Raw genomic sequence first — 72089 nt, 5'->3', positions numbered from 1 at the left:
ACAGTCTACGTGGACAGCTAAGAGGACAGCTTCTAGCCCAAGTATTATGGAACGCGTCTTTAACTGTATGGCCGACATCTCTGCTAATTGATGACATCTCGATGTGACTATAAAAAAAAGCTTAGGAAAGGACATATAAATGTGACATTTTAACTCTTTGTGCGTTCGAACCTATGAAAAACGCAACGCACATAGGCGAGTAGACAGGGGCTTAACCGAGGGGCCCAATATTTATTAGTCATATCATAAGAAGCCTAGAAACACTGACACCAAGGACAGCATAGGGGAAATTACGTGTGCTTATTAAGTAAAATAAAGAAACGACAAATTATTTGAAATGAAAGTAAATTAAAACAACTTACCGCAACTGACGGAACGATCCCACAACCTTCGAAACGTATATACCTCACTTAAGGCGCAAAAGAAAGCGTGACTATGCTTTCTTGTGCGCAGACAACCTTTGCGTCGAGTTTCCAAACTCCCCGATGAGCTGCCATCTTGTTTGGAGAGCAAAGCAGCCTGCATAGTTTTTTACTTCAATGCTGCATTGGCGAAGCTGTCTTCTTTGACGGCTCCCTCAGAATTGGAACTACACTTGAGATGGCCCCTGTCCGCTTAGCTGTCTACTTTACCGTCTACGGCGAGCATTGGAACCTAGCCAATGCCTTCCCTGACCAGTTGCTACCACTTCTCCGTATCGGGTATGTTGTTTCTAACGTGTGTTTCTAGCCTCTTTCGTGGGCCGATCCCGGGGATATTGAAGTTCAAACATGTGTGCCACTGGGGGCACTGGTCACTTTCCTTGGGTATGTTTTATTGGGTCTGTTTTGCTGGGTACGCGTCGCTCTTGAATGAGCATATTGACGTTAACTCTGGGGCGTGGTACTGCAGGGTAATTAATTGCTACTGGGAATTCGCAACTTGGCCCACTTGCATCACTATGATGATGGTGGTGATGATGATGAATATTATGATTATTATTAAGAGGACGATGATAACTTGTGACAACGGGATGACTATGAAAGTTGGAAGGCAATTGACGCTATATGACATAGATGAAACATTGTCTCTCCGGCGTGGCTCTCACAACAAATTACACGGTTCACACATCACATTCGTAGCCTCCACTTTCCCAGGAAAACATTGCCTTTCATCGACTTCAACTACGCTTTAAATCGCTTTCCAACTTTTGAAGAGTATTTCGTTGGATTTCTTTTACACACTGAAAATAAAAAAAAAGGAATCACGCAAGAGGTAGCGCGCCGCAAACAGTTCTAATTTAGGTTTCAGAATGTGTACCGAACTACTGCGTTGACATGTCTGCAGAAGTTATAATAAATAAAAATTAGGTAAATAATCGTCGGAATGAAAAAATAGGATAAAACAAAAAAATACTGGACGATCCTTGAGGCTGCTACGAACTACTAATTTCATCCATCCAAATAGAAACATTCACTTAAACAATACTATTTACCTAGTCCAGCCGCTAGCCCCCGCTTAGCCGGCCTTTCCCGATTTCCCACTGTCAACAAGAATGTTTTCATCATTATCCAGGGCTGTGAACGCAATTTGCTTACATACACACCGAGCATATGCGCAAACCCCAGGGCAGGAGGCATAGAAAGCTTCGTTTTAGTGGCGCAATTATGCGCTTATAGATTTGTATTTGTATCAGAGGGAATGTGTAGGCGCCGTTTGATGATCCACTTGATTCCGCAGATGAAAGACCCGCGCAAACGGTACATCCGCGGAGGTAGTACAGATGGCATATATATATATATATACACACACACCAAGCGCCGATTCAAAGCTTCATGTATGATATTTGGGAAATTAAGGATGTGTGACAGCGTGCCCAGTCTCTACGCAGGGTAGGGACTGGACAGGCTGGCAAATATCGTTGCGATAACACACTGGCACAATGCACGCGTTGCCCCTTGACCTTGACCGTGCAGACGTGGCAGAAGATATGGACTTCTCTAAGTAGATCTGCTTTCGCACGTTGGTGTGTTAGTGCCGACAATGGCTGGGCGATCGATCGATTAACCTTGCTGAAAACTTATTAACACTTCACACCCCGAAAACGATCGCGCATCGCTCGCTCATGGTAAAGAAGGCCAATTCCTCACACAAAAGATAATCTGAGCATGCTCACGCGTCATTAGTTCTGCTTCTTGGTCACAGTGGACATAAGGAAATTGAAATCTCAGCAGAAGCATCTTTAAATTTGGAAACAAGACAAATGGCATCGTCGTCGACGTCGACGACTTCGTGTGCCGGATGTGGTGTCAGCAAATTTTGATAAATGTCCCTTCGTGGCAGCCGTTGCGATTGGACGCCTCCTCTCGCTCTTCCTGGTGTGTCGGCGTCTGAGTCATCGTGTGCGTTTGTCAGGCAAGACTCCGTCGAGCCAGTGGCGCAATACGATGAACACATCGCGGCCTCGTCCCGCGGTGTGCTCCACGCCGGTGCAAAGCCCACGCACAAGTAGGGTACTCTGCAAGCAAATTCGCCTCTATCGCAACAAGCCATACCAGCCGCCCATAGCATCCAAGAAGCGAGACCCCAGAGTCTACTGCTCAGCATCAACACAAAGCGCTGCGAATGAGATAGCACGGAGGCCTTGAAGAAGCAGAGACACTTCGCAAGACGCCGACGACGGGGTGCATTTGCGCCAACAAAATACAAATGCGGAAAACTGCGTGAATATGGAAAGAGCAGCGGGCAAGTTAACAAGGAATTCAGCATTGTGAGTCACAGTAAGCAGCGCACGACAGGTTTCCGTGTCCTTATCCAACCATCAGAGGGTAAGCCAACTGCAGAAGGTAAACCCATCCTCCTCAACGAAGAAATTATTCGAGCAGCCGGGACGAGCCCAAGGATGTCATGGTTACATAGCACGCAGAGACCTTCTTGTGAGCTGTCCGTCGCAATACACAGTAAACGGGTTCCTCAAATGTGACGGTGTACATGTGATGTCGTCGCTAATGCAGTCATTCCTGATGTCTATCTAGGGGACACGCGCGTTGTCAGCATAGTTCCAAAGTGGCTCAAGGACTCCGGAGTAGCTGGCTTCTGAAGCAGTCGCGTACAAGCCGCCTCATACCGCGCTTCAAGGACAGCAACGACGAACTTCACGCGAGAGAGACATACACACACAAAAAAGATTGTCCCGGCTTTCTAGCCGAACAGCTAATGACAGGCAGCGGTGAACTTCGGATTTACACTGCACGATATGAGAGAGTTCATTGATTCAAAACCGAAGGGCTTCGAATTCCAAAGAATGGGACATGTCGCGAAGCAATGCGCGGCGTTATGCGATGTCAGAAGTGGGGCAGGGAGCACGACGTCATACATTACTCGCCAAAAACGGTAGTGGTAGATGCTTTTGTTCGCGCAAAGCGAATCAACAAATTTATCGCGACGACATTTGCTGAGTTTCCACGTTTCCCCTACTTTGAAAGTATACCAAGGGTCCTTCGCTCGTGCTGAACTGGCCTTGCATGAAGTCAAATCGAGGGCACAAGTTCTCCACTCCTGAGCTTACGCAGGAATGTGTAGCGAAATCGAAGGGACCTGAAGCGATGCACGTTTATGGTCTGAATACATCTGATGATTGCGTGATCAATATCAATCGCCCGGGCCACGCGATCCACGTAGCCCTCTCGCCGAGACCGTGCAGGAGCTAAAACACCACTGTCATCAGCAGGTCTCAAGCGGCTCCCTCTGCTCCCGCCGTAGAGGTGCACAAAGAGCACCCATACATTTATTCTCACATCTATACACACCACGTCAATTCCCACTGCCTCATGTGCGGCCAGTTAACCGCCCATAGTCGTATCCTTAGGCACTGTGAGGAGGATCTACCTGCTCCTATTTTCTTGGCCAGTCCGTCACCCGACTCCTGGGAGGAGGCGCTGCTCAGCTCCAGCCTGGACGTCCAAATCCGGGCCGCCAAGCGATCCGAAGAGGTCGCCGTCAAGCACCACCTCACGGCTCTCTGGCCTGCCTAACGACACCATGAACTGATCCGCTTTCCCCCAATCTGACAAAAATAATGTTGTTTATCTCTCTCTTATCTTCGCGCCAATGGTTCAACCAGCGCATACGGATAAGCCTTATGAATGATTTTTCCAGCGCTAATCACCACTGTGACTTGTGTTGGCGAACAACATTGACAACTGCTGTGAATGCTGCTTTTCGTAGCCACTTCATCTATGGAGTGTGCTTGTGTTTTCAAAGCGAAGCTTTTCTTTGCGAACCTCGCCTTGTTTCGTCACAGTGCATGCGGCCTGGCTGATCCTTTGCCGACTAGGCCAACCAGTCAGAACGGAGCACGCTCGCGGCCGGCGCTGCTGGATTCTTGCAGCACCACCTCTTTGGGTTCCTTGCTGGGTTCCTTGCTCATACCGCGCATCTGGGGCCCCTTGGTAATGAGGAAGCAAACCCCTTTTTGGATAGAATTCGAACTGCGCTACGTACTACGTATGCGCATCATCATCATTGTTTTCGTCGTCGTCGTCGTCATCATCATCATCATCATCGTCATAATCATCATCAGCATCATCATCGTCATTATCTTCCTATTTTATGTCCACTGCAAGACGAAGGCCTCTCCAGTTGAGCGGTGGTTCGAGGCACGGCCGGGCGCTACGCTGAGTGGGGCCGCTGTTCTTCGGGACGCGTTTTCTGTGACGGCCGTGCACCTTGCCTGGTCAGGAGCTCATCCGGCTTTTCTGACAAGTAGCCGGCGGTTACCTTTCTTTTCTGAACTTTATTGTTCCTTTCTTATTCCTTTTCTTGAAAGTGCTGGTTATTGACGAGGTGATGTCTGTTTCATCGCCGGGCCAAACGGCTACCCTCTGGTCTGCTTCTATTTCCCCACAGAATCTACCAGTGGAATTGTTCTTTCGCAGTGGAACCAGTAGCGTTCCGGTGGCTTCGGTACCTACGAAGGGAAGAGCTATTTGTATGAAGAGTCCCAATGACATTCGATCAGAGCTTCGCGCAATCTCGTCGCACTTCCAGCACATAACCGAGGTCCGACAGTTTGGACGAGGGGGGGCATCTTCTGTTGTTCACCAGACCAGGCCTGCGTACAGTATCTGCTGAAATGCACTAACTTTGCAAGGCAGCCGGTGAGCTCCTTCATCAATCTTCACCTGGCTTGCTGTAAAGGCCTAGTCCGCGGTCTGGACATAAGCTTAAGTCCATCAGAAATCCTAGATATATTTTCTGCAGCAGGTGTAGTGTCCATGTACTCCGCTTGTACATAATGAGATTTTCCCTACGGAAACAATAATAGCAACATTTGCAGGGATGGTTCGCCCATCAGAAATAAAGTCATGACCATTAATCTAGAGAGTAGAACCCTTGGCTCCACGACCACTACAATGCGGTAAGTGCTATGGGTACGGACAGCGCTAATGGCTGTCGATCAAGTACTCGTGGCCGTTTATGCGCGGAAGGCGATAACGATTGCACGTCTAAGGCTCAGTTTTGCTGTTTGTGCATTGTAAATCATGCTGCCGACTACTCTAACTGCCCTGCAAGGTAGAAAGAGATCGAAGTAATCGGAATAATTGAGAGGAGGCGGTGCTGTGGTCGAGATACCCTTGCAAAAGTTCGCAGCAGGACCCAGGGTTATATTGGTGTAAGAGCCCTTCAGTCACTTGGCATGGACTCGTCAATTTCCCAGAGAACTGCAACAGTTGCCGAAAAAGCGATGGAAAAAGCATTAGAAAAGGTTCTACTAAACCGATCTACTCTTTGGTTACAGCAATATTCACGCAATTGTCTGGTTTGTCTCAGACAAGAACAAACACCGTACAAAATTCGGCTGCCTTATTTCGAAAGTCACCTGAGTGTCAGACTGATATTCCCTCTAACAGTGAGGATTCAGCAAGACCTTCGACTTCAAAACAGGTTCATCATGAATGCCATTCTGATTCAGACTCTCTAGGTAATCGAGATTTGTCTACGGACACTAGAGTTCTTAAATGCACTAGACCGCCTAACAACAAACTACCTAATTCTCCTAACTCTAAAACAGAAAAGTGTGCAAAAGAATCACTGGTTAGCTCCGGGTCCAGATGGCACTACATTAGGCTTGTTGAAAATATTGTTTGGCCTCTCCCCGAAAGACCTCTGCAGTATGGTTAATTACTCCCTCATGAACGCATGGATACGTCCTGACTGGAAACTCGCAAAAATAATCACCCTGCTTAAAAATTAAGAAGCGGGAATGCATATAGATAATGTAAGGTCAATCGCTCTAACTTTGAATGTTATAGATTTAATAGATAGGGTATTGCACGTTCATATCATGAAATTTTTAAATGATAAATGCACTATAAGCCGATGTCAGATTGGATTTAGACCTGGAAACTTTATATGGTGCGCACATGTTGATATAGAGGGGCGCGTTAAGTTTGCTCGACACAGGCGGCAATATGCAGCTTTAGTGACCCTTGCTTTAGTTAAAACATACGACAGCGTAGAGCATGTCATACTCATTAACTCTTTAAATAGCATGAGTTTTCCTAGGTATATCATAAATTGGATATATGAATTTTTGAAGTATAGGAAAGTTTATTGTCTCCAACGTGGCTTGTTGACGAAAAAATATAATCAATCAAAAGAAGCTCCCCAGGGATCTGTCCTTTCTCCTATTTTGTTTAACATTCTATTAAGCTCATTCACATTGTGCGATACCGTTCAAGTATATATTTATGCAGACGACATAGCATTATTTGCATCTGCGAGTCGTATTCACTCGTTAAAAAGAACACTGCAATCATACTTAGGAACGCTTGAAGCTTGGTTTGCAGATATTCGAATGTGGTTTAAGGTGAACAAGAGTTCGTTGACTGTGTTTGCATTGAATGCACCCGTTTATATCTCTCTCCAATACCGTCAGGAAGTAATTCTGCAAGTTGGCTTTATCAAATATCTGGGTGGAATATACGACGGAAAACTGAGCTGGTAATAGAAACTGCACGGTAATAGAAGAAGTGAAGGTTCTTGCGGATAGAATTCGAACAGTTGTACGCACGCTTGGCCAGGAAATTTTACAGACCACACAATCTGAGAAAAAGCTTAATATCTCAGCAGCCTCACAATGGAGTCTGGTGTTCGCATTTGCAGCCGCTGCGAGTATATGCGAACAACATAGTAATGGACTGGTTTGCTGGCTACCTGTACATGCTGCTCAGAAATTCAACGTTTTACGAGATGCCGTGGTATGTAAACTATTGTGGTCGGTGTGCGTATGGGCATGCTGCCTCTGAAAACATGATGCGTTCAAGGCGTCCGTCGTACTCGCTAGCAGTCAGCAACACTGTTCAACAAAAGGCTCGGTGTAATATTATTATAGAGTTTTAGAATAAGGGCCCCAATAGTTTGGGGCCCCAAAGAGCTTTGCGGGTGTTAGAGTTGGGGCACGTAGGAGTGAAGAGTTTTAGAATAGGGTTTTACGTTTGCGGATAGCGTCTTGCGCTGACAGCGCCACTACGGCGTCAAAGAAAAGCTATTAGAAATAATTAAATAAAATATACCATTTTATGATACGAATAATAATTTTGACTTCGTGTACTCGCATTTAATTACAATTTAGAGGTTATTCTGTAAGCAGTAAACAATTAGTTGCGCTTAGTTTTGAGCAAACCAACTTTACTATAGCCTTCACCAGCCAAGCTTAGCCGTGTTAGGCCTACGAGCCATAATATCCGCAATCGAATTAAAAATCAGCGGCGTCTAATGAGTCAGTCTTCATAACACACGCTAGTTGAGAGAAAGCGATAGCCGCAGTCACTTCTCCTAGCTTGCGAACTTCACGCGTTACCGCGAATCGAACCCAGTTTGGTGCTAGGTTAGAGCCGTCGCTTCGATGGGTGCCGCCATGTTTGCCGACGCAAAACTTTTGGGGCCGCTATTTGGGCTCCCGCTAAATCGGTGAAATAGCGTTCCCAACGCAAAACCCAAAGGCAGTTTGCGTCTTGCGCATGCGCAATGGCTTCAACGCTATTTCTTTGGGGCCCCAAAACGTTTGGGGCCCCTATTCTAAAGCTCTCTATTGTGTCCCCGCGCGTGTGTTTGTGCGTGTGTGCATGTGCTAGTGTTTCCACTCTTTGTGCACTTACACAGAGCTTCGTTGTATATAGATTACAACTCGTTGGTTCTGCTGCAATTCATAACGCGATAACCACAACCACAGTTTTAACCACAAACACGCAGGCCCTTCGCGTGGAGCAGAGGCGTTACTGAACTTATTGATTTCCTCAAAGCAAGATGCGTCAGAAAAACCTTAAAGTGCAACTTAGACATGATAGCGTGGTATTGTAGTTTGTACATGCCAGAAAATATAATTCTGTTGCGTGGAAACTCAAACCCCTTTTCCGGCGTTTCTGCCATGCATCGAGCGGCGCGCTACGTTTGGTTCCTTGCAACACCACCGCCCAGATGGCGCTCGCCGCCGTGCATGTAGCCTTCGCCGTCAGCCTTTCCCGGTAAATATTACGGTTACATAAGGTACAGTTGCCAGGAAGTGTGAGAAGCAGTCGGAGATCTTTAAATGCGAAATTTCGTTCCACTTTTAGAGGCGGACCTTACACGTCCTCCAATTTTCTAGCACTTTTTAAAAGCAAAAATCCTTGTGTCTCCCGTTACAATAGCTTATACCTCATTAAGAAGGCAACTTGAGCCAGTTGGTCAGGATTCACAGTAAGGTTCGTAACAGCGCAACACAACACACGGACAAAAATATGGTAAAAACGATGACACGGTGCCGTGTGGTCGTTTTTATCTTCGTTTTATCCGCGTCTTGTGTTGCGCTGTTACGAAACTTTCAATGAAGCTTGTAGCCTCTTAAGGCGACGCGTAGTCGATTGGTGCAAGAATTATCATCTTAACAGTGACTTGTACCCCCGTAAGGAAGCAAAAAGGCAAATGCTCGTACATTCGTTGAAATCACTGATACAGCACACAGAACAGCATACGTTTCAATAGAGAACAAGCTCACAACAAGCATCGAAACCATCAATAAAGAATTGCATACCCTCTTGGAAGTACGCTACTGCTGAGTATGCTTGCCAAACGAAAAACGAGGTGCGACTTGCCAAGCGGCGGGAGCGAAGCCATGCGATACGCAATACTGTTTAAAAAAACCTGATATGAGAAAACATTTAGGAATGATAAAACAGGATATATGTCGGAAACAAGCTAGTTAGACAGTTCTACATTAACAAGAATTTAATCAAGATTTCACAGTGTAACGGTAAACCGAGAAAACTAAGGGTAATCGCTCAAGAGAACATCGGTTGTGTCCTGAACAAAGCAGGCGGCAAAGCATAGCAATATCCAGGCACACCATAATATTGAAGCGATCATAAAAGGAGAGAGATCACAAACGGCATCGTCCAATAGCTATGAAAATCCTTTATATGAAAACAGAAAATTCAGTTCTAGTGACTTCAGGCACACACATACGCAGGAAAAAAAGAAAGAAAAGGTTTCAGTTATCTTAATCACAAGCACTTTTACATCATGAAGTCGGGTATCGCATTATATAAAAGAACAGCCAACACGGACGGCAGACACAACTTCAAGTGCGGTGCTGGCCAAGGTCAAGACACTCACGAGGTTTCGTCATCGAAGCATTTCTGGAGCAACTGAATGTCTGCGCAAAATCCTGAGCGTACATTAGAGGCACGTTGATCTCGATGTACGCCTGCAGCGACTTCTGGTCAGGGCAACGGTGGTAGCTGTTGAGTATGTAAAAAAATTGTGCGTGAGAGAGCCTCCAGAGACTCCAAGCATGTTGCACCGTGTGCCAGTCGGTCATGTTCAGTGCAGTCAGAACCGTGGACATAGCGAGCGAAATGTAGAGCACGGTGTCCCTGCGGCTTACCATGTCGTTGTTAATGTATGCGTCATTAAAGCAAGCAATGAAATTTTTGATGTGCATTCTTGTCTTACGTTGCCAGTTCACTAAACCCACAGTTAGCCTCCACAGGCTGTCCGCGAAGCTCTGACCGAGGATTGCCATATTGGGAAGAAAAGAATTGGGACCTGTGCGAATGACGTCGTACACCGTTGGTGATGGCAGGATAATTCTGTCTCCCAGCAGGCTTAAATCGCCGTAGTCTCCTGATGTTCTCGCGAGTACAACCTTCGAACGTCGCGCAATGTAGACTTCAAGGTTAAAACGCCGGCCTTTGAGCAAGTTCTGGGCGAAGTTCTTCGTGGCCTTTGGCACTGGCACTGAAGCTCGGGTCTCAGCCATTGGTGTAACAAACCTCATATTTTTGAAGAATCGGTCTCTCTTCTTGGCGTCTTTAGCGTTAATGAAAGAGATCCTCTTGAAATGTTCGTGAACGGCGTTTTTTATTAGCGCGAATATGTTCGTTACCTCAACATCTTTCTCGGGAGTAGTGAGAATTTCGGCCTTGAACAGTTCCCGAAGCTCATAAAGTTGCAAGGCGTTTCCTGTGCAGATTTCCGCGACTTGGGGCGAAAATCGAGTGCCCCTGGTCTCGAACTGTTTTATGCCTCTTACGACCGCGTGCCACAGCAGGTAGGCCGCCTTGGTATCTCCACTCGTGTAGTTGGCAAAAATGTCGTAAAGCAGGCGAATTTGACTCACGCCAAAAACCGTTATAATTTCAGCATCAAAGATGAGACCCTCCGAATTTATCGCGGCGTCAACATCATCGATGTTCCAAACCTCACGGCTAAAATTGCTGCTGCTGTTTGATAGATAGTATTCTCGCCAGTGTTTTTGTTGAAATTGCTCACAGAGCCTTGTAGACAACTTGGCGGTACCCATTGTTGTCGCTGTCGAATTCGTAGTACGCTTGAGCGCCTCCACTGTAGTGTTCAGACAGTCCAGAGAGAGGGAGTCGGGGTTACAAATAGCGTTGATTCCGATGAAGATGCCCTCAGTTCCTTGGTAAAATATATCGATGACGCAATTGAGAGAATACCTGAGAGACGCCGCCACGTTGAATGCCATCGCGCTTCGAGAGTCCACTTTCTGCAGGAGGCATCCAGTTTCCTGCAGCAAGGCACTCGCAAGTGAGGCGGCGAACGTCTCGCGGTGGGAGACGGTCTTCACGCACGTCTCGTAGGATGAGTGGAGGAAGCTTCCTGCCTTGAGCATTGTTACGTTGGGCGGCATCACGCCTGTTGTGATGACGCTATCGAGTCTAAAGTCAAGGCTGGTGTTTTTGTTGCGGCCGAGCTCGATCGAACTTGAGCAGACGTACGCGAAGAAGTCGTCGCACGGGTCTACGCTCGTGTTGAGGTACCTGGCTATTTTCCCGACCTCGTCGGGGCAGCAGAACGAGTGGGTCTCGGTGTCCGAAGGCCGCTTGCTCTTTCTCTTTCCCACAATCGCGTAGACACTGAAGGACACGATCACCAGGATTGTGGCCACAGACATTGCACCAGCACACCCAGCGAAGAGCGTGCGTTTGCTGGCGTTCTTGAGTGGCACTGCGTTGACGGGACGGGCTGCTGCGGAAGCCCCAGAGCCGCGAAAAGGCGCAGTTGCCGGTCGTGGATGAGCACCGTCGGCCATGGTGTCGCGCTTCTTCTTCGACGCCTAACTTGCGGCGCGTGACTTGCACGTGCCGTCATCGGGTGGATTACGAACGTGAAATTTTACAGCTAAGCTGCTTGGTGATGCGACTATAAAAGCGCTCGAAAGCGTCATACGTCATATATCACGGCTTTCTTAAAAAAAAGTAAAGAAAACTACATAACCCACGATGATGTTTATGATTTGACAAAATGTGGGGAATTATCGGGGCAAACTCTGATGTGTGCCCGTCAGAGGTTAAACAAAAATGGCTAGGCAGTAGTTTTCGGGCCACTTGGAAGCGCTATACGAAACGTTTCTAAATGTTATCCGCTTTCCTGAGTGGAGAAAAGATCGCAGGTAATTCATATATACAAGATATTGGGGACACATTGTGGGATGACGTGTACCGACAGTCTGAAGTGTTCAGGTAATTAGGGGCATTAAAAATATTAAGGCACAAGCTCCCCTTGATGATTATAGATGTCATGCGAAACATTTAAGAAAGATACAGATGACGCAAATTCGAGCAAGGAGTTGGGACGATGGTATGACACGACATCATGAGAACCATGAAATGACGTGTGAGCGGGCGACGACGGTATGGTATGAGGACGGTGGGTGTACGATGGAGCATAGTCTGAAATAGGATCACTCTTATTTTGCGCGTCGCCCCCAGTGACTTTCACATGCCGCGTATGTTAAAAAGACCACGCGAGCCTCAGTCCCTCTTTTCGATGCGGAAGTGTAAACTGGGTGTTCCAGTTATGATGAATGTTTTATTTTTAAATCAAAGACTTGTATATATGTGCAGATGAAACCAACTCTATAGCTTTAGCAGCAACCTGAAGGAGCGTCCAGAATTGATTCTGCTGCTCGTAATTAATTCAATTTCAATAATTATTTACCAAATGTAATAACTAATATAGCTATATTTCAATATTATATGAAGTAATATTTATTATAATTTTAATGTTACACTTAGGGCAACTGTTAATAATAAATTAAATTTTGGTGTTTTACGTGCCAAAATCACGATCTGATTATGAGGCACGCCGTAGTGGGGGACTCCGAAAATTTGGACCACCTTGGACTCTTCAACTTGAAACTAAATCTAAGTACACGGGTGTTTTTGCACTTCGCTCCCATCGAAAAGCCGCCGCCATGGCCGGGATTCGATCGCGCGACCTGGTGCTTAGCAGCCCATCACCACAGTCACTAAGCAACCACTGACGGTGTACGGCTAATGTAACAACAGAATACTTTAGAACAGATTTAATAAGATGCAACTAATTGGGACGCTTCGTTTTTTTACAAGTGTGGCTCTTTCATTGCTCAACGTCCTAAAAGAAAACAAATAAAAGCATTGAAACTAAAACGCTACCGGCTTCCTGCTCATGCGCTGCAGAATTGCTACTCTGAAACACTCGTCCAACGAATTCTGCTCTCGTAATAGAGCATTTTGCTCATAAATATGACATGTTTGATTTCTTCTACGTCACGACTACATTGATGCCGTCTGCATGCATGTTAGACTCGGACTCACGCAGCAACATGATAGATGTATATAAATAGCTAGCGACAGGATGTTTGATAACTTGGCTCTGGCGGTATGCTTTATGCTTTCGCAGACGGTCGTGCGCTCAGACGATAGGCTCACAGCTAGGAAGCGTTTCGTGACCATCATCAAGCGCTGTCAAAGTGGTGCAGCCACCGGGACAGGCTTGGAGAGCGTGAATTTTGTTACTTTGTATCATATTTGAGTACAGTCCTGGCGCAGCGTGCCAGCTGGACACAGGGACGCATTTCTTGAACACAGTGGATGCGTTCCAATTTTGGCCAGCATGGGTGACAGTCTACGTAGACAGCTAAGAGGACAGCTTCGAGCCCAAGGATCATGGAACGCGTCTGTAACCGTCTGGAAGACATCTGTGCGAATTGATGACACCTCGAGGTGACTATAGAAAAAGCTTAGTAAAGGACGTATAAACGTGGCATTTTAACTCTTTGCGTGTGCGAACTTATGAATAATGCAACGTGTATACTTCACTTAAGGCGCAAAAGAAAGCGTGGCTATGTTTTCTTGTGCGGAGACAACCTTTGCATTGAGTTTCCAAGCTTGCCGATGAGATGCCATCGTGTTTCGACAGCAAAGCACCCTGCATCGTTTTTATTTCGATGCCGGTTTCGCGAAGCTGTCTTCTTTGGCGGCTTCCTCATAATTGGGGTGGGCTCGGCGGCTGTGCACCGACGCAGATCGCTAATCCGTTCACTCTTCTCATGCAGGTGTTTCAGCGCGCATTCGTGCGCCTGTTGCTTCCAGCGCTAGTGACGGCTTCCCTGGCAGCCCCGTTGCAATATCGTACTTGGTCTGGTGAACATGACAGGATTGCCTGTCACCCATCCCCGATGTGCACCCCTGGATTTTCAACTGCACCACCCTTCAAGCCCTTGAATTTGGTCGGGAGCGGCAGATCTGCGTTTTCGATGACACCGCTACCGGAGACTGTGGTGCTCGATGCAACCTGGACAAACCTGCCGTCATCGACATCAACTTTCCGGTCAACTATAAAAGAGCAGGTACTACCGGTGGCGCCTTCTGGGCTCGGCGGCTGTGCACAGACGCAGATCGCTAATCCATTCACTCTTGTCATGCAGGTTGGTAAATCTTAGTCTTTTTGCTAGGAAGTCTAGCAATTATTTCCTGCTTCAGCTGCCGAGCCCGCACTGCTGCCTTCTTGTCGCTCTTGACTGTTCGCATGTAATTCGTGCCTTGTTGATGATGTCGGGCGATGTTGAAAGCAACCCGGGCCCGAACTCCGATGCTTTACTAACTGAATTGAAGAACTTGTCTGCTGGTCAGTCGCAATTAACCAGTCAGATTCAAGACCTGAAAGTTCATTCATTGTCGGCGGACAAAGCTATTGCTGATATGGGCAAACGCATTACTGATATAGAGGGGCATTATCAAAATCTTGTCTCCCTGCGCTCTGACTTTGAAAACGTGTACAGCTCAAGTGGCCACCGTGGTACACAGGCTTGAAACGCGTATTGATGATACCGAGAACTAGTCACGGCGCAATAATCTTATTTTTTATTCCCTCCCTGAATCAAACGGATCAGAGGCGTTTGCCCAGACGGAGCAGCTTATCATCGAGCACTGCCACGATCATTTGAATATTTGTATCGAGCTGAAAGAATTTGAGCGCGCACATCGTCTCGGTCATCGCTCAGGTACTAAGCGCCACCGTCCTATCATAGCGAAATTCACTTTCCATAAAACAAAAGAATCACCCACCGTACATCACGCCCCCTTCATACATATCTTATCGCACCGGTAATCCGCTTCAAGTTGCACGCGCACGTGCCCGGACCACCACTTTTCAAGCATCATTTTTTATTCGAGCATCAAGAGACTGGAACAGCCTTCCACATGCCATCGCAGCCACCAGAAGCCCATCTGCCTTTACCGAAGTTGTTGTCACCCACACCTCAAAATGAACGCCTGTTTCTAATGTTTATTTTATTAACCACCCCTTATGTAATACCCCTCCAATGGGGTTTTTAAGGTAATAAAGTGAAGTGAAGAAGTGAATTGGAACGAGACTTAAAATGGCCGCTGTCCACTTATGTCTACTTTGCCGCCTTCGGCAAGTACTGGTATAACAGGGGCGTAGCCAGGGGGGGGGGGCTTATGGGGCTTCAGCCCCCCCCCCCCCCGGAAAATTGTTCGTGCTGTCCATGCACCGCCGACCAAAGCAACCCCCGGCGCCGGAAATCATTTTGGATTTTGTGTATAGAGTCATTTTAACGCCCGAAAAGACATTTCACCGCGAGCATTGCGAACTCGGTCGTGATTTTGCGACAACGTCCATGCACCAGGAGTTACATAACGGAAGCAGCCCCATCCGAGCACAAAGTTTCAAGGACGTTTTGATGGCGAACGGGCTCGCCGCGGCATCTCGCGTATTCCGCGGAATCTACGGGGCGCGTGGATGTCAATTCCGAATACTTATGGGCATAAAGTTCTCATAAACTTTTGATGTGAAACGTACATTGGTATTTCCAAAGTTGTGCTTTCGATTTTGAATTGCGGAACTTTGTTGGTTTAATGCTGTTATAAACATTTGACGTCTAAGGTGTATTGCCTTTTTTAAAGTCGTACATCGGAACATACAACAAGGCAAGCCAAATCAACACACTATCAGACAAGTTGACAAAGCACGCAGCGAGGTCCGATGAGACGAAGCGTTGAGGTGGTTCATTTGTGCCGCCGTCTCACCCAAAATATGTCAAATTTTTTTTCACCTACTCCAAAGCATTCATGTAAAGACGCTAAAGCCAGCAAAGGTAGCTGCGTTCTTATTTATTTTTTCTACTTTGACTTTTATTCACGAGGACACATTGAGCCTCTTCAATTTTTTCGTTCTCGCTACCCTACCCGCGGGCTGCCAGAGCCAGCCAGAGCACATGCGTTTTTCTCATGTTGCCCCGACCAGCGCTCGGCGCAGTTCGGTGGGCGTTCGGTTTCCTCTGGCCGAGTGTATTTTCGCCTAGCAAAGTTTTGTACGCTTTCCGGCTAGCGGACGAGAAAAAGGAACAATGGTCACTCGCCGCCATCACAGGGGGGACTCGACGGATTGCACCGCGTTCGCTTGAGAACAACATCTCCGGAAAGTCTTGTGTAGCCGGTGTAGGACACCGAGCAGTATGCGCATGGTTCTTGGTGGACCAAACGTCTCACGTATTCTTCGATATTCCTTCGGTAGCCACATTAGGGGCCCAAAGTAGGTATTCGATTGTGGAGATACGTTGCGTTTCTCCAGTTCGGTGCCCCGCCCCACAGAAGGAAAAATAAAAGACGTTTTTGTGGCGCAGCGAATTGTCGCATGGTGAAAGTTCGATTTCGTTACTTCTTTTGCGGAAAGGAAAGCAATGGGCTACGGGACGCTTCACTTGCCGGATACTCTTATATTATTCAATTATACGGACGCTACGGGCGCATTCCTGCCGTCCCCGTCGCCCTCACGTTCCGTATAAAGTCCAAAGGCGATAACATCGGGACCACGCGCCACATACTGTATGTGTGGGTGAAAGCGTAGTGGGGTGGTGGCATGGGTGGGCCGACGATGGTGGCTCAGTCTTGTGTGCGCAAAGGAGAAAAGCGGGGAGGAAGTGCGCCACCTTACGTCGCGCGCGATACATCGGGGGGAATGGATGGAATGGGGGCGGGATCCAGGATTCCGTGAATCTGTGATTGCGGAACATGCTTATTTTCCTTATTTGATGCATGATATACAGCGACTTTTTCTTAGATACGCAGATTTATTGGAGACTTATACGTATATTTAAATATCTTGTTGCGACGTTTTGTGTATACGTGCAGCGAACTTTGTTTCCAGTGACATTTTTTTTGCCCTTTATCAATCTGTATCTTCGCATTTGCATATTCCATCGTATCTTCGCATTTCTAATGTACGAGGGCGAGTCAAATGAAAGTGCGTCTACCCACCCCACGCAATAATGGTTCGGTTCATTATCTGCGAGGCATGCGTGTAGCTCACAGGCAACTCTCATTTACAGAAGTGACAAGTAGGTATGAGGATAAATGTTCTTTAATGCTCTCATACACTGGGTTGAACATAGTTGCTTGACGTAATGGACGCTCCAGAAGTTGAACAGCGGGGTGTCATGAGTTTTCTGACAGCTGAAGGTGTTTCCCTCCAAAAAATTAGTCGCCGTATGGCTGCCGTGTACATTGAATATTGCATTTCATTGGCCACTGTGAAGCGTTGGAGCAAACTGTTGAAAGAAGGAAAAGAAGGACGTGAAAGTTACAAAGACGATCCAAGACCGGGCCAATTCACCATGCAATCACCCCCAACAAAATTGCAAAGGTTGATGAGCTGATGAGACAAGAACGGACGATAAGCATCGATGAACCGGCCAAGCGTGTGAACATTAGTCAGGGTTCCGCTCACGCCATAATTCATGAACATCTCGGTTATCGGGTCTTGTGCGCGCAATGGATGCCCAAGATATTGAACCACGGCCAGAAGATGGAGAAGTTCGGCGCTGCTTTGACACATCTGATCCGGTATCACAATGAGGGTGACGACTTCTTGTCTGCAATTGTGATCGGGGAGGAACCATGGTGCCACTACTACAAGCCTGAAACACGACGGCAAAGCTTACAGTGGAAACATTCGCATTCACCCACCCCTAAGAAAGCAGAGGCCGTCATTTCCGCCGGAAAGGTGTTGGTGACTTCTTTTTCGATCGTCAGGGGCCATTACTGATAAAATTTGCTAAATCTTGAGAGACTATCAATTCTTTCCGATATTGTGAAACGCCGGACCGGCACCGTGTCACAATCAAGAACAAACTACGTGGAAAATTGACGAATGGAGTCATCTTGTTCCACGAAAATGCCCGTCCCCACGTCGCTGATGTGGTTAATAATAAACTGGCGAAGTTAAAGTGGGAAACGCTGCAATATCCGCCGTACAGCTCAGATCTGTCCCCTTGCGACTTCCACATTTTGGGGCAACTGAAAAAAGCAGCACAAGGCAACCAGATTCTTGTCGGACGATGAGTGAAAGAGTCAGTTGCATACATTTTGGAGCAGCAACGCAAGGAGTTTTATGAGACGGGAATCACGCGACTCGGTAGTCAATGGGACAAATAACTGATTGCTCATGGATACTACTTTTAAATAAAGTTTTCCGTTTGTCATATATTCGCATTGGATCACTTTCATTTGACTCGCCCTCGTATATTTTGCAGAACTCCTGCTTTTTATGCGTGCTCTCTGTTGCGACTATAATTTCGGTGCAATTACTCACGATACAGGACCGGTGACAGCTGCTCCTGCGTAATACGTTGGAGCAAATGACAGCGTCGTTGAAATTTTTCACTGGCCGTTGCATGTGTGCAAGAATATAAACAAGGTTCTTGAATGACAAAGTTTCATTAACATATTTGTCCTCAACTTGTTCATTTCATGACCTTTACATTTTTCATATCAGCGGTATGCAATGTTTTGCTGGTTTCGAACTGATATAGCTCTAAAGTTGGTGTGATATTTTCTTTACTTATTGAATAGACAAAAACATGGAAGCATTGATATCAGTTACTTTGGGCACAATTTTCGGCACATAAGAGTATATTCTTTTATAAAAAAAAAACTAGATATTTTACTTGTTCTGACAGTACGTAGCGTTCACGAATTCGCTTGCAGCATCTTTGGCGATGTCAATGCAGTTATTATTCATGCATTTGATCCCTCGACAAATTGTTAAAGAGGAAGCTTTAGCTCGGGCCCAACTTCGACGTGATCTATTCAGATACATGTAAAAAGCAGAAACGCTTTTCTGAGATAACCCCTGGATCGCTTCTAATGAAATTTGTAGCATTTGAGAGAGAAAGTTGAATTCTAGTGCCTGTTGGAACCGGAATTTCGATTTAGGGCCTGAATTTTGTTTAAAATATTTTGAAAAATTCGAAAGTTCGAAAAACATAGAAGCACGATGTTTACAAACTAATAGGTTTGCATCAAGAACAGATATAGCCGTTATGTAAACGGCATCTACTATAACAGTCAAAGCGGACAAATTTGGTGTGTCCGTTTATATCTCACGTGAATTGGTTACGTTGTGTACAAGGGTTCTGCAAAAGCCGTATTTCCATAATACTAAATTTTTTTGAGATTCATTTGTAACATATCAATTTTGTCCGCTTAGATGCACTATTAGGTGCACTTCACAGGTTTGTCATATAATTATTTATTGTTGAGTTAGAGTGTTAAACTTGATAGTTTCGCTTTCTGCAAATGTGAAAGTTTTGCCAATTTTTAATAAAGAATTGACAATCTAACTAAAAATTCGGAACAAACAGTCAATAGAATTTAAGTTTTTCTTTTAAATGCAACAAACGTCGTCAAATTTGGTGCAGTGGTTGCCGAGAAAAACTAATTCTCCTTCTACATGTATTTAGATAGGAGCACCTGAGCTAAAGCTTACTCTTAAGGAGGAGGCCGAACTGCAACGTCAGCCCCACCCCGAACGAAATTTCTGGCTACGCCACTGTGGTATAGGTAATGCTTTCCTTGGTGAGTTACCGCCACTTCTCGGTATCGGGTGTTGTTGCGGCTTAGGGAGGCGTTAGGGCAAGGAATTTACCAAGCCCATCGACTGCTACGTTAGGTTGTAGGAATGAAAAAAAAAATTGTTTATTGGCTTAGTAACACTACTCCAGTTACGGAAGCCCTCTCCACGGAGGAGCAAGGTAAACGTCCGAGTTCACGTCATGACCCTCCGTCCCACTGCACGAAAAGTATCCGCTTTTAATACCATCGTGTTCCCTAGGCAAGTCGCCTAGGGAATTTGAAGACTGTCCAGCAGAAAATCACAATTGTCGACTCCGTTGCGACACCGCACCTATGCTCGCAACACTCCGCAGTAACTCCTCCTCCGAAGCCCGATGGTTTGGAATATGTGGTAAGAAAGAAACCTGCCAATGCAATGTCGCCATCGTTGTTTGATAGCCTTGGGTGGGGCCCCCCTTTCATCCTTAGTTCAGGCTGTGCGATAATGGTGGGTTTGATCGCCTTTTGTGGAACCGTCACAAGTCGGCGTCCACGCTGCGTTGACCTCTGGACAGGCGCTGATGGATGGGTGGTGGTTTGCCTCGTGGCAAACGTCCGATTAACGCCTTTGTGGTGTTGGGACGTAACAGTATGTTGCTTCTAACGTGTGCTCCTAGTCTCTTTCGTGGGAATATGCCGGGGATATTGAAAGTCTAAACATAAGTGCCACTGCGTGGGGCCTCTGGGTATGTTTCACTGGGTATGCGCCACTCTTCAATGAAGATATTTGACGTTAGCTGGGACATGTGCCACTGGAAATGTGCAACTGCGGCTACTTGAATGACTCTGATGATGATGATGATGGTGACTATTACGATGATAATTATGAGAAGGCGGTTATAAATTATGTAAAATGTGACGACATTGAAAGTTGCAAGGCAATTTAACCACTAGTTGATGTCGATCAAACATTCTAGCTGCAGCGTGGCTCTTGCAATGAACTATACCGTTCATACATCACATTCCTGACCCCTACTTGCCCAGGAAGACATTGTCTCTCATCGATTTCAACTACAACTTGAATCGATTTCTAACTTTTCAAGAGCATTTCATTGAATTTCTATAACACGCGAAAAAAAAAGAATCATGCAAGAAGTAGGGCACCAGTAATAAGTCAAATCTATGTTTCAGCATGTGTCCTAAATTACTGCGTTGAACTGTCTGCAGAAATTATAATAATTAAAGTTCAGTTAAATAATCGTCGAAATGAATAGACAGAAAATACAGGACCATCGATCCTTCAGGCTGCTGCGAATAACCAGTTGGTTTCATCCGAAGAGAAAGATTCGCCAAAGATCCACTGAGTGATCCATCGAGTCTATTGGGATCTATGTGATGGAAGCTTTCGTGAAGTGGTGAAAGAAGAAGTGAGAGAAGTGAGAATTAAGGCGGAGGAGGAGGGTATGACGAAAGTGTGAGAAGAAAAGTGTAGTGCAGCGACGATGCCTGCAAGAGGGCGTCGGGGTAGCTCGCATCGTCTGCGAAGTCTTCAGCGGCTGCTGTGATTCGCACCCACGCGTCACCCACGCGCTGCATTTCGCGATCTCCAGATTAGCGAGGCCATCACGCCACACTTCTCTCCGTTTGAAACATTTTGCACGTGACAGATTGTCCGCGCCAGCCAATATATCGCAAAATGAAAACACTTTAGAGCTGCGCTCAAATTTCAGATTAGGGAGTATCGTAATCGTCGATGTATTTTTCCCCACATCTTCTCCGGGATTGACGCAGTTCACTGTTGAGCGATTTCGTCCCTTACCCGTATCCTTCTTGCATCCCGCACCACCGAGCAGTGGGAGCGCGTCACTCGCGACGGTGCCTCCGAGATCTACCGGGCACTGATCCAATGGGCGTCACAGCAATCACAGCCTGTCACGAGCGCCGCGCGCGCCGCTGGTTTTCTTGCAGCACCACCAGATCGCGCTCGCATCCGTGCATCCATTAGCGCATCCACGGCAGAGTATAGGCGCCGCCCGTGCAGTTGAAAGAAAAAAAAAGAACCAGAAAGCTCGCCTTCGCGCATAAACGGTGGTATGGTAATGAGGAAGTAAACGATTCTTGCTCTTCATGCGTATCCTCCCACGCATTCGCTAGTAGTCAACAACTGCATTTAACAAAAGGCTTGGTATAATTTGTATTTGTGTTAGTGCGCATGTACGTGCGTGCATGCAGTCGTGTTTGGACTTTTTATGGACTCACTCAAAACTTCGCTGTTATAGATTATAACTCGTTATATCTGCTAGAATTTTACAGCGCAGATGCGTCTGGCTAAGTTCCTGTGCCTTTTTGTTGTGCATGTGAAAAAAACTGTGGGCCGATCCCGGAGACAGTGAAATACCGGGCTGAACCGCGGCGGTGGTGATGCAGCCTTCAAGTACTCCGCCAACTTGCAAAAATAAGTTTATTATGTTGAGTCCAAGTGGGACCCCTATCAAATATTACTCTAATAAGAAAAGATAGTACGGTTTGGCTCGCGTTGGCCATGTCCATGTTCGCACCGATTTCTCTTTGTTGGTGTTAAAACCGCTTGAGTATCTACTTTCCTTCCGCTGCCCCGTGGTGGCGGTCGCGCTGAAACGCCACGTGGGTCTTGTTTTCTCCGGCTCCTCAGGGTGGCGTTACACACTCTTAGACAAAGGTACACCCTTTGGGGTGTATATCTGCCCCACAACGATAATCATCTGCCTTGCTTGCGTTTCCGCTCATGACAACGCTGCGCCCGCTACTTTCATGTCGGGAATGCCATGTCATGCTGATAACGCGCATGCCATTCGTTGGGAAGGAGTGGGCTCGCAGCGTTACGCAAATACTGACAAGACAGATGACGTTTATTGTTATGTGGCAAGATACAACCCAAAGAGAGTAATTTTGTTTTAGAGTGCATTGTAAGAAAAGTTTACACCCTTTGAGTCGTATCTTGCCACACAAGAATAAACGTCATCTGTCTTGTCCGCATTTCCTTTCTTTAACGCTGCGAGCCCGGTACTTCCCAGTAACGAACGGCATGCGTTTTATCAGCATGACATAGCATTGCCGACAGGTAAGTAGGGGGCGCGGCGTTTTTGAAAAAGGAAACGCAAGCAAGGTAGATGACGATTATTATTGTGTGGCAGATACACACCCCAATGGGTGCAAACTTTTTTTTAGACTGTACCGTCATCAACGCGAATGTATCTAAATATCACGCCAAATGAGTTCGTACCTTTGCTTAAAATTTTTTTAACATCTGTTGTGTGCTAAACAGCTTCGCTATCTCACTATTTCACAACCATTCTCTATTGGACACGACTGCTGTTGCAGTCGTGTCCAATAGAGAATGGTTGAAACTTGTTGCAATCATATATGTGTGTGCAATTTAGTTGGCGTAAAGTAGGAAAATAATTTTATCACCGTTGCGATATAGATAAAGAAAGAAAACTGATACGAGAAAACATTTATGCACGATGAAAGAGCACATATATTCCAAACAAACAAGCGAGACAGTTCGACATTAACCAGAATTTAGTCAAGGTTTTATAGTCGAACGGCAAACCAAGAGCATCAAGGGCCATCGCTCAAAAGAACATCGGTTTCGCCCTCAGAAATGCGGGCGGCAAAGGGTAGCATTATTCAGACACATCATAACATTGCAGCGACCACGAAAGCCATCGTTGAAGAACTATGAAAATCCGTTACATCAAAAGTGCAAATTTTGTATAGTGACTTCAAGCGCGCGCACACACACACAGACGCATAAAAAAGGAGCTTTCAGATCCGTTAATCACAAGCACTTTCACATCATGAAGTCGGGTACCACATTATATAAAAACAGTAAAAATCCAACACGGGCCACAGGGACAACCTCAAGTGCGGTGCTGGCCGAGGTCAAGGCACTCACGAGGTTTCGTTTTCGAAGCATTCCTGGGGCAACTGAATGTCTTCGCAAAATCCTGAACGTACATTATGGGCACGCTGATCTCGAAGTACGTCTGCAGCGACTTCTTGTTCGGGCAGCGTTGGTAGCTGTTTAGTATAGAAAAAAATTGTGCGTGAGAGAGCTTCCAGAGACACCAAGCGTGTCGCACTGTGTGCCAGTCGGTCATGTTCAGTGCAATCACAGCCGTGGACATGCCGAGCGAAGCGTAGAGCAGCTGGTGCTTGCGCTGCAACTTGGCCTTGTTAGCGTATGCTTGAAAAAAGCAGACGGCGAATTCCTGCATGTTGTTTTTTGTCTTATTTTCCCACATCCCGGAATGCCATGTCATCCTCCACAGGCAGTCCGCCAAGCGCTGACCGAGGATAGCCATATTCGGAAGAAACGAATCGGGACCTGTGCGAATGAAGTCGTACACCATTGGTGGCAGCAGGATAATGCGGTCTCCCCGAAGTGTTACGTCGCGGTACATTACCGACGATGTAACGTACCGCGAATACTTCGACCATCGCGCCAACTTGACTTCATGGTTAAAGCGCTTGCCTTTGAGCAAGTTCTGGGCAAAGTTTTGCGTGGCCTTTGGGACTGGCAGGGAAACTCGGCTCTCCGCCATTGGTGTAACAAGCACTATGTTTTTGAAGAACTGGTCTCGCTTCTCGGCGTCTTCAGCTTCAATGAGGGCGAATGTCTTGAGCTGTTCGTGAACGGTGTTCTTTATTAGCGCGAATATGTTCCTTACCTCAACATCCATATCAGGGGTACTGACAATTTCGCCCCTGAACAGTTCCCGAAGCTCATGAAGTTTGAGGGCGTTTCGGGTGCAAGTTTCCGCGATTTGGTGCGAAAATTGAGCGCCGGTGAGGTCGAACTGTCCTATGATTCTTAGCACAGCGTGCAACAGAAGGTAGGCCGTCTTAATATCTTTATTCGTATAGTTGTCAAAAATGTCGTAAAGCAGGCGAATTTCTCTGACGCCTTGAACCTTTATAAATTTATAATCAAGGCTGAGACCCTGCGCATTCATCGCGGCCTCAACGTCATCGATGTTCCAAACTTCCCGGCTGAAATTTCTGGTGCTGTTTGATAGATAGTACACCGCGTCTTGCGTTTGTATTTCTTGAAATCGTTTACAGAGCGTTGTAGCGAACCTAGCGGTATCCGTTATTGTCGCTGTCGAATTCGTTGCTCGCTTGAGTGCGTTCGATCACTGTAGCGTTTAAATATTCTAGAGAGAGGGCGCTGGAATTACAAATTGCCGCAAATTTTAACAGGGCGCTCGTACGTCTTTGGTACGAGACCTTGATGATGACTGAATGGATAGAATACCTGAAAGTGGCCGTCATTATGAACACCATGGCCATTCGAGAGTCCACTTGATTCAGGAGGTGTCGCTCTGCCTGCAGCAATTCACTCGCAAGAGAGGTGGCGAACCACTCGCGGTGGGAGATGGTCTCGACGCACGTCTGGTAGAATGAGTTGAGGAAGCGTCCCGCCTTGGTCATTGTTACGTTGGGCGGCATCACGCCCGTTATCATGGCGTTATTGAGTCTAAAGTCAAGGCTGGTGTTCTTGTAGCGGCCGAGCTTGATCGAACTTGAGCAGACGTACGCGAAGAAGTCATCGCACGGGTCTACGCTCGTGTTAAGGTGCCTGGCCATCTTCTTGACCTCGTCGGGGCAGCAGAACGAGTGTGTCTCTGTGTCGGAAGGCTGATTGCGCCTCCTCTTTCCCACAATTGCGTAGGCACTGAAGAATACGATCGCGACGATTATGGTCACAGACACCGCACCGACAGACCCAGCGAAGAACGCGCGTTTCCTGGTGTTCTTGAGTGGCGCAGCGTTGGCGAGACGGGTTGATGCGGAAGCCCCAGAGCCGCAAAAAAGCGCTGTTACTCGTTGTGGATGAACACCGTCCGCCATGGTTTCGCTCTTCTTCTTCTACTGTCCGTCGCGGCCAGGGATGCACGGGCGTTTTTTTGTTTATGATGAATGTGAAATTTTTGTGTGGCGTTCCGGCCTTCTCGTTTCGAGGGATCTTCGAAACGCTTGCCACAACACGCTGCACAGGTTGATTTTGGCAGCGGCAAAACGGTACATGTCACCCGTTGAAAATCATGCACTGCTTCATCCGAGGAAGCTTCCTTTAGGTCTCTGCGCGCGTGGCGTGCACGTATGCTTGGGACAGGCGGCGGCGAGCTCCACACGCTCACTCGAGCTGAAGCGGTTACACTCAGAATGCTACAAACAGACACATACCCCACGCAAAACAGATTACACCAATTACATGCCTGAGCTCTACGACAAGTCTTATTGCACCAATTGAAATACATCCCTTACCGTATATCATTTACTCTGGCCGTGCTCGCAAGCTCACATAAACTCCGAACCGGACAAGCGCAAGTTTGAAAAAGCAACCCGGAGCGAAGAACTCGCTCCCCAACTCTGGGCCATCCAGCAGGTCCACGACGCCGCCAGGAAACTCAACCTCCCGGTTCCGTCGTGCGAGACGCCCACTCCATGAGAGCCGAAAGCTCTCGTGGCCTGCAGGACCTGAATAAAGTTGATTTCCTTCCTTCCACACGGCACCGCACTGTCATGCCACCTTTTGAAGACATGAAGACAATATGTTCCTTGCCGAGTTACCGCATAATTTCCGTATCGACTTGTCGGTATTGGTTACGCGTCTGCTTCTCACATGTTTCTAGCCTCTTTGTAAGCCCGATCCCGAAGATAGTGCAGTCTAAATAGAGGACCGGACTGCCTAGAGTATGTGCCCGTGTGATTTCTGCATATGTAATTATGATGATGATGATTGTTATGATCATAATAGCTGATAAAAATTTGGAGAGCGATTCAACCTGTAGTTTTCGTTCTTGTGTCCAAGCACTGACTTGCTGATACCCACTATGGGGGGATTGACAGGCGGGGATGTTGGGAGAGGTGCAAGCGGCAAGCTCTTTCTCATTCTAGAAATGAATGATTGAATAAATGAATAAATGAATTAATACTATTGTAATTGTTACAAATACATATATGGTACTACGACAAGTAGGGGTTGTTAAGAATGGCGAGCTGCAAGGAAAAATTGCCACCCAATTACGACTGGGGGACAAGGCGCGCATCCCCCACTCTCCGTCGCTGCAGCTAGACTTCGTTCGAAGAAGCGGGCTTTGTGCTGAAAACCGCCTCCATCCACGAGCCCCATCTCCGTTGTGACGAAACGGGTTCGACGGACGAACTATTGTGCCCGAGGTCCCCAGCGCGAACCTGATTTCGCTACGCATGAGCAAGCCGCGGCGGGACAACGAGCTACCCAGGATGTCTCCGAGCTTCCCGGAACGACTCCCCTCGGTCGTCGGCTCCAGTCCTTCGCACCTGTGTGTTTGCGTGTCTGTGTGCGTCACCTTGTCGCGGGAGGCGGCTAGTTTTGCGATGACGAAACGAACGCTCGCTGCCTTGTATCGCCGAAGGACCGAGCGTTTAAAAACGGCTGTTGGGCGGAGGCTCGACACACTTCTCGCGTGCAGTCAGGTTGGACTGACACACTTTCTCTTGAGCAGTCATGTTGGACTGACACTCTTTTTCTTAAGCAGTCATGTTAGACTGATTTAATTTCTGTAAATAAACCCATTTTCCTCGTTCTCGATGAGAAGCAGTTCTTCCCTTCATCAACGTCCTCAGCGTGTTTAAGTTGGACGACGGCATGGGCCAGCTACCTTCGAATTCATGCCGGACTCCAATCTTGGCAACGGATCTCGAGCGATGGGATTGAGCCCCCAATCCTGACAGGGTGAAAGCTTTGGTGCTACGATCATTCATCTAGGAGAATGATAGATGTATGACATGAATATGTTTAAGTTTCATGCTTGCCTCTATTAATGAGCCTTTCACATGGGCGCGCGCAATTATCTTTTAATTCGGCGTCTTTATCTGGATGGAGAGGCACTCGGTGGCACGCTATCGCGCTTCTACTAAGGAAGTTCAATGGAGCCTTTGGCCAATGTGAATCGGCGGTCTCCCTCGCGGCTGAAGGGAGCACTTTCGTGCGTATACTGGCTGTTCTAAAAGTGAGAAATTATTGATTATTTGCATTAAAATCAACGTTGCGTCTGTTTAAAACATTTATATTGAATAAATAATTGTTGAAGCACATTTCTGCAGTGGTTATGCTTGCTGCTGCACAATACTCTCGACCTAGGTTGCTTGGCGCCATGTTTTTTCATGCCTTTCAGGGCGTTTATATCACGGAGGAAGGAAAACGTTAGGAGGGAGCATCGCGCAACGCAATTAAAGCCGAACCTGGTGGTCCATCACGTTATCGCACGTCAAAGTGCGCGATTGGTTGTAGTGTTCCCACTCTGTAGGCAGAGCCACAGCAGGGGAACCGAACTAACGGGCATCCATAAAAAGCACTGGCATAGATACCGGGAACCAAACATCTCAGCAAATGTCAATTCTTGCTCCGTGATATCGACGCATGAGGTCACTTGTTGAGCCACCACTGAGCAAATATGCATGCGCTTCACGGAGCGTTCGCTTGCCAAAGCTAGCTGCGTGACGTAATGCTCTCTCCTAACGTTTTACTTTCTCCATACTTTATATGATCCCAACAGAAGCGGGTCGAGCGGGCTTGTCGGGATGGAATGCGCCTGTCGAGTTGTACGCGCTTGCCCGTTGTGCTGAACAAGTGTCGAGTCGAGCTCAGTCAGCTTGCTTGGGGTAGGCGGACCCAGCTCGACCCATTTGTAGTGTGCGTGCAAACGCGGACGAGTCGGGCCTGCCAGCGCCGAGACTTGCGCGTGACAACTGTGCCGTCTCAATTTAGGCGGCGGCAGCGGGAATAGCAGTAGGACGAGGCCAAGACAAGCCCTGTGCAGTGAAGCGTCGTAGTAGCGATAAGACCGACGACGATGGCAGTGGGAACCAGAAGCACAGTAACCGGAAGCTTGCAGCCATTGAATGGTCAGCGAGAGATTATACTCCTTATGGATACCGGATGGGTCTGCTATAGCTGAAGACGGGATAGCAAATCGAGGGCGTTAGTGAGACGTAGATAATTTAGTGTTATTTAAAAATGGTGGTCAACCACCGGAATTGGCAGGTGAAGTATATTGGCCGTAATTTTGTGGCGGTTCCCTTTTCGGTGATATGCCTTTTCGCGCTTTTTGCATGGAAGCGACGTTCCGTCCGCATTATGAACAGAACCTGCCGGCCGTGAACGGTGCTTTAGGGCCTGGTTTGGGGCTTCTTCAATAAAAAGAAAAGTTTTTACAGAGGTGAGATTAGAACAATCATCGTTTAGCTTAGACCGGATGCTCTACTGATGGAGACCCTTATACGCAGACATACAGAGAGCGAATAATTGTAAATGTTTTACTTTGCGCAGCACTGATTCCCCCGGTGAATGGAATCGGCACAATTTTCTCTCTCGTTTGCAATGTAACCCCTATTATTCAATTCGTAGCAACTGTGATACAGGAACGGGATGACCAAAAGCTGCCCGAGAGCCCCTATACGATTCACAAGTCATTACCGCTTCGGTTATCACGAGCACTATCGCCGGTGCTTGCAATCGAAGCAAAAGTTTGGTGGCGTCCCAGATTTTACAACTGAACGTTGTTGCGCGACTGTCGTGACAACTTACCTATGACTGGCGCTTTCGTAAAGACAAGTGAATCGAAGATGATTGGGCCAGAAGTACAATCTTGTATTTGCACTCATAATCTGATTCTTTGAGCATTTCCCTCCACACTTTCATTGTAGGTTTGAGCTTCGGTGCGTTTATTGAGAGTTTCTAGCTTATTCAACGCTGTTATGGACGGAGCACTCTTACTTTAAGCGCGCGCTCCTTTGTTATTGATGACATACGACCACATAACAAAGCTCAGAGCAGTCAAAATAACTCCGTCAGGTGTCGAAGTGGCCCTGCCTCCAGCGTTCCCAGGGCGTCATCGTATTCTCCGAAAACATGCTGACCTATGACGTTTTCTCCTTGACTTCTGGCATTCACCACATCTTATGAAAGAAGAAATGGGTTCCTTTTTTAGAACATACATAGGTATTATTACTTCTAGTATTTTATTTAATCTCCATTATCTTAGTTTATCAGACCAGTGTCTGACGCTGTATAGCGTTATTAGAACGCTACTTGTATTCAGAACCAGTGAGGCCTCTTTGAAGGCGCGGCTGCATGCGCCCATCAGCGTCTCAGTTTCGGCTTCGCACGGATATGGAGATTCGTCGCGCTAAAGGGGTGCGGGGAATGGCAGTTTTCGTAATAGACGCGTTGAATAATAAGGGGAGAATGAGACATGCACCCAAACGCAGCTAAGTGATACAAAGAAAACCCATACGGGCTCCTCGAAAGAAAAGCTTCGCAGTTGAAGAAAAATTCGTCCTGGCCCGGGACTCGAACCCGGAACCACCGCCTTTCCGGGGCATCCGCTCTAACATATGAGCTGACCAGGCGGCTAGCAAATGGAAGGCGCAGCCGAAATTAACAACTCGAATCAACAATGTAGTTTGTACTTTTATTTTATAGCGAGGAGGGCTGCCTTGTGGCATGGAACAAATAATCGTAAATAACTTACATATACGAATGCTACCCTGCAGCATGTAGGAAGTCCAACAAGATTCATTGCACAATGTATTTTGCATTAGAGATTCCATGTCTACCGCGTTTCCCGCAGTTTCTGCTCTGGTAAAGAATGAATCTGCGAACTGTAACATTGCCAACGTCATAGAGGAAAGACTGGCGTTGAAGGGGGGACACGGCGTACTGCTATTTTGTGTATTTGATGTATTTTCGAATCCAGGCAACATATTTGCGCAAAATGATAGTTGTTATGAGCCATTTGGTATAGCACTATAGTCGGAGTGTTAAAATCAGTCTTTTGCCGGCCACCAAGGTTATGGTTTCAAATCACATTATAATATATTTATTTTGGGAGATTTTTACAATCTCTTGCAAGTTTATTGCGCATCATCTGTGTATTATGTTGCTTCACTATAATCAAAAATTATTACTGCTCGGACGAGAAGCTTCTGGAAGAACGACGCATGAGTGAAACAACCTGCTATCTCTAAGTTACACTGGAGTAAGTTACACCGGCGATAAAGCGAACAAAAAAGGAATAACCGACGCGTTACTGGGTCCTATAGTGTGTATCCGTTTGTACGCATGAAAGTTGGATGTCTAGTTATTTTTTTGCGATGTCGTAACATATGGTCGCCGGCGATAGAGAGGTGGTAAGCCACAAAAAACACAAGGTATTGAGTAATGTGCTGTATTGGTTCGAATTAGGTGCCAAGTAGACGTAGTAAGGCCCAAGGCTTACAACCTGGACGTAGGTAGAGGGAGAAACTAGGTCAACCGACAGGCACAGCCTTTTGTGGGGATTAAGGACATATCACCACGAGCGCCTAAAGTCTCCTCAGCACAAGCATCTTAAGTTTAAAGTATATTCAGAGGAAATACAGTATGCTCCTGTCGACACAACGAAAAAATAACGTTATGAATAACATGCCGTGTAAGGTGATGAGTTGCAGGCGAATGTCACAAAAGATCGGGCCATGTTCCTATCCCGGTGATCAGCGGTAACGTACATCCACAGCATGTCGATTAGCGTGTGATTGATACTTCATTAAAGTCGTTGCGTGATTGTCTTGTGTCTAGCACGATTGAGTAGTATGAGCGATGGCCTTGGAGAGAAAGCGGTGAGCTAAGTCCGCGAAAAGTACCGGAGGATCGCCATACTGAACGTCAGCGCCATGTTCAGTGAAGTCTGCGACTTCAGTTTCTCAGGTGGTCAGAATGGCTTGAGTGGTAGCGTACCGTTCGGTGTATTTGGAAACCACAGCGATAAACAGGCTATTTGCAGAAATAAACAGATGAAAAGAGCCGAATTAAAAATACCTTAATGATATCACTGGTACGGTATATCAAGTGTCTGAAGAAGACAATTTGGTTAGATGAACGACAGTTGTGGCAAAGTTAATATGTGGCTACGTAACGACGCACAAAATACTGTATAACAACCCAAATGATCGAATCAGTGGGGTCATACTTGCGTGACACGCCATGGTTGCCTGCCGCCAGGACATCGTGGAGTTGCACTATGACAGTTGACATTGGGTGCTTGAGAATAAAAACGACCACACCAGAGACGTCCGAGGGAAGTTTCTACGGTACAAGATCACATCCTGGAAAAAATAAGCTTGAGAACAGGGCCATCAGGAGACCGAGTACTACAGCCCTTGTTGGTCTCGTTCAGGATGACGTCAGCGTTTTATTCAGTGTTTGAAGAGAAAATGAGTTCAAGTGATGTTTTTCTTGCATCATAATGGAGGGCGCGCTCAGACATAACGTGAAAGCGTTTCATTAGGGGGTGCGTGAGTGCTGTGTGTAGATTTCGTACGACAATGATAGCGAGAATTCAATATTATTAGAGGATATAATTCGAAAACAAGTTCACTTATTAGTACGGTGTAGCTAAAAGGAAGCGCCTCCACAGTATAGCTGTGGAGGACACAAATAATGAACCGGCTGAAAAAATACAAAACACAGTCTTTAGGACTGTAGTAAACTGGATAGACCATTCCCGTCTTGGAAATAGGATAAGGTTGCTTGCTCCTGAAGGCCGAAAGTCTAATGGGCAAATCGGCCAGTTGGCTCTCGCAGTGATGCAATTCCGCAAAGGTCGCGATGACGCCACGACGACAGGTTATTGTACGCCAACAAATAAAGACATTGTTTTAAGGCCATGTTTTCTTTGCGTCTTCCTTCGACTTTTCCCCTGCTGCTGCTGCAGTCCAGCACGCCGCGTCGGGGGTGAAGGGAGGGAGGGGGTTCAGAGAGTGCATATACATGGAATGAATTGGGCAGATAGGAAAGGCGACGCGAGAAACTCGTTTGGGCCTTTCCATCGCGTCGCATGTGCACAATGCTCTCTGGAGCTCCTTCGGCATCGTCACAGTAGCCTCGTGACAGCTGCAGTTATCCGTGTGACCCCTCCCCCTTTCGCAAAAGTATTCCACAAGCTTCAGCGCTTACCGTTGTACTAACGTACAAGTTCCGAGGATAATTAAATAGAATAGCAGCAATATAACGTTTTGGAACGCATCTAGCAATATAAGCTTCGTTGTCAAAAGCTCGCAAACCGAGCATTGTAGGCACGTTAAGTATTCCTAAGAAAACATTAGTTCGGAATCATCTACAACGGAGTCTCTGTTTCTCTGTAGACGCGTGTGTTTATTTAGCACATTCATTTAAGGCCAATCTGGCAGGCCACCTTACGCAGGACATGCAGGGCCGAATGGGTGCGCTTAAAGAGTGTCGCTAGCCTTTCCAAACTACAGCCTAGGGAGTTCCGGAGCATTCGTAATAGTTCCCTTCCTCCACCCTGGGTACAGGGAGGCCCTTAGGAATAAACTAATTCGCTTATAGGCCATTGGCGGTGCTTTATAGATTGGGAAATGCATAGAAAGATAGAAAAAAAAGAAAAAAAGAAGGAAAGGAAGAAAGAAGGAAAGGAGTGGACAAGCTTTGACGTTCGGTCTTATTCGCATGCTAACATGCCAGTAACACGGCAAAGTAGCATAGCGCTTAACAACTGTAAAGTGCTTGAAAAGGTGGGGACGAAGAATGAGGACACAAGACGAGTGCTTTCGAATCTCGTGTTGTGTCCTCCCTCTCTACGGTTAGCGTCTCTTCAAACGCTCTTTCAACTTGTTGAAACAAAGCAGAAGAAAAAAAATGAAGAAGCGCTGGAGCGTTTAGCAACGGTTGGAGATTTAACCCGCTCAAAAAAAGAAAAGAAGAAAGAAGTGCAGCTAACCGCGATGGAAAGCCAGCCGGGCGTGTAGCGAAGCGCCCAGAGTTTGTGCTCCCTCTAGAATCGAGGAATTTCGTTCTCGCAGTGCGGCAGCGTATGCGAGTGTGATTTCGCGCCTCGTCTTCGCTTCTCCCCAGAAAGTGCTCCCCGCAGAGCGCGCTTGAAAAGACGGCAGTCTTGTGCGTCTTTGCAGAATCGCAGGCGGATTTCCCACGAAGCCTGCAGGCTCAACAGCGCAAGCGTTAGCAGCGAAAGAAAAAGAAGTGAAAAGAAACAAAAAAGCAAGAAAGAACGTAGACGCGAGGGAAGCGCTTGTACGTGCGACTCGAATTTCATTTTCAGCCATACTGCTGCGATCACCGACCCTACTGCCGCGGCTTTGGATCCGCTGTCGAAAACTACCCTTACTACCTTCTACATTTCAAATAAACGTAACAATGAACTTCCCTATGGTTTATATGTACCCACGTCTTGTGTAATGCGCCTCATGAGGCCCTTGTGGTATAACAAACAAACAAACAACAAACAAACAAATAAATAAAAGGCGCAGTTTCACCCGGAAGGCGAGGCATCGATTGAGAAATCAAATTAGTGGACAGCTTGCTATACGAAGTAAGGATAGTAGTTTTATCGCCCGTATAAACTTGTAAACATTGGCATACTAGCTACATTAACAAGCATGGTGTGACGTGCGCACAAACATGAGCACGCCTCACTAGATGACCGCGGAAACTCACTGTCAAAACGCTGAAGTGAGGATGCGCGGCAGCAGCAGCGAGTGCACTGACCTTTGTTCTCCGTCTCGCATAAACGCGAACTAAGCCGCAAAAACACAGCGCGCGGCGGACTCTGTCCCCGTCGGACATGGCTTTGAAGATACAGCGGCCCGGAGTAGAACGCGCCCCCCTCCCGCCCCCTCCCCTTCGGAGCTTTGCGCGTGACGGAAGACGGCGCGCTTCGTTCCCGCTTTACTCGCTTGCGTGCGCCAGATTGAGCCGCGATCGCCGGCTCACCCTCGCACGCATACGGCGTACGGCGAGCGGCGCATACAACATACGTACGCATACAGCATACGGCGAGCGGCGCCGATTTTGTCGCTCTTGGACTTTATAGGAACCTCACGGCGACCGCGACGGCAGAGATACGCCTGGAGTGTCCATATAATTGCTATCGCAATAATAAACAAATAAATATATTCTTTTCTGCCGTCTAATGTGTGCGCTTGTACAACTTGGGAGTGCACCCGCAACACGTTCTATCCAGCGAAGCTGTTTCTTTCGAGCAGATGCATTAAGAATTTCATTTGCTTACAGTTAAGCCACACACCTTATATGTACGACTCGCCCGTTTGAAAGCTCGCCTACGTACAATGCCTCCGAGCGCACGCTGAAGAAAATTGCGACAATAGCTGTAATCCGCCTCTTTCATTTTCCTGTGCTGCCCTCTGCCGCACGCCGCTGAAAACGTTCTGGAAGGGTCCCGGGGCTTTCGCCGGTTGATTTGTGTACCAGCGCCCACGTTGAGTGCGCGTCGGTTGTGCGTTTCGTGGATCGCGAATCTTTATCAATGGCTTCTTCGGGACAGCATGTCGTTCCTTGAAGCCATGTAGCACTCAATGACTACTGGGTGATCAGGCCTGAATGCGCTGTTCTGCAAACAGTGCGGCCGATAAAGGCACGCCGAGTTCCGTTTGGCGGCACGGCTACCTTGGAATTTGTCACTGATTTCTGCACTTGGACATCACTCTTTGTATTCTTTTTACACATTATTAGACGTTTCGCATATTCGAAAAGTCTTCGAGCGGAGCCTTCTGCGTCGGATTTATTAAAGCGGTGCACTTGTTTACATCGACATCTACAGCGGCAGGTCGTTGTTATCGTCAAATATTGTGGAGAAGGTCCATCTCTGACATGAAATAGTGTCAAAATGTAGCAAAACATGCATATCTGCGCACATGTGCCATGTTTTTACACCCTGAGACGAGTCAGTATGAGTGGCCGAACCTCTTAAACAACGGCAACTGTGATCCGGATACATATTATTGCGGGCTGTTAAATCATTCTCGCTTTTCTTTAACTCCATCATACCTACAGCTTTAGCGTGCCATAGAGCATTGTTAGAGAAAACTGTGCTCGCATAAGTGCTCATTTGTAGGCCATGTTGTTCTCTCACGAATACGCGCGGATGCCATCGCTCACGCGGCGTTGGTATAAATGAGCGAGGCGGTTGTTTATGCTGCTGTATACCGAATACACCGTCTCTTGTTTGCCGCTTGACGCAGACGCAAACAGTGCATCTCTTAAATTGAGAAATGTGTCGGCAAAGCAACACGTACAGGCCCACCCATATAAGTAGTGAATGCGGCCGACTACCTACAGGTACTGCGACGTACAGATGTTGGCACAGCGCTGTGTCGCCGCTTACCGCTTATTGTGTACGCGCCGTGCGAAGTTAAGTGTAGCTGATTTCAAATCGCTAAGGCCAGAATTGAACAGTAAAAGCAGTTTCGTTCGACCTAATTGCTTACATTTCAGTTCAGGTTCGCCGGTAGCGAGTGCACGAACTCGACCGCGCCTGGTTAACCTTCGCTGAACAGGATCGACATAGGCTCAAAATTCGTGGGCGTGGCTTGAGAGGGCTAAAGCTTGTGCCTTTCAACTTGGTAGGCGTGCTTGACTCATTTTGAGCACGATTAATTATATATACAAGCGAAGACGCTGTCGCTATTGTATTGTCGGTTCGACGGCCGATCGCGCGGGGTTCGGTGGAACGTTCATTTTGCCGGTGCCTTCGCCAAGAAAGCCTGTCGTAGTACAACTCACGCACGTCGGATGCGTCGTTGTCGACCTGGTATGATAAAAAGGTTGCAGTGACGCACAATAGGCGGTCAGTCATTGGAGCGAGCGTCTTGTCGGTCTCGTATATCGACCCAGCGTTGCCGCGCCTTACGAGTACGTGCAGTCAGGAACGCGCTATAGTGGAGTATAGATAAGCATGTGATGACCGACGCTGCAAAAAGACTTCGTCAGCAACGTGATGTACTTAAGTGTCGCCCAAGTGTAATGCACCGGTTTTTCGTTAAATTAGCCAGCCATTCATGAAAGGCGGCAACTACCTGGCTCACGGTGCAGTCCGGACAACTCGGACGATGCCCTGCCCGCTTTCTGTTTTAATGCGGAGTTGCGGTCTCACGCTACGCGCGTTTTCGGCACCGCACCGACGTCGAGTTACGAGCAGAGTTTCAACGCGGTACACGGCACGAGTGTTTGCAGCAGCGGCCGTCCGAGCGCTTTTTTCTTTTGGGGGGGGGGGGGGGGGGGGAACTTCTCGGCGCGCGGCCACGCGCGCGACCCTTCCAAAACGTTTCGCGACTAATCCGCTAGGGCAGGGCGCATGCGCCGTCGCGCCATTAAAGCGGCGGATTGATCCAGACACGTTTAACTTCGCACACAAATTGCTCGCAACGTCCCCCAATTTTCATTAACTTGATATCTCTATCTCTTCTCCCCATCTTTCATCCCTCCCATGCCGCTCCCATGTGTAGGGTAGCAAACCGGTTGAGCTAAACTGGTTAACCTCCCTGCCTTTCCTTCTCTACTTTTTCCTTCCTTCCTTGATCTCTGCTGCGTTGGCGTGGGCAGCGGCCAATATTCAGCCCCATTCGTAAAACAAGCTTGTAATAATGCTCCGGAGCGCTGGCGTGCGCATCATTTATTGCAAAGGCCGCAATTAACCCACGCGCCTCGAATTCTGATGACACGTTGTGTATAACCTGCTTGTTATTTTACCTCAATATAAATGAGGTACCTTGTTCAATTCACCGAGGACACCGGGGAAACCTGTAAACATCGTATAAGGAATGAAAATAACGAGAGAGAGAGAGAGAGAGAGACATGGGATTTAGTGATTGTTTGCAAAGCTCGTATGGTTAAGTGAAAAACAGTGAAGTTTCGTCATTTATTTACTTAACATGTGCTACTTAACGTAACCTGCCAACACGTTACGCTAACTTTATTTACCATAGCGTGTTAAATAGTCAACGTTAAGTAGCCCGTACTCTTGACCTTTCGTTTGTTTCGTATAATAGTTCCAATGCGCTTAGTACCGCTTAGTTGGCGAACGGCATACTTAACAGACTGATAAATTATCTTTGTTGTAGTGACCCTTATTTAGCTATTAGTGCCCAGACTTGCAAATGCCAATGATAACAGATTAAACTGAGTGCTTAAAGGGATAATAAAGGAAAATACCAAGAGCTAGATCGAAAGATTAGGCCCGAAAATTCAGTAATTACGTTTTTAACTAATTACCTAATGCACATATTGCAATTGCTTTCCAAATTCTCTTCATGCATATTTTATTTCCCATGCTTCTTTCTGCATACTGCTCCTTTGAGGATGTATTGATGTAACTGTATGTCTGTTGTAGAAGGCGACAACACTACGGAAATCATGCCTCATTTAATGCGATGGCATTATAGACGGACTTCACCAACTTTGCACGTAACACGTTCCTCTGTCGAAAAATATAGGCCCATCCGGAAGTCAGTGCAGTCTTAACACAGCGTCTGAACGCGCTATAGCTGTCACGAGAGGAGGGAGGGGGATGCGATTAACTGGCACATGACATACCCGCCAGGCGAGCTACTTTTGGACGAGATAAGCATGCGTGCGATCGCGTCCTGATGTTCAAAGCACGGGGCTGCTGTGCTGGAAGACGGATGTTCGGTCCCACTATGGGTCAGGAATTTACGGCATTATAGGCTGACTTCACCCGCTTTGGACGTATCTAACGAAAACTCGAGGTCTGTTGAGTTTATTCGCGAGCATCACGGTGAGCGCGAAATCACGTTTGTAAGAGATTCGAGGCGTATAGAAACGTCACTTTGATAAGTGACAGCGTGCAAGGTCATCCGTCGTGCGAGCGTGCGCAGCTATCGATACGAAAAAAATATTCCCATTCTAAATAATCAGACGGTTAGCGGCGCTAAGTTCTGGCCTAGTTTTTTTTCTTTTTCTATGCTAACTGTCGTCCTATTTTTTTTTGTATGTGTATAATTGTTTTGAAATCTGCTTTGCACCTTAGACTGTGTCTTATATTTGCACGATCGTTTGTGTACGTTCCTGTGATATGAGTCTGCTGCTCTTGTACGCTCAAGTTGATCGTAACAGCTTTTCAACTGTAGGTGACCCCAAGCAATTTCGTTGGAAGAAAGCAAATCTGCAGCAATTAAAGAAACTGCAGTGAATCGGGTAAAAAAAAGCTACGCGGATCCCGCGAACTGCGGGAATCGATGTAAGCGAGGCTTTCTGGGCTGTTTGCTTTGAATGACGATAATCGGCGGTGACGTTGACGGTGAATGCGTAGTTTCTGCGGCGTTTAGTCAAATACGAGTTGATGTTAAACGTGTACACGTTGCGTACACCTCTGCTGTTTGTCTGCACAGTCCACAGAACACACTGGGACACGTATTTGCTTGAGGGATTGTTGTGCACCACTGTTTATAATCTCTGAGAGGGCGGGGCATTGTCATTGCCTCACATGGCACATCGCATCGTGGCAGAAATAGGGTGCTTGAATGGTCTCCCCCTAGCCGACGCTCGGCGAGGGAGAGATCATTCAGTCACCCTATATGCAGAATAGTTCAACTTTAATTGAAAAATTGGGCTGTACGTGCAAACACCACAATCGGATTATGAGGAACGCTGTAGCAGCGGACTCCGGATAAATTTTGACACTCTGGTTTTCTTTAACGTGAACCTAAATCTAAGTGTACTAGCGTTGTTGTATGTAGCGTTGTATGGTGGAGGAAACAGACTTTAAGTGGGTAGAAATAACCAAACGGAGGTTGTCTGATAGGTGGGTAAAATCAACGCAAGAGAGGAATTTCACCCTCCACTAAGTACAAAATATATTATTAGTCACGGCTAAGCGGCGTGTGCCGCCGCCGGAATTAAAGGGTTCAGCCTTATCCATTCATCCATCCATCCTTGCGAATAGCGTTTCTTTGCCTTCCCATGCCATCTCTTTCCTCCTCCCTTCAACCCCTGCCTTCCTCCTCTATACCTTTCTATCTTTTCTCTGGAGTTTCACGTTAGTACAAAGGTAAGTCCTGCATTTTCTTCAATGCAGCTGTCGAAAGGCTAATATGGCGACGCCCAGGCAGCTAAAGAGGGCATTGTGCACATGCGACGAGATATAAAGTTCCACACGAGGTTCTCACGTCGTCTTTCTTCTCTGATACGCTCCTTCCATGTATATACCCGCTCTGGACCACTCCCTGACAGGGCGTGCAAGACAACCACAGCAGCAGCAGCAGTAGCAAAGTCGAAGGAAGAGGCAAAGAAAGCTTCGCTTTAATAAAGCTTCAACGTAAAACCTTCTACACCCAGCAGCCCATGCTGAAGCAGTCTGGTCTGCTAAGAATCACATTAGCGTCAGAGACGACGTTACACTCTTGCGCAACCTCGGCTGATGACGTACGACCGCGCACGTCGCCTTCGCAAATTGGTGGAAGGACCAGAATCGATTGTCAACGACGTTGCATACATAGGCGATTCACGTACGTAGCTTATTCATACAGCCCTACGGGGAAAAAAAAGAATGTGCGCGGGCGCACGAGAATCGACCGTTTAAGCTTCGTTTCTCTGAATAGAAGGACGACAGCCGCTAATTCCCCATGCGCTATCCATCACACTCGCCGTATGTCATTGCGATTATTGCATTATTTCCTCCACCACAAGGCTCACCTGGGCTGCAGCCGGCCAGCTGAGTGCGTCCGAACGCATTACGTCATTAGTTGTAGCTTGGATTTAGTTTCCCAGCTCCTAACGACGGCCATTCCTGACGTCGTGCAAAGGTCTCGTGCCTCTTTCAACCACAGCGGTGCTGCGGTGGAAGAAGACGGACAAGCCGGGGCCGCCTGTATAAGTTCACGCATCTGCCACTCTGATCGATCTACATTATGCCAGGGGGCCGCAAATGAAACATTTTACTTATATCAGCGTCTATCTCCGATACACTTTGGTTAAGAGACAGCTCACCACCCTGTTGTTTATTCTGACTGTGTTCGTCTTTAGCGCGGTTTCTTCATGTCACATACGCATAAAGCGCTCGCTTATCGGCGAGAGGATGGCAATCGGCGTAGCTTGAGACGGCACTTGAGACCACCACACCAGTGCTAGTAGACCAGCGCATCAGTGAAATCACGTCACGCTCACCTTCTGATTTTCGCGATCCGTGTACACGGCTCGAAGCAGGGCTCTACGTGACACGCGTTTCGAAGTCGGCCGTATTAAACAAATTGCATAATTCACGATTTGCCATGCGCACGCGGGGAATCGAAGTTTTATAACGTGATTGCAGAGTCGGAGGTTATGCAGTGGTATGGGCTCTTAAAAACACGTGTATTCATTCAGCTATTCACGAAGTGTACACTGCTTGGTGGCTGTAAAGTGCGCTTGTTGCTTGACACCACTGGAGGTCTTGACGCTCTAGACTGAGCTTCCACCAATATTAGCTTATGGTGGCGGTACGCGCCAAGAAGAAGAAAAGAAGAGGGAGAGGAGAGACAGAACAATCTGTTAGGGCTGCTAGAAGATGGGTGAGAATCGGACTGCGATAATGAGAGTACTGCTATGCACATCTAAGCAACGCGACAGGGACTGGGGAACAACGCGGCCGCTCGAAAGACTTCCGCAGCGGAGGCGCCCTCGCGAGCAGCGTTTCTTTGCGTGAATGCGCGCAGGAAAGGGACACCCGGTAACGGCGCCACTCCTCCACCAACAAACACCGCTCCTCACCGGCAGCAGGACAACAGGGCCCGGCGGGCCACTTTCACCGGCCAACTTGGTGAAAGCAGCGCGCGCCCAAAGCAAGCAGCGCCCGAAAAGTCGCTCGGCAGGGTTATCACCCTCTTGTGCGCGCGCGGTGGAGAACGCGGCGGCCCGCCGTTCTTTCCGCGCCTGCATGTATGTACTACGCGGTACTACGTAGCCGCGTGGCCCACATTTTTTTCGGCCAGCTGGGCCGGGCCTTCTCTTCTCGTGCATCTCGTTTCTTTCTTTCTTCGGCGTGTACGGCAGTGGCGAGGAGATGACGCTCGCAAACTCCTCACCCCGCTAGCCCTCCCCTCCCACCACCCCCTCTTCTTCCACAAGCCGGCAAAGCCTTCCTCGAAGACGACGCCTGCTACACGCGAATCGTACCAGAACACACGCACGCCTGCTGTGTGTCTACGGGCTCTTTCTTTCTTTTCTTGTGCCGTCGACGTTCGTTCCCTGCGGGCCGTCGCGGACGACGCCGAAAGTGACCACGCCGCCGACCGCGGCCCAGTCGACTTCAGCAACGCTCCAGGCACGTCGCCTTCGACTTCCACCGGCTCCACCGCCCCTCTCACCAGCAGCTCCGGGGCATCATCGTTCGGTACGAGCACGCAGAACGGGTCCGGTCGCCGCCAGACACAACGCGCCGCGGTGTGCGCGGCGCCTGCCTTCTCATCGGAGCCCCGCCGTTACTGGCGTCGTCGCAGTTCTGGACGGACAGCGCGGCTCTTTGTGGCTGCACATTTCGCTTTCCGGCGTGCGTTTTCGGACTGGTGACGCAGGTGCACGTACGCCCACCCGTGACGGCACATTGGGCCGACTTCTTGGCTACTGTGTGAAACGCACCCGCCCGCTCGGCCCACGTGGTCCTTCCGAACTCGCACGACAAGGCGGACGAAGCACCCGACGCCACGGGCAACGTCGTTCCTGGAAGGGCCAGTGTAAAAAGGTGATGGTATACCGCCGATGCGGCGCTTGGATAAAGCCTTAGCCCAAGTAAACTGCGCCCCCCCCCCCGCGGACGTCACAGTTATCTCGCCCACCGAGGAACAGTGATTCAGCACGCTTTCTTTCTTTTTTTCAGGCAGCGATTTCTGTTCACGACATCCCGTCCTCGACGTCACAGTTCTTCGCTGGACAGGCTCGGCTACTCTCACTAGAGCAGCGCGTGAGTCTTGCCAAGAGCCGGCTGTGTCGCGCGAGAGCTTTTTTACGTGATACGCCGTGCGGTGCTGTGAAAGTGCGGAGTCAGAATGGCTTCCGGAAGGAGCCGGCTTCTGTGTCCCAAACTGCGCCACGCCGCCTCGGTGACTTGCGGCGGCGCGACGGCCTCGGCGCGCGACCATCCGCAGCACCAGCAGCGGAGGTGCGTGTGGTCTACACAGTCGCGATCGGCGGCGCCCAGCTCGCTGCGACTCAACCATGCCATCCAGTGTGCCGAGAAGCTGACGGGCCACAACACTAGCCGCGTCTCGGAGAAGCTGATGAACATGGGCGAACTGCACACGTTCCTGGGCACCGTGGCCAAGATGATGGGAAGCCAGCACCCCATCGTGGATTCTGTGAAGTGAGTCCGCCGACGCGTGCCTTTGGTTCGCGCATGGCATATTTGGTGTTTGCGTGTAACGTCCCTGGGTTATTGCTCTCGCGCGGCGAAGCGGATCGAAGGTAAGTACAGTGATGACCAACAATTCTCTTAGTAGTAGTAGTAGTGTTTGTGTCGAAACAAGATGGATAACTTGGCTACGTAAGCGCACTTTGGAAACTTCGCTTTTGGGCAGGACGCGCTGCTAAAGCTTGATCTGGCAAAGCCACCGACCGTCAGGCTTCTAACAACCTATTTCGGCGATATTGCGTCTTTATTTCTTTTCTTTTTCTGGGAAAGTACTGGGTAGTACATACGCTTGTCTTCTAATACTATCTGTACACTGGTGAATGTAGAAATTGTGTGTTAACTGAATACGCTCACGAGCTAGTTAACCATTGGAAAAGCGTGTCCGATAGACACTGATATGTACGAAATTACAGGAATTGTCGTCCCAAGATAACGCACGGCATATGAGAGACACCGTATGGTGGGTAGCTGCGGTTTGATTGCGACTACCCCGTGGTTCTTTGTTTAACGAGCTCGTAACTACACCAGCGTTTCGTGCAGTTGGGTTGCCATGGCTGCCCAGGCTACTTTCCAGCGCTGCACACGCGAGCTATCCGATTGGTGCCCGGATAGGAAGATCTCAACGATTACCAAACGAACAACAACAAAAACGCCTTTGATGACCAAAGTATACATCGCCCACGCGTGTTTCAACATCTAAAGGAGCGAGGATCGGGTACGACTCGGAAACCGTGTTTTCGCGTGTCCCTGATATTGGCGGTTCGATCTGTCGAGCACGCGACGCGCCTCCGCCCCGGCAGGCAAAGCACAAGGGAAGCGGCGAGCTGCCGATTCGCGTTTCCCGCCGCCGCGCCGTGTGAATCGAGTGCATGTGGGTCAGCCGGCGGCACCGCGGGGCAAGACGTCAAGGAAGGAGAGCACGACGCCGCCCCGGCAGACGGCCTTCCGCGTGCCTCGCAACCCTTCTTCTTTTTTTCTTTTTGCACGGTGGAAAATTCCTGCGAAAAAAATATGAAGGAACGTTGTCAGTGCATGATGGGAGGCTCCGTGCCAGGTGTGGCCCTCAGCCTGGACAATAGGGCTAGCTTCACGGTGCGGACGACCGCCTCGAAGCCACGCACCCCTTTGTTTTCAGGCAGGTGCCTTCAGATTCCTTCGGTCTCTCATTCGGCGAAGGTCACCGCGCCTCTCCCCACACTGAGCGCGAAAGATGTATGGTTGCGCCCAAGACGGCAGAGGCGCGAGCTTCCATGAAGGCTGAGTCAGTGCTGTGGAATCCGAGAAGTACTACACTCTTTAACACCACTTGTAGTCGTGTGTTGGATGCGTCGTCTTCTTTCATCCCGCTGCAGTCCTTTCTCGTGCGTATTTTTAGCCGCAGCTTTTGCTGTCCTCCGGCACGACATTGCACGTCTTCTATTTTTTTTTATTTGCTGTCTGCCGTGTTATTCAGCATATGTAAACCTCGCACTCTTTCGACAGCCTGGCGATGTATGTCACAGCGAATCCTCACTCATAGCTTTCAAGACACTGGGCTGCAGATTACGCGGATCAAAAACTTGTGATCCTCCAACTTGGCAGGTTGCGATTAGGCTAGCGAAACGGTGGAGTTCTTACAAAAGCAGGGAGCTCCGACGCTGTGGGAACTGCAAGAAACGGCGGTTCCCCCAGCATGTGGGAATAGTTGGCGGTAGGTGCATTTTGTCATAAACTTGGTCCTTCTCGACCATGTGCGAGGCTCACTTAGAGGGAGAAATGCAATCTGTGAACCAGAGTTCGAGGCTGGAAAACTTTAGGTGGCGCTCACTATTTCGGAAATCGTTTGTGGCTGGATGCTAAAGCAGCGAATAGACACAGATAAGCTGTTTCGTTCTTTTCGGGCGTCAGTTTTTCGAAAACCGACTGCTAGGAGTGCCCGAACATTCGAAAGCACACATGAGTGAAGCGTTCTGTAAATCAAGACTGACAAGTGCGCGACCACTTCTTCTGGTTGCTTTGGCGAAACAACTCGTCTGTGTCGACAACCGGCGTCGTGGTCTTCGTAGTTGCATGGTAGTGGCGTTAGCCAAATGTGCCCATTTCTTTGTCCTCCTCTGTCACCACGTGACTTGCTGTAATTTGTTTCAAAAGAATAATACAGTTGAAAACCAGCGTTCTACCTTTGTCCCCGTCTTTATTGTAGCTCCGCTCTTTTACAAATTTCGTTACGCGCTGGAAATGTCCTTGTAGAAATTCCAACTAGCTCAACCTACTGCCTGGGAATATTCGGAACTTTCGAATACCGAATCGTATTTCGTCTACTCGATTCGCTCTTCGAATATTGACACGTGTACTTATTTATATTTCTTCTCGGGGGATACATTTCGCCCACTAACAACTTGAAGTTATCACTCAGCGCAAGACGCGCCCGCATGATTGGAACTTACTGGAATGTTATCGATGGTTTAGTCTGTTGACACTGAACCACGTGTAATCTGATTTCTGGAAGACAGACGGGTACCAGCGATTACTCCAGAACTTCCGATACTCGTGTATACAAGGCGACGCGCTTGACCCGCAGATGAGATTTCGACGATCGTCCACTGTGTTCGCCGCTATCGTTGCGCTTCAAGTGTAGCCTGTTCTTGTAGGCGCAGGTTCGCCCAATGAAACGCTAGTTTCGCTATTCACAGTTTTACAACTGTGTTCTTTGCAGCTACTGCTACGTGACAATCGTTGCTATTCGTAAATGCGAATATTTTGTGCCCAAGTTTCTTGAAAGTGTTAAATTGTCAGCTGTGCAGCATCGAACGGAATGGGAGCAATAGCGTATTGAATTTATCTTTGGCGGCCCTTGTAGATAAATAAAGCTAAAGTAGTTACATATTGGCAGTGGCATAGCCAGAAATTTATTACGGGGGTTTCTTTTCACTGACAACTATCACTCCTCTCTCTCTCTCTCTCTCTCTCTCTATATATATATATATGTATATATATATATATATATATATATATATATGTATATGTGTGTGTGTATATGAAGGTTGCACACTACGCAAGGATAAGCTCCCCGGACAAGAATGCTTTAACAACGAGGATGCACGTTCTGAAGCCACTTCGCATGCAATCACGCCCTCATCCCGATGCTATTTTTAAAAATGATGAAACAAAAAAAAGGTAAAATTTTCTTTATGAATTGATGCGTTTATATCATCTATGTCGATGACCTTGCTGGCACATGACTTGGAAAAACGAACAGCGCTAAGAACAGGGCCACGCAAAAACAAGACAGCGCCCTGTCGCGCGTCTTCTCGTTTGCAGGCGAGACTTGCTGCAGCCAAGGTAACAGCAGAGATCATCGTTGTTTTCCAGGCTTTCTAGTGAGTGGTACCGCCGCGTCTACGTACGGGAGTGGGCGGGCACTATTTTGCAAGTTTCCTATCACTCAATCGCTCTTTCGGCGACGTGTGGCACGATATATTATTGGAGGTTTAGAAGTAAAGGAACGGAGCTTTGCGCTATAACTTCGATGGTATCACATGATGCAAGCTTCACTCAGTTTTCGTGGCCTGCTGTCCTATTTGTTTGAAGAGATGTTTGGCGATCATGGTATTATAGTCATCACGAGACGCATATTGCTACTTTATCACACTCGGGAACTGATGCGGCAGAGGGTGCGAAGCAAAGCTGCTTCCTGCTTAGAAGCCTTTGTGAAAATTACGGCATCCCTCGTTCGCGGTAAGATAAGGGCCAGTAGCTCCGAGAGATTTGAAAGCGTCGTGTCTCCTGACACCCGTCTATTCTGAAAATCGCTCAGTTAGGATGGGCTCTCCGCAGCAACCAGCACGTGCTACGACGGGGAAGATGAGCCACAGCTAGGCGCCTGGCCCCGGCCATCTGGTGTTGAGCGATGGGGCAGTGACGAGATTCTCCCTATGTTTGCAATTATCCGCCAAGTTCACTCCTGACGTATCTTATGCCCCTCCCCCACCTCCTCGTATCTATCATACCACTCCCCTTCTTAACATTCTTTTCCGTTGGTCACTGTCACACTCTTCGGTTTGTTGAGTGGCGTGGCGGCCGCTAACGTTCCTATATTTCTGTTTTTGCGTGGTCTTCGAGGCCGTTCTCCTACCTGCCTTCCCACCTGTTTGTTGTGGCGGTTTCTTAGCTGCCCCGTCCATGCTATATCTTGCCGTGCGCAAATCAACGTTCTTTTAAAGCGAAGCTATGTTTCTTTTTCTCAAAAGTTTGCCCGCATCGAGGGTAGTTCAGAGCTTGTATATACATGGAATGAGCGTGGTAGAGAGTGAAGAAGGTGCGAGAAACTCGTTTGGACCTTTGCACCGCGTTGAATATGCACGATGCCCTCTGGAGCACCGTGGGGTTGATCACCACATTACCCTCTAGACAGCTGTAATCATCCGTGACCCCCAGAAAAACCACCGCAGAAATTGCAGCGCTTTCTTTCTACTATACCCAAGTCCAGAGGAGACCTAGATAGAATGGTAGAGAGGAGGACAGGAGGCAGAGAATGGGCAGTCACGAAACCAGCGATAGCCTTGCCATTCTTCGCTCGATGGATAAACTTAGGTTCTAGGTACGGTGACATGAGAGAGAATTGGTTCGATGTGAAAAAGGAAAGCGCTTGAGGAAGCATGGCTCAGCCAACACCACCTAGACAAGAGAAGGCCTGAGCGCTCGGGGATAGGGGTTGAATGAAGGGATCGCGCACTTACGCGCTACGTTAACCGGAGCGCAGATATTGTTTATTTTTTTAGGCATAGTTTAGCAGATGGCCCGCAGAGCACAGAGGGTGTTCCAAAATTATTATGTTTATGCAAAACTATTGATGCGCTGCATTATTAAAAAGCCCGTCCATAAGAAATGAAATGGCTCAACCTTAGGATTGAGAAGATTTCGGGTACATGATGACAGGTAGCATGGCTTGTATTGAAAAGTCACAGTACTGCCCTCTTCTTCAGAGTAGCCTTGATTTATCGTCGGCTTCGAAGAGTTCGCCGTTCATGCGACCACAAAAGGTATTCAACAAAATGTTAGCACTGCACCATAACACATATCCCACAAGAACTTCACTGGTGTGTTCTTCACATTCGGGAGACATGTATTTATTCCACTCTAGATTAGGCTTTAAACGAATAATTTCGCTTTCGATGCATTATTACATACAGTACCGCAGTCCACATATTTACAACACCTCAAATGAGTTTAGCAATGGAGATACAAAACATTCGTGCAACTATTTACAAAGAAACAGATGCCTTATTCCGCCGAGATTCAGCCTTTTCTTCTTTGCGTTAGCATTGGCATCCAATATTCTGTCATTAACTTTGCGGAAACATGAACACATGATTTTTCGGCCCCGATTTGTAATTGGGCACACAGCACTTATTAGGCATATCCTGGCATGGCATTCCGCGGCAATGAAGGCTTGCCGTAAAGACAACCGCAATCACAGCGCAAGCGCAGAGACTACATGCAGGGTTGTGCGTGTAGCTCGGAAGCATGTCGCAGCATATGAAGACTTTTCATACCCCGAAGCTATCGAAGGTAGCGGCAGGGTTCCCGGAACTAATCCAATTGTTATCGCCGTGGTCGCCCATTCGGTCTTCTCCGAACAGCCGGGGTTGTATAGACATTGTATGTCTGCCGCGCATCATTTTCAACACAGGTGCGCCGCTCGTAGCACGCTGCACGGAACTTCTATGTGGCCCTCTTTTGCGTGACGTAGCTCAGGGGTGGCGGGAGCGGAGGGGGGAAGGAACAGCCAGAAGGCCTTAAGTTCTCTAGAGGGTGTTGGCTCAGCGCCACATAACAACTGTGTCCTCCCCTTCAGGCTTTCCCTTTCATCTATATCGCTCTTTCGGACACTGTCCAAGCTTGGGCGAGTTGGTGTGACATTCTTTTTGAACAGCACAAAGGACGAGATGAGTGCACATACACAGCGCTATGTATGTGCACGCTTCTCGTCCTTTTCCTTTGTGCTGTTGAAAAAGAAGCTCTTTCCGAGACCAGCTCCTGAAGCTTTCTGTTCCGCGAAAAAAGGGGGGGGGGATTTGGACCCCCGCCCCCTGACTACGCCAATGCATATTGGAACACGCTGTACACCGCTCGTGGGGCCGGAGCTTGCCGCTTAAACCGCGACCATTCGCACTCACCGAATACTTCGAAGTATGAGCAAAAACTGCTTATGTATTATTAACACTCCATTCGGGCTTTTAGGGAGTGCAGTTTCATACGTTCGGTGTAATGACAAAAAGTTTGATAACGTTGTGAATGTAGGATGTGACCTAAAGTTTTGTATCAATTCGGAAAACGGCTCTTCATTATTCTAAAACTATTCGAAATGCGAGACAAACGACGCAGACTCTCTACAAAAACACTGTGCGTTGCAAATGTGCTTGCCATGGTACAGAACGCGCGCGTTTCACACGCGACGTTGAACTATGTATGCAACAGGTTTCTGCAATAATGCTCTTCGGACGAAATTTATGTGGTGAAAATAAATTACTCGTGAAACCACCAATCGTGAAGGGCAGCTGATGAGTCCGCAGAAGAAACAATGGATGCTGCGACTACATTGCATCAAACAACGTAGGTATTTACTACATATACCTTGCAGGCGCGTCACTTCCGGTCCGTTCCGCGAGCGTGTCCGCCATTGCTAAGTGCGTGGCTGCTCTAGCTGCTATACGTGTATAGTGAGCTTCACTGCGCTGCTGCGTTGTTGCAGAACCGAGGCACCTGCTCGGATTGCCATCATGCAAGTCTGTGCGATTCTCGGTTGCCCGGCAAGAAGTAACACTGCCAAGAAGCCAAACTACGCAGAGCCAGGTCAGCAACATTTACCGCAAATCATATAACAAGGCAGCGAAAACGCAACAATGCTTTCGAAAAAGAAAAAGTTGGTGCCTGTGGCTATCCCGGATAAATGGAAATCGTTTCCAGGAGACTTAAGACTTCTTTCCAAACTTAATCACTAGATTCATCGAAGGGGCAGCTCAAGAGATTAGACAAAGAAAATAAAAATGAAAGCGCGACGACAAACGCGTCGCGAGCGCCGGGCTTGCCTTCTCGTTTTCTTCGCCCCTCGGCCCTTGCGCTCCCACTGACCACGACTCAGAATCAATACGTTTGCGCACCTACAGAAATTTGTAGACCTTAATTTATTGCGGAGTGACAAAGATTGCTGGCACCACCAAATAACTATGTCCACGAACGCCGTAGCTCACCGAGAGGCGAAGCCTGCCAGTACCAGCAATCGCTGCAGTCTGTACGTGCAACAATGTCTCAAATATTCTTTTTTGTCCTGCCATGTCGCAGTTTAGAACAAGAAATGAGGCAGTAGTTGCCTGGCTAACACGGCTGCCACTACATATAGAGGTACTGTGAATGGTTAGGGTATACCACAGAACTAAAACTACTGTAAAAACGAGACCGCCTTTATGTTTATGACAATACAATGAAACGCAAAAGGATGTGCAATCAAGCTGTCGGGCATTATAAAAAAGAAACCTTGTTTATCGATTGTGATACAGCAGAAAAAAAAGTTGGGACGCGCCTCGACTTTCGCTATTGCATTAGGAACTGGGTGTATCTCATACCGGGAAGTCGACGTATGCGCGGAGTGCTTTCTGAGAGTAAAGGCCGAGTGCTCGGCTAAAGAAAAAAAAAAAAAAAAAGGAAAACGAATTGTTGTTTTCATCTGGGAACTTCTTTTCGTTCCTTCCTTCCAGCAAGTGCACGTTTATTTATGCCGACAATGTTTGCCCCCTCCGCAGAACGTTCTCCGTGAACTAAAACACCGTTTTCTTTCTTTTTTTTTTTGAATAATCAGCGCACATCATTCCACGCCAGTTTCCCGTACTTGACGGCTCCCATACGTGCGCTCCTGTCGGAGTGTGCGCGTACTACCTCGGATACGCGGAAAACAGCTGCGTCACCGCCGTAAGCATTCTCTATTGTGCTGCGCTCATTCTGACGTTGCAGGAGCGGCGAGGGTGACTTCGCTGGCGATGCGCGCATCTGGCGGTGGTTTCTCTTGTCGTGGCGGCAACACCAAATTTCTTTTTTCCTAACAGCCTTGCACAATATAGCAGGCACTGCCCGCTATAGTGTAAGGCGGCTCTTTTCAGTGACGATTACGCCGCGCACACAATGGCCGCGGTCCTCAAAAATGTCGGATGCATCGACACAAGTATCGCTGTCTTAACTGTCCGCGCTAGCAAACAATCGAATCTACACACCGTTATAAATCAGTATAAAGTGCGATGTTCGTCCACTTATCTTTATATATGATATTCCGCCGCTTCACATACAGCCCCGACAGCAGGTCCGTTTCCACCTCTCCCGCTTTTTCTCACTCGAGTTGTCGGAGGCGCTCGCATCGTCGCCTTATGCATGGATACTGCGACATTTACAAGTGTTGGACAGCGCCAGTGATAGTTGGATAAGTGTAAGTAAATGTTTGTTTATTATTATTAGGATATACGGAAGGGAAAACTGTTGCTGACCGCACTGTAACTGTCGAGCGCGCCAGGATGAGGGGGTTAGAGGAGTTAAAAGGATAGAGAGATGACAGCAGAGAGAATAGAGCAATAAGAAGGCAACTATTTACGTATATGCAACAGAGTGGCAAGGTAAAATTTTATTCATAGTTCCTTTGTGGAGAGCTCCGCGCTCATCGGCGCTGCTTAGTATAAATGCACGTGCGCACGGCTTTATTTATATATTAATAATGTATATTTATATGTATGATAAGAAAGATGCGCATGGAACAAAAGAACAAATCTAGAAACACTTATCACAGTCCCATATCCATTGGTTCAGTTTCTCTAAAAGAGAAGAAAACCTCAATGGCCTCCATGGTCCGGCACAAAGTGCCCCAATCGTGGACCTAAAGCGAGACTTTCACAAAGTCGTCCAACGTGGGTGTGTGCTAAAGGTCCATCCACTGATGGTCTCTTTTAAACAAGCACGTGGTCTGTGATATCCGCTACGGTGTAGTTCTCACAGTCCAGGCTATCTGCACGGCTAATAAGATTACGATAGCGTTGAGCAAAGGGCAAGCCAAATCTTAATATATGTAGGGCATTGTTCAAAAAGTTTTCACCCTTTGTAGCTTATCTTGTCCCACAGCAATAACAGCCATCTATCTTGCTTGCGTTTCCTTTCTTGAAAACTAAGCGCTCGCTACTTTCCTGCCGAGAATGCTGTGTCACGCTGATAACGCGCAAGCCTTTCGTGACTTGCATAGAGTTCCATATTCATATCACTAGTGGGAAATCTGGCGCTGCGATCGTTCAGCTGTCATGGGAATGATGGGGAGCACAGGCAACGGATTGGTATTCTATTCATTGGCGAACTAGTCTACAGTTTTGGTTTCGCTCCAAGCGCAGTTGCTATAACGGACAGTGCGACGCAAAGCTGTCTGACTTTGTTCTGCTGCACGAAGTAGCGATAGCGGGCTGGGCCAGCGGCTGGGCCGATGTTTGCGTCGCGGTGTGGCGACAAAGCCTTGACGAGAAAGCGACGGCATAGTAAACGTCGAAAGAACGTGTTTTGACGGTTTTGACCTTGGTTTGTTAAGTGTGTTAGGTTGGCGCCGTAGCGTTACGTGCCTAATCAAACTTCAGAAGAGCAAAAGGAGGTACTACTGATACAACCACGATACCACGTACATGTTCTATGCTAAGAACCTTTAAAGCACGTGGAAAACGTGGCGTGCCTACTAATAAGCTTAAGTGGGACTTTCATTAAAACGCATCGCGATTGTGCATCCGCTGGTGTTTTCTTCTGGGATGACTGATCGGGCCGGCGTTCACCGGTTCACCGTTTATATATTCCCTATGCATTGCATGGCCTGACAAGCTCGATTATTTTCTCTTAATGTCAAGTAGAATAGCGGCTTTCCATATTTGCTTTTTGATCAGCACTGCTCCCTTCCTGTCTCTTGCCGTTGCACGTAACATCTTTCGTTCAGTCGCTCCTCGCGTGGTCGGTATGTAGATACAAATTACTGCTTTGCTGCAGCTGTTTGGCTTCTTGTACATGCTTATATATATGTAGTGCGAGCCTTAAAGCTGTAAAGTTGAGCTGCGCACATGTGCTGGGTTTTTAATAACCTGCCAGTAACCTTTTTCCACTAGTGATGCAGAGTCCAATAGAATGACGGCTGACTGCTTGCATAACGCATCTTGTTTACTACATAGACAGTTGTACTTCTAGTGGTTTTACAGTCAAATTTGGTTGAGGGCTTCATTACGCATTGCTCGTTTATGTGCTCATTGAAATGTGTGTTTCAGGACATTTGATAACAAAAACTTACTTGCGGTAGGAAAGGTTGCTACTTCCTGGGCGTAGTCTGCTGTCGCAAAATGGGTGAGCGCAAAGCCACGCCATCACAGCTGCTGGTGTGCGCTTCAGAAGAAGCGGTTCGTCAACATGAAATATAATGAAGCATGCTCGTAGGAGGCCACAGGCGTCCCAGCTAGCACTGCAGCAGATGTGCTATGAAGTACATGAAGGCGTTCAGCAACCGTGACAGCGGACGCAGCCATTCGAAAGAGCGAGAGTTCGCTAGCGCCTATCGTCTGCGAGAAGTCTCGTTCGCAGCGAGCAGGCGTCGTAGCAGACGACACTTGTAGCATTCCTCTCTAAGGTGCAACACTTTCTTACAATGAAAAATGTTTAATTCCATAAATACTTCATGAGTATATTTATGTAAGCACATGCACGGTTCTTATTGCTGTTGTAAAAAGAAATAATTATTCACTGGCGCTGAATCGGGAACAAAATTGCAGAACAATGCATGCCCTGGTGTTCCCTGGTACTGCGGATACTGCAGAAATAAAATTAGATTTTACGCGAAGCTATTTTAGTATAGCTTCGTTTACTGCGCCGTACGCAAACGCCACTAGTCTAAAGATCGAAGTCAATCCGAAGCCTCTGCTTCCCATCATTCCCATGTAGGTTGAGGCAACGCTCAGGAGAGCCCTCGTAGGCACCATCGCCATATTTCCCTCTAGGGTATTTATTTAGAAACTCGATGGTGACATGGAAGTACCGGGCTCGCAGCTTGAAAGGAAGGAAATGCAGGCAAGACAGATGACGATTATCGTTACGGGACAAGATAAGCCTCAAAGGGCGTTACCTTTTTTTAAGAATGAATGCTTGCGTGGCTCATTTGGATGCTGCGTGGTAATCCTGAGTCAAAGCTCGGGATCCTGTGAATGAAGGCGGCGACGAATGTAGCCTGGCCCTGAGCTGATTGTCAGTAGTCGCAGCAGTGTTACTTAGCAGTAGTCGCAAGAGGTCGGCCAGAGACGTAACCACATGCAATAATCACATGCATGGATCGTATTTTCGGTGCCGAATTGGAATGTCTATTATAAACGGTAGGTTGACCGTAACATTACCCGGCAAGGATTAGCTTTCGGCGGGTCAGTTTAAGCAGACACACCATGCACGAACTTTCGACACGGTGTGGCGCGAAACTAACGCGCCGACGCTGAGGATGCGCCAGAAATACGCTCCATGTGGTTGGTCACCTCTACTGTAGTGGCTTACGGGAAAAAGCTGTCCTAGCCGACACAAGTCAGAAGGTCGGTGCAACTCAGCCAACGAATTGCACGGTATAAATCCCTTACCGCGTTCTTCCCAGACCAGCAAGCACGTACCGCGCGCATAAAGGGTCTTATATTCAAGAATCTCGATCGTCGAGGAAAAGCCGTATATATACACACACTGTGGTGCTGTTCGTGACAGGCGTGAGAAAAGCGCGTGATACGCCACAAGTATACGACGTGTGTACGTATACTTACACACTCGCTCGCGTGCGTCCTCCCCCGCACCCCCTCCACCAGCCGCAGGCTGAGTGGGTCCCATGTCGCGAGACTGACTGTTGTCGCTCGCGAGATCCTGTTTCGTGCCGAGCGCGGCTTCTCGCCCGACGAGCGAGAGAGAGGCGCCGCGCGATCTTTGACACCGCTGAGCGACCAGCACAACGGGGTTGTGCGCGGCACGATGTGTGTACGCACCGCTATTTCTGGAAAGAAAAGAGACCCGGACAGAGAGAGAGAGAGAGAGAGAGAGAGAGAGAGAGAGAAAGGATTGCGCCCCGCAGCCGGCCCGCGCGCGTAGCCTATTCTGGCACCTACCCTCGTTGAACGAGTCCGCATGCATGCACGCAGGTTGAGGGGCGCGATGTTCCTGAGGATGGGGAAGGATAACGGGCGCCGATCGTTTCCTTTTCTTCCGAGCTGCTCGCGAAGATCGGCGCGCGACGCATGGTCGCCGGGTTCGATGACCGGCGGCGGCGGCTGCTTGAGTGAGTCACACGTCCGCTCGAGAGTAAAAGTGGGCCACAGTGGTTGCGAGCTGCCGGCTTGCTTCGCTCGCTGGGAAGCTTTGTCGTCGGCCCTCCGCGTAGCCTTGATTCGCATCTCTCGCCCGAACCACAGCGTGCGGCCGGCGGGGGGAAGTGCGCTAGTCGGCGCTGGGACCCCCGTTCCCCCCCCCCCCCTTTCCTCCCCCACCCGCCGCTGATCGACGCGGAAATGACCATCAAGCGATCAAGCTCTGACGCGAGAAAGAACGTCGGCGAGAGCAGGGGGCGGCTCCTGTACAAAGGGAACTATATTTTCTTTCTTTGTGCGCCCATTCGCGAGCTGAGGGTATGGAGAGAGCGTTAAATTGTTGAATTTCTTGCCCGGTTTAGAAGAATGGGGCCGGCGGTCGGCTGCTCGTTTTTTGATGAGCTGAGCGGAAAAGAAGGCTACGGAAATAACGAAGGAAACAGAACAAGAAGTTTACATTATGAAAAACAAAGAGCTGCGTGTGTGGAGGGGGAGGAGGAGGAAACGACCTGTCTGGCCCACCCGTTCGTCTCCTACCGCTACGCCTAAGCGGCGTTTTACGTACGTGAACGCAACAAGCGGCGCATCGCATTTCCAGCCCGTCGCGTCCATGCCAACGGCGGCAAAACACGCAAATCGCGTGGCTCACGCGATGCGTGTTAAACGCTGGCGTATCCTATCGAGGGAGAGAGTAAAAGTGAGACGGCTTCCGACGTGCGCTCTCCTCCACTCACTGGAGGAAGCGCACTCCCCCGAAACGGGCTCCGGCTTGCTTTCGCCGAAAGGGGATATGTGAACGCTGTCGCGTAGTGTTGTCGCGGTGGGCTAATAAAAGCGATGCGGTAATGTCGCATTCTTGTGAACAAGGCCAATGAGTATGTCCCACCGATTTGCACGCGATTATCGAGGTCAAAATTACAGACCTCCTCTGCACAGGCCAACGGTTACCAACGCAGATTTGTGGAAGTTTTAGAAACAGTATACCCAAGTGGCTTAGCGTACGCGAAACCCCAAATCTGTACGATATGCATGACGTCGCGCTGCTGGGCTCTAAGTCTCGGGTTCGATCCCGGTGGTCACATTTCAGTGGGGGCGTGGTGTGCAAAAGTGGCCGTGTCACCTAGATTAGGGTGTACATCAAGGAACCCCAGCTGGTCAAAATCAATCCGGAGTCCCCCACTACGGCGCGCCTCGTAACCATACAAGGCGCGCAGGTAGAGGCAGGCTGGCTGGCCAAAACGAGAACCAAGTTTTAAACACCTCTTCGGGCGAACTTGTGCCTAGAGAGACAAGCTACACTCAAGCCACAACGATAGCGCCGAGCACACTGTTGTCGGTCATCGAATATTAACTTCAAGTGTATGCCCAACGTTTATGCATCCATCGCCGAACATTCCACAGCGCTAATCGCTTCCGATCAGTACATGTGACTCCTTCTTCGCTGCAGAATAGGCGACAACGTTCAAGAAATTTTAGGCGCTGTAACGATAACTGCTTAACAGTGCTATAATCTGGTGAAATATGGTCCCCGGCAAAGAAAAAGTAAACCAATTGTGCTCGTGACACAACGGTGTATAGTGTTTTAGGCGATGCACTTCGCATCGCCTAAAACAAAGCTACGGTTATGCGCAATAAAATTTTGTTTTCTGTAGATTTCTGAAACTATCCTGCACCGTGCCATATCCTTGTGAATTAATCTTTATTTTTCTTTTTAGCCTGCACGCGATTTCATTTTAGCAAGAACGCCATTGACATACGTGCGGTCGCACACGCACGCACACACGCACATCCTCCGTAGAACCAAATGTATCTACGGGGCACAATAGCTTTTCACGACGCTGGTTTTTATAATCAACTGATATGTCAGGAGCGCGAAAAGCACTTTTTAAAAGTGTAAATACCACGGTTAGATTCCTAAAGCTGAATCACCATGTACGCGGAGGAAGTAACCATCTCCTCATGTTCACTATGGTAAAAAAAACCTGCATTTAATTCTCTAAACACTAGATGTGAAGGGGTGACTACCTGTTGTACAAAAATGTTGCTGCTGCATCCGATTTTTTCGCGCTATGTCGAGGAATTCGAAACACTACAAGGCTGCTTTCCTCCGTTGTCTGTGACAACAGAGACCAATTTAGTTTCAAATTTCTCGAAAGCGGATGACATGAATATGAGTAAAGCACTTCCGTAGCGTTCCACACGCTATGGTCTTCAAATCTAGTATGAATATTTTGAGTGATCGCTTCCGAATTCAAAAAAAGGAAGAAGAAAAAGAAACAGATTGCAGGCAATGTGCAATGCAGCACACAAGGGTTATATAAATATAGTTACACGCACGCACATACGTACAGAGAGAAAGAGAGAGAAAGGCCAGCTCTTCAGGGTCCGCAGTCAGTCGGGCGAATGCGCGTATGCAGATGAAGTTGCAGCACGTGACCTCCCCTCCCCCCCGTTTCCCTGCGCTGCACACTGCATATTCTGGGAGCCCGTAAAGACTGGCTCAGAATGCGAAGAAAGCACGAGACCGGTGGCGGAGGCTCGTTCTGATTCCGTTCCCTCGCCTTTCGGCGGCACCAAGAGGGCGGTGCACCGTCTCGGGTCAAGTGCACGTATCGATGACCCGGCTCAAGCACGGCGGCGCGGGGGATCGGCACCGCCGCGCGGGCGTTGCGCTGTTGATCCCGACCGGCGCCGGGCTGCTATTTAGATCGTGCACGCGGCGTGGTGCGTACGGCGAAGAAATGCAAACGCCGGCTGCGGTGGCCAGGGTTTTCGCGAGAGGTCAGTGGATTATATATATATATATATATATATCTACGGCGCTCAGCTGTTGAGCGCGAGGTCGCCGCTTCGATTATGTGTCGCAGTGGCCTCGTTGTGAGGGGGGTGCGAGATGCAAAAGCACAGTGCGTTTGCATTTAGGCGTACATTAGAGATTGCTCCACTTGGGCAAAGTTATGTCTCCCCCTGCGCACTCCCACCACTACGCAGCGTCTCTCACAGTCAAAATGTTGCTTTGAGACACTAAAATCACTCAACCAAGTCAGTGAATGAACGAATCAATCAATAAATCAACCAATCAATTTTTTTAGAGGCGGCTCTCCAAGCATTGCTTTAAAGCAATGTCACGTGGTTTTATCGCAATGCTGCTTTCGTGAACAGATGTTATTTCTGAGCAATGCGCGTAATATTCTGACAGTTGATACCAAAATGTCTTGGTAGGTTGAAAAACTTTATTGACTGTTGGTGCAGAATAATATGCCACTACACAAGGAAGGGAGTGTATAAATGGTCAGGGGGATGTATTCCACAAGGATCCAGGTAGTGGACCTATTCGTTTCCTCAGCTGCTGAAGTGGTGATTGGCTGGGGGCGTCTATCTACTGCTGACGCGTACTCCGACCCAGCGAATCAGAACTTCAGCAGCAGACGAAATGGACATGTCTACTAGGTGGACACTCGCATAATACCTCCCACGGGTACGGTACGGCACCATAATTACCAACCATGTATATGTGTTTACCGCTAGTCGTAGCCCGTCGGTCGCATTTTGCGGGGTTCCTTCTGTACGTGAGACCAGCGTGCACCTAGAGCTAAGGATTTGCATTAACGTTATTTTTCATTCACGGGGAATACAAAAGACCTCTGCATACTTGCTGAGCATGATGTCGAACGTTATATTCTAGAATTCTCAGTGGCTGCTTTCTGGTGGCGGCGGAAGCCAAAAGCGTTTGCACGTGCTTGCACTTGTTGGTCCAAAATTAATTTTGGGACCTCTACCATACGCTGCTCGTCATAGCCCAATCGTATCTTTGGACCATAAAACCTCATTAATATGAAATCTCCGTCATCGTAATAATCAGGCTGATCAAGCCCACTGCAATAACTATATCTCGTATAGCTCTTTGGGCTCGTCGAATGAACACGACCTAACCCCACCGCCGCATTTACACTTTCTGGCGGTCTAGGCTTTTTTTTTTTTCGCGCTTCCCTTCGTACCCGTTCTGCTGCTCTAACAGGCCTTCTTATGTGATATGCTCGCTGTCACTAGCTCCGTGTTCTGCAGCGAAACCTACGGGCCGCGCGCCAGCCGATCAGAATAGAGCACCAAAAGGGCGCTGTTCTATAGTCCACCTCTAATCGTCCTTTCGCGCTACGACCACTGATTTGCTTCACGGAAGGAACAGCGACACGCAATGTGGGAGCACTTCTCCGAACACACAGCCGGTTGTCCTTAGTGGGGATAACACGAGTCCTATAGCTGTCGCTGTATACTGTACGGAATTATCGAGACGTAGTATAGATGGCTAAACTCTATATAAGGTGCTGTTGTGTTGAGCGTTAGGAGATTCAGCTTCTGTTCCGAGCCTGTCCGGAAGCCCACAGTTGCTTTGGGACACATAACCTTACTGTTAATTAATCATCACATAAGGCGTTCCGCCAAGTTTCAACGATTTGCGATCACCGACCCCTATATTCAGTCTCACCAATTACGTACAAGTAAGGCCATAGTGCCAGCCGGTCAGTAACGAGAGACGGTAGCGTGTTTCGGAGGCAATGCTGATCTTTCCCTGAAGCCTGCAATCAACCGGCCTCACGTAGAAAACTATCATCGGAGGACGGCGCGAATACACTTCTTCGGGTTTTATTGGCTGATGTGACCAATAATTTTCGCTGCCCTGCAGAACGTTGGTGAAATGAACTACAGCTTCGAAGTAGTCGTGCATTTGAAAAGTAAAGACAGATGGGCGAATTGGTGTGATAACACGATGAAGCAGGGTGAGATCGAGGCGAACACAAAGGTAATACATATATAGTAAGCGAGAAGACTGAATGCATACTTAACATTTTATTCACGCCACATAGTGGTTCGAAACAGAAAGCAACTAAATATAGCAATTGGAAGGAAAAACATGCGATATCATTAGAACGTGCCATCAAAATCGCGGAGCCGCACGAATGCGAGATATATACTACTTATTCACATGATTGTGCAGCTGACGGTCGACTAGCATAGTCGATCATCTTGAAGGTGATACATTTGTAACGCTTTCGTAACCTCTCGACTAAGTTGATTAGGATTGCGTGCCAAGCGCGCTTCGTCTTGTATTGTCTTCCCTTCGCGTTCGCATTTCGTGCCGTTTCATCACGTCAAACATCTGTTTCCTTCTCTCTCTCTCTCCCTTTCGCCGTTTCCAGGCAGCTGCTGTTCCAGCAGAGCGCCAACATCCAGACGCGAGGCCTTCTCGTCTCGCTGTTCATCAAGGCGTGCGGCACGGCCGAGCGCCACGCCGATCCCCCGGAAGTGGTTCTTCGCCGCCAGCAGCTGGTCGTCAACGCCACGGAGGAGTTCCACGCGGCGCAGACCATCCACGCGTCGGCCCGCAACGTGGCCACCACCGAGTGGGACCGCCTCGACCCGCTCGTGTTGGACGACGTGCAGACGGGCAATAAGATGACAGTGCTAGCCGGGGACTACTTCTTCGCCAAGGCCTTCCAGACCACCACGGACATTGGCATTCCCGTGGTGCGCAGACCGTGTGCGGAATCCACACAGTATAGCTCAATTACTGCATGCGAGCGTTGTCCCTGCATGCATATGACGCTGATTGTTCTCTTGGTGCAGTTGCGATCAGGCGGTCGGAACTGCACCGAATTCATTCTGGCGATAACCATCATTGTCTTTGCGCATACCCTACGACATAATGCGGTAACCATCGGCCTTTTGCCTGCTCCGTTTTGCCGTGCGCTAGTGCGACATGAGCTACGTTTACATCGACGCGGCGGAGGCGGGTCGAGTTGGCTTTCGTACTGAAAACCATTAGTCTGGTACATACAGACTTAATAATTAAGCTCGGGTGTTGAGGCGAGTTCCTGGCCAACCCGCCTGCAAGAGGTAGGTTGGCTCGCCCAAACACTTTGGCAGGATGCATGCGGTCAGGTAGGCATGGGTCTGCTCGACTTTTGACTCGACCCGCTCGCGTCGAGTTCCTGTAAGCGAAGCTATGGCTAATGCTATGAAATTCGAGTATCTCGCTACCACTGTACCATTAGCATTACTGTTGGGTCCACCTACTAACCTACGTTCCAGCCTTGCACACCTATTCCTATTGTCCCCACTCGCTCTAGAGATCCTCGTATGGACGTTCCTTTCTCCATCGAAGAATTGGAGGCCGCACTCGTTAGGTGCAGGCGATCTTTGTCACGAGGACCCGATAGCATCACGTACTCTGCGCTTGCAAACCTTGGTCAAGAGGCCAGACATGCACTTCTTGGCCTATACAACACATCATGGCATGACGGCTTGGTCCATACGACGTGAAAATCCAGTCGCCTTGTTCCACTCCTTAAGCCTGGCAAATCTCACTTGGAATTGTCACCTTACCGTCCAATAGCACTGGCCAGCTCGGACGGTAGGGTAATGGAAGGAATGATCCTTACACGGCTAGAATGGTACTTTGAATTTTACAAAGTCTATCCAGCTGGCTTTCGACGCGGATGCTCGTCAATAGATAACGTTATTGATCTAGTAACGTACGCACAGCACCAGAAACACCTGAAACGAATTTCGGTGGCCTTATTCCTTTATGTTAAAGGTGCCTACAACAATGTAGACCATCGTGTAATTCTGGACGCCTTAGAAGCTGTAGGGATTGATGGACACGTCTTTCGCTGGATACGCAGCTATTTGAATGGAAGATCTTTCTTTATTCTGACTGAAGAGGGACCAGCGCCGTCTAGCTATACCGGTCGTGGTGTACCGCAAGGCGGAGTACTCAGCCCTAACTTTTCAACCTGCTGCTCGTTGGTCTCGCCGATTCGTTACCGCAAACCGTACAGCTCTCCGCACATGCAAACGACACTTGCATATCGCCTTCAGGAGTGACACGTGTCCAAGTCCGCGCACGACTTTAGAAGGCTTGAACGGTGGTGTCAACGTACCTAAGAAGGCAAGGCTTAGAGCTTTCATCAGTGAAGTGTGCACTCGTTGCATTTACTCGCAAAGCGATGGCCCCGTATGCTTTGCGGATCAATCAACAAAATGTACCATACAGACGAACGCACAGATTTCTTGGTGTCTTCATTGATATAGAGACTTGTCCTAGAGCCCTCACGTCTCGTACATAACAGAGTGTTTGGCGGCCACTGTGGACCTTCTCGCGTTTCTGTATGGGTGGCAAGTCTTGGGGCGCAACGTTCTGTACCATCAATGTTGCAAATATGTAAAGCACTATTTTTGGGATTCCTGCGGTACAGCTTATGTGTACCAGGAAATACTTGCGCTGCAAATATCCGCAGACTCCAGAGTGTGCAAGCCCAAACAATCAGAACTTGTCTCGGTCACCCAAAAATAACTTCATCGACTGCGACAATAATCTTAATCTGTCTTGCTTACACTTCCTTTCTTGAAAACGCTGCGCTCGCTACTTTCCTGTCGAGAATGCTCTGTCATGCTGATAAAGCGCATGCCGTTCGTGACTTGGAAGTACCGGGCTCGCAGCGTTAAAGAAAGGAAATGCGTACGAGACAGATGACGACTATCGTTGTGTGGCAAGAAACGATTCAAAGGGTGTAATTTTGTTTAATAGTGTACATTCTAAAACAGTTGCACACTTTGGGGTGTATATTTGCCACACAACAATAACCGTCATCGGTCCTTCCCGCATTTCCATTCTGTAACGCTGCGAGCCCGGCACTTCCACGTCACGAACGGCTTGCGCGTTATCAGCATGACAGAGCTCTCTCGACAGGAATGTAGCGATCGCAGCGTTTTCAAGAAAGGAAACGCAAGTGAGACAGATCAAGATTATTGTTTTGTCGCAAACATACACCCCAAAGTGTGCAACTGTTTTGCGAGTGTAGTACAGCGACCGTGGTGTATGCTTAAACACTAATTATTCGTCGACATTTTCAACTGGAAAGGTAAGTCAGGATGCCGTGTGGCTACGTTGACTGTTCCTTCGAAAATATTTCTTACATTAACCTCTGATATTAATATTGCATAAGATTGCAGCGTACGAAACAGGAAACGACGGCTTCGTATTAGCCTGGCCGATACTGTAGCAGTGCTTTTGTTTGCCCTCACATGCTGTCTTCGTTAGCGGAAATTGTCTTGCTGCCATTATTCTAGGCATTACGTTTAAGCCGGCAGGGCACCAATGGGGTACCTTGCGACGTGATCGAAAAGTGTCAGGCTAACGAACGATCATGTAGGGAGCCTCTACATGAAGGTGATTCGGTACGGCAGTCGAAAATGCCTTCCCTCCCTTGCTACGGTACAGATGTTAATAATCACTAAAGTATTATCAAGCCTTCTGCTCTAGCTAGCTACCGTCCAAACTTGTGTAGTTAATAAGAGTGGCACCGAGCTCACGTTCACAAAAGGTATTGAAAGTGCTTTGGAAAAATAATTGGGCGGAGGGTCGGTGAAGAGCGGGCGCGAAGATGGAGATGGTTAATTGGCACCAAAATGCAATTCGACCGAAGGCAATTTGTCAACATGACGGAGGGATGGCGGGTATTGGTTTTCTACCGTACAGGCAGAGAAACTTGACCGGCGGAGGGGCAGGTGGGTGTTGTCCCACGTCGTTTTATGCCAAGTATACCTCGTACATGGAAATTTCCGAATGGGACGTCACGTGCCAGATATGCACTCCCCCCTCTCCCCATCCTGGCTGTGCCCATGGGGTCAAGCGGAGCGCAGATGTTGTTTTAAAATACATTAATGTCAGGATATATCGGCGCCTGTAAATGGCGTCGGCTTCTAATGTTCTGTAAGATGAATCCAGGAACAAAATACGCGCGAATTTAGTACCTACCACCAGAATCCTGGACAGCATAAAAAAGTACTGGCAGTAATAGACTTTCTGCACTCGTCGGCTTCGACGCTCCGCTAGCGCATTGCCTTGCGGTGTAAGCGTAACTTCGTGTCCATCAAGGTGGGTAATGCCGTGGTACTTCGTTGCACCCCAGATGCTGGACGTGTTCGGTAAGGCAGTCGAGGACTACGTGCGGTCGTACTTCGAGAGCGACCTGAACGCAGTGCCTTTCGTGGATGCCATGTGGTGGGAGGCCAAGACCCACCTGAAGACTGCCAGTCTGCTGGCTTCCGCCTACAGGGCGGCAGCCATGGTCGCCGGCCACCAGGGGGAGCTTCAGGACCAGGTCTACCAGCTCGGCAAGCACATCGCCCTCGCCTTTCAGGTGAGATACTGGAAAGCGAAGCTGTACAGGCTTAGTGTACATAAACTCGACGCGACTGGGCCGAGTGGGAGTACGAGCTGACCCAACCCGACCCGATCGCTTTTACATGCACCTTGCCATGGTGGTGGAGCGGGCCGACACACTCTGTGGGCGAGTTGATCGATCTATCCTCGACGCTCGCTAGGTGCGACTCGCTACGGTTTACGAGGACGCGACGACTTCTTTACGGCCCGACGAGAGGACCCGACTCGATTTGACCCGACCCGACTTTATCGGGTGCATATAAACCTAGCTCATGAGCCAGAGTCAATTTTATGCTTCTGCGTAATAGCGCCACTGCGTTTGACTAGTACTCCTTGTTTCACGAGCAGCAACCAAATGTAGCGTGAAGGCGTGGTCGACTACGTGATAGATAATACCACCTAAGCAATCTTAAGCTAACCGCATTTGCCGTGGCCCTCACTCTGGCGCTGTTGAAATCGCTCAAGTAAGGACGCGACAGCCATCACAGTCTCGTTCGCAGCGACGTTACGCCTGAAAACTTGATGGCTCGGATATGAAAAAAGAGGCACTACTTTGTTTTGAGGGGGACATGGCGTGTTTCCCTCATGGTGTTCCCGATCTTATGGTATCGGTCTGCTAGCTGGTAAATAACGTGCATCGCTGTTTTGAACCAGAATTTAAATTTTCTTGCTCATCTTTTCTTTTTATTCAGCAGTGCAGTAAGATTTACAGCGCAAGGATTGGAATCACTGCTTCTAATTCTGAAATAGACCATAAATGGCTTGATTAATAACGCTGCAGGATATACTGTCCTCGCATGCACTGTATTTGCTACATAACATAAGGTGCTCATTAATTTGGTAGCTCTGCCATGAGTAGATCATAATTGGTGACGAAGAAATTGTAGCACTCAGGACTTCGTATTTCTTGAATTATTTTGTTAAACGTGCCTGCGGGAAAGGTTGGCAACAAGGGTTATGCGCGCGACTGCTCTCTTAGGCAAACACTACTTATAAAAAACTGGTAGGTTAAAACAAACAAACGAGAGAAAAAAAGCAAATACCTCATTGTTGTGATAGCCTACTGTTTTGTTCCCACTAGATGTCATTGAATATTCTCGCCTCATAGTTTGTGAGAGCGCAATTATATATAATTTTGTCGCCAATAGATTCACGATTGTAACCAGTTGTCGAAATTTTATAGGGTGGGTATTATTATCAACTAGAAATACCTACCACTTCCAGGAAACACTTGGTGCTTTAGCCGAGTGGTCAAGGCAGCAATGTATTTCGTTCCAACAGAACCACTCTATTTCTGTTTTACCCGTATTAATACGCCAGGTGCATGCGTGGCGGAGACCTTGTGTAAAGGGCAGCATTAAAGCAATAAGCACGGAACGGGAAAAGCTTACGGCGAAGGCTGTAGAAGGCACAAACGTCGAGCCCTTACGAAGCTTGTTATACAAAATTTTTTCAGTGTTTTGTTTGCTTTTTGGTGACTTCTGCATAATTTCTCTTAAGATACAACTTAATATCTTGCGTAATTTTGCGAGATAAATTTACAAAAGCGCCAACTCAAGTGCGCGTTGAAAACCGTAGTCATCTCGCAGGGAAAAAGTACCCCGCCTTGAGTTTGTTTGCGTGTCGGCAATCTTTGGCCCCCTGACCACAGCTTTCTGTAAACTTCTTTCAACATGTGCAGACCTACCACGAAACCAGGCAATTCTTGGACACACCATACTCGACGGGCTCCAACTACGACGTCACTAGTCTTCCAGTAGTTTTGCATATGGAAACGCATCCTCACATGCTGGCCCGCCTCAAGGAGTCTGGAATGAAGAATCAACAGTTCTCAAAGGTTGGTGCGAAACTGCGACGGCAGCTAAACCTTGCATGCAGTTCATTGTTGTGCCTGTGTAGAAGCCATGCCAAAGAGAAGTTGGATTGGTAGATTACGATCCTTGAAGAGCAAATATCTAAATCTTTTTCTCCTGAGGAGACTTGGTAAGCGAGAAAGCACACCAACACAAAAGATGGATGGCGACGATGCACTAAATTTCCGGCACGTCTGCTTCTCGCGACATCACGGATTTTGACAGCGTATGATGGAGGTTACTTGATTGTTTATCAATTAAAAGATGCATTACATCGCTTATGGTATCAGGAAAAAAAGGCTCAATCTGGAAACTATTATACACGAAATAGGACAGATACGCGAAAATGCTATGAAACACGTGACGTCCCACTGAAGTATTTGGCGCCGCGGCTCATTACGAAATTCAAGAAAAGGGGCGGTTCACCTTCGTTTCCTCTGCTGATAATCCTCATTTTCCGCCAGGTAAATGATCTATTCAATTTTATTCGCCAGTTCTGAAAAAAAAAAGAAATAGCCTGCCTGCCAAATCTGGTTCACTGTTTTCTCTTAATAATTATTCAAAAACGTTCCGAACGAGAAGAGCAAAGTACGAGAATCCGTAAATAAGTTTCGGAACTGGTGCTCAGCCCAGAAATGCACCTGCTGTGTACTGAACTCTGGTCATTGTCTCCTTGCGAAGGTAGTCCTTTCACGTAACGGTACACTGCTCCCAGTGTTTTCTCGTCTCTAGAACGCTTCCTGGAATTAGTCTCGAATCGCGCTTTGAGTTTATCCGCCTTGACGGTTTCAGAGCGTTGGACGCTGGAAACGACTCGTCTTGTGAGCAGTGATCTAGCGGCGTGTTCATCCTCAACATTTACCGTTTGTTTTCGTCGCGGCCAACACGCTCGCGCGAACAAATCGTACCAGACTATTTTTTCAAGGCATCGCTGATTGGCTACGCTTCGGCTTTGCCCTGCAATACGCCTTTCAACTATGGGGTCTTGCCTCGGCTCTCCCCAGAGAGGAAGGTTTCGCGAGTTAAATACGTCGTGAAATATAGTGAGCAATGGCGACGATGCTCTTTATGTCGATGAACAAGAAGTTCCTGTAACGCTGCGCGAGCGGATAATTTATAATGGAGCATCCAGTTGGCTCCAGCCTTATGCGCTGAGTGACCTCTCCGAGGCGTTTAAGTATATTTCACTAATAATGCGAGTTATTAGCCTAGATCTCTGGTTTTAGCTGACAATGCACAACCCCATGAACATTCAAGAATGAAGGAAGCATGCTCTTGTTTCCTTTTCTTGCCTATCACGCCTTCTTCGGTCTTGGACACTCCAGGCTTCCCAATACGAATACTTTTGCTTGGTTGGCTTCATGATCATAAGCACAGGCTCAAAGTATCGTCCTCTGTGGTGCACCTCTATATCAATATGAGATCGTTCATTATGTGGCGGTGAACGTTTTGTCAAAATTTGACAGGCTGCGCCTTCGGTTCGGTGGCCGGGATCGTTGGGACGAGCTGCAGCATGACGGTGCACATTCAAAACAGACGTCAGGATTGCTTGCACTGTTTCGTATGACACCCTACGATGTGATCAACATCAAGAACAGTTTTACACCTATCGTCTTACACGATATTTCCATTTTCGCAGCAGCTTTAAGGCCGACGGACACTTTCATCGTCTCTCGGTCATAGGCTTGTCCGATAACTTTGTAGATATTAATTTCGAATTTTGAATATTGAACCACTGAACTTGAAGTTAGGCTTTTTTTGTTTGTTTGCAGTGTACAGTGAAATTGGGTGCACCTCTCTCTAGGTTACAAAAACACCTCTAGCACAGAACTCCGTGTTCAAGTCACAATGCTGCGCGATACAATTGCACATTTAACTAAATTGTTATGTCTGCTCTCCGATGAAACCTATGCGTTTCTTTTTATGGTCGCTATAAGGCCATCCGAGCATACCCAAGTTTATTCAGAGGCCTGTGAAATTTGTAGAGATGTGCTCACAACGATCATCCCATATTGAACGTCACTCGCAGTACGCGTCAGAGGTCGCACGGAATCAACTCAGAAGTCTGACGCTGTTTCACGACTCTCGCAATATGAACTGTGCTTCTGATTTGCAATTGTTTGTAAAGATATTGAGGAGGGGTAAAAAAAGCGTGAGAAGGAGGTGTGGTGCTTGGCGTGCACCGGGCTGGTGATGAAAAAGACTGCCGGCCATTTTCTCAACACTGTGGCCCCACCCGCTGTCGGTCGTCGTGACCCAGCCCCTCTAGCTCATGCACACGCACCAGCAAAATATGAGAGCCGCCGCACCATCCGTCTCCGTAATGCCACGTAATGGGACTCCTAGGCGCTTCGCAGCAACGACGTTGCGGTCGCCCGATTCCGAGCATGTTCATGTCGCCAAACGTTTCCGACACCCGCTTCACGCTAGACTGCTCATGCGGTACCAAGGAGAAAAGAGGAAATGTTGTAACCTCCTTTAAGAAACCGCGTAGGTTATGCGACACCTCCAGGCCGCGGCGAGCGAGTTGTGAGGGAGTGAGTGAGTAAGTGAGTGAGCGAGCGAGCGAGTGAGTGAACAAGCGAAGGGCGTATGAACAGTTTGTAAAACACTGCATCCAACGAGATTCTAAGAGGTGTGGCGACAGGTCTTTAAGGCGGCATGCAAACCACAGTGTGACGCAACCATGAGCCACTCTGACTGGCCCCTTTCCATTTGTCTTTCTCTCTCTTCCCCCTACCCTTTCGAACATCCTGCGTGAACGTTGTCCGCCCGAAAGCTCCAGTCAGAGGTGCTGTCGGGCGACGCGATGGAGCGGGCGCAGGTCATGCTGGGATACTACATCCAGGAGGCCCGGCTGCTGGCCAGGAGCCTCGGCCCGTCGGACGCCGCCAAGTCGCTTGTCACCATCGTCGGCAGCCTCAAGGACCTGTGACGACTCGCTTCTTGGGACAAAGCGACTTGTTTGCGAGCCAAAGCGTTACCCTTCATGTGTTTTCTTTTATAGCTCTGTTTGTTTTTCAGGTGCTGAGCGGAACGGCGAAGCGTGCACGTGCGTCACCTTCGTTTGGTCGGGGCTGACGCCCTGCACGAAATTTTTGCGAGCGCTCGTTGTTGAAGTCACACGTCTAATTTGTGAGTTTCACACGTGTAAGCTGTTTCGCGCAAGCTGCTGTCCACGCGCCCACACAGAAAGTGGCGTGCCGAAGTGGGCAGACTTGAAGTCGCGTTCTTTGCGGCTTCAGATATGCATGGCGAATGCGCAAAGCAGGCGTTGTGAGCGAACGTCTCCACGGGACAGGTGTCGAGACGAGTACATGCCCTGTTTCCCGCAAGCACCTAATTGTTTTTGAATCGCGTGCGAAATGTGTCCAGGGTAAGACATGGCGATCGCCTTGTAGAACGAAGTCACTATTATACGGACTGCTGCAGAGATAGTATCTATGGTATATAGTCCCTCCCGAAGCTTTCCACGTCTTCCAGACTTGCACCAACGGCGCTTGGCCTTAGCATGCGTTCACTAGAGTGTTTGAAAGAAAGCTCTGTCGGTAGAGAGTACTAGCGCAATGCAATATGCCAAACTTACTGTTCGTAAACGAAGAAAAGTTAAGCGGTAGAACAGCTAAGCACTGCAATGTCTGCATTCGCTTAGCTTAAACAATTCGACGAAGGCAAGTCTTGGGACGATCTCTTGGTGTAGACGTCAACTGAAACGGGTCCTTTGACCGTTTCTCTCGACGTCTGCACGAACAACGAGTACTACAACAACTTGTCCATGAACAAGGACCGTTGTTCACGCAGCGGGCCTTGAACCAACTGAAGAATGACCGCTGTGGCATACGAAAGCCGGCAAAATAACTTGGGGCGTACCGCATACGCGCCCGGTTGTCGCTGCCCAGTTCCCGAGTTATTGCTGCAGTTAGCACATTTCCCGTGAGTATGGCTTTACAACTCTGTCCCGAGACAATCAAGAAAAAAAAATTCCCTGGCCACACCTTAGCGTCCGCACGCGGCTCTTGCGTGCCGACTCTGCGCGACCGGCTTTTCTAGCTGGCCACGCGTATGACACGTGCCAATCGCACGCCAACACCTTGGCACATTATGCGACGCCAATGTTTTTCTCGATGGCGGTGTTATGCAATGCTCAAGTATGGTACACGTGAGCTTCCAGGTCAAGCAGGTCCCGCTACAGCTCGGGTTCATCACGGGGCTCGCAATAAACCTGCAGGAGACTCCGCGGGGAGGTTTTCTGCAGTTGAAGCATAACGAAAGCTCGCGAGTTAGCAATTTTTCAGCACCGCATGCGTAATGAAGCAAGCCGCGTGATCTGCGGCTTTCGAAATATTAGACGAGCGCACTGCGCCTACTATAAATAATTTCATCGTTGTTTTAGCGCCTTTATGTGATCAAAACTATATAGTTTTTTAAGACGCAAGTTTTTATCAATATACGTAAGCAGTATGTGCACACAGCTAATATGGTGTTAACGCACGTGCGTGTGTGATATATTTTATGGAAAATAAAATGTCTACATGCTTCCTGCTCTGCGTTCATGTTGCTTGATTGCACTCCGAGTTGAATAACTGTGCGCGCTTCAACTGCTGCGCCTAGACATGGTATGGGCAAATGGTATAGGGTAAGACTTTAGATGCACTAGTAAAGACGTCTTTCAACGAACACTGCACTGGCCAGCTAGAAGCACTCGGTGCTGAAAGCTTTCCGCGATGACAGCACCGCCATAGCGAGCCGTGGAGGCGAAATTGGGGCAGGTAGTGGCACATTCGCCGCCGTGACATTTTTTTTATCGCTTACCGACGGAGCAGGAGTGTCAGAAATGTGAAAAATCGTCGGATCACGCTTGGGTCCGCATAAATAGGGACAATTTTGTGACCGAGATCGGAAGCAAGAACGCTGCCGGACTTTGAACTCGGAATAAAGCTCGATGCGTAACATACGAAAAGGGGGGTTTAACCGAGGGGCCCGATTTTTATTTGTCATATAATAAGAAACCAACAAACACTGACACCATTGGCAGCATAGGGGAAATTATTCGAGCTTAATAAATTAAAGAAACAATAAATTATTGGAAATGAAAGTGGATGACAAAACAACTCGCCTTAGGTGGGGACCGAACCCACAACATTTGCCTTTCGCGTGCGATGCTCTACCAATTGCGCTACCGCGGCACCGTTTCCCCATCCACTTTTTTGGGTATTTATGCGTCCTAGTAGAACTCTGGTAGTGTTAGCCAGCGCCACCACTCGCAGACCTTGGTGGCGGACGTGGAACTGCTTTCTGCCTCAGGCGTCACGAGAACGTGATCTTTTTTGGGTGATAAACCCACACATGCAATCTGAAGGCATCAATGTTGCCGGATTCGAGACCTTCGTTATGTAATAGACGAGATGAAAGGGGGTTAACGGAGGGGCCCGATTTTTATTAGTCATATCATAAGAAGCCAACAAACACTGACACCAAGGACAGGATAGGGGAAACTGTGCTTAATGAATGAAATAAAGAAACGATAAAACACTGGAAATGAAAGTGGATGAAAAAATAACTTGCCGCAGGTGAGAACCGAACCCGCAACCTTCGCATTTCGCGTGGTCAAAGTCCGGGGACGTCTGCTGCGGTGTCTCATGGAGCTGTTAGGAGCTGTTCTGGATTTTAATGCGGTTCGTAAAGTGGGACGATTCTGAAGGCCATGCAGCATCACAGCGCCAACACGCATCAAAGCATTAACT

The 72089-nt window shown here is 48.2% G+C and overlaps 1 protein-coding gene and 1 pseudogene across 1 annotated transcript; one reads left to right on the top strand and one right to left on the bottom strand.

Annotated features, from left to right (window-relative positions):
* Positions 1–22028: 22028 nt before the first annotated feature.
* On the bottom strand, positions 22029–22208 carry LOC126532493 (U2 spliceosomal RNA; annotated as a pseudogene).
* Positions 22209–39867: 17659 nt separating this feature from the next.
* On the top strand, positions 39868–70888 carry LOC126530869 (all trans-polyprenyl-diphosphate synthase PDSS2-like). The gene is made up of 6 exons (XM_050178174.3): positions 39868–42244; positions 42380–42862; positions 60465–60792; positions 64239–64469; positions 66174–66329; positions 69125–70888. The coding sequence occupies exons 2-6, from the start codon at positions 42549–42551 to the stop codon at positions 69278–69280; spliced, it is 1185 nt and encodes a 394-aa protein (XP_050034131.1). The 5' UTR covers positions 39868–42244; positions 42380–42548; the 3' UTR covers positions 69281–70888.
* Positions 70889–72089: the final 1201 nt, after the last annotated feature.

This window comes from Dermacentor andersoni, chromosome 5, assembly GCF_023375885.2.
Source record: "Dermacentor andersoni chromosome 5, qqDerAnde1_hic_scaffold, whole genome shotgun sequence".
In the NCBI taxonomy this organism is placed as follows: domain Eukaryota; kingdom Metazoa; phylum Arthropoda; class Arachnida; order Ixodida; family Ixodidae; genus Dermacentor; species Dermacentor andersoni.
Note: the sequence above shows the minus strand (reverse complement) of the source record. Positions and strands in the feature narration are given on the sequence as shown.

What these genes read in the sequence shown, in the direction of transcription:
- LOC126530869 (XM_050178174.3), top strand. Translation starts at nt 42,549, where the DNA reads ATGGCTTCCGGAAGGAGCCGGCTTCTGTGTCCCAAACTGCGCCACGCC. An exon ending in CGGACATTGGCATTCCCGTG is followed by an intron (nt 60,793 to 64,238) that starts GTGCGCAGACCG and finishes GTTGCACCCCAG; the next exon opens with ATGCTGGACGTGTTCGGTAA. An exon ending in AGAATCAACAGTTCTCAAAG is followed by an intron (nt 66,330 to 69,124) that starts GTTGGTGCGAAA and finishes TCCGCCCGAAAG; the next exon opens with CTCCAGTCAGAGGTGCTGTC.